Source organism: Adiantum capillus-veneris, chromosome 19 (assembly GCF_014529385.1).
Source record: "Adiantum capillus-veneris isolate H3 chromosome 19, ASM1452938v2, whole genome shotgun sequence".
Classification (NCBI taxonomy): Eukaryota; Viridiplantae; Streptophyta; class Polypodiopsida; order Polypodiales; family Pteridaceae; genus Adiantum; species Adiantum capillus-veneris.
This window is the reverse complement of record NC_140949.1, coordinates 32,293,402-32,365,490: the sequence shown is the minus strand read 5'-3', so window position 1 is coordinate 32,365,490 and position 72,089 is coordinate 32,293,402. Positions and strand designations below refer to the sequence as shown.

Here is a 72,089-nt window from a genome sequence, read left to right as displayed (position 1 = left end):
AATACCACCATCACACTCCTTAATCTATATACCCAAGTAATGATGCAACAACCCCAAATCTTTCATCTTGAAAGTAGTATTCAAATCAGCCTTAGATTCAGCAATATGTCTCTCATTTTGTCCAGTGATCAGTAAATCATCCACATAGAGAGCCACAATGAGAAGTCACCCTCATGCTTTACATACAATGTGATTTCTGTTGGATTGTTACAAAAGCCTCGTTTGACCAAATGAGTGTCAGCCTTCCCATACCAAGCACGAGGAGATTGCTTCAACCCACACAAAGATTTCTTACATTTGCACACTTTATCTTCATGCCCTTTAATGAAAAAACCATGAGGCTACGTTACATAAGCTTCCTCAAATATGTCACCATTCAAGAAAGAAGTAACGATGTTTGACTGATGTACATCCCAAACAAAATGAGATGCCAATGCACATAGAAAACATATGCACAGTAGTCATACGACAAGTGGGAGCAAAATTCTCTTCATAATCTATGCCTTTTTTATGTGCATAACCTTTTACAACAAGTCAAGCCTTATAGCAATCAATCTCACCATCCGGTTTTCATTCAACTTGTAAACCCACTTTGTACCAATGGCCTTTTTGCCAGGAGGCAAATCGCATAAAGTCATGTGTCAATTTCTATAAGTGCATCATATTCTGATTGCATGGCAGCCATCCAATTTTTTGAATTTTGTGCTTCCATCAAAAGACAAAGGTTCCTCAATATCACATAAGCTAGACACAGCCAAAGCATAACAACCTCATGCACAAGATGCATGGCGAGAATTTGAACGAGTATGACTAGACAAAGGTGCATCAAATTTACTTGCACGTAAAGTATGCACAAGTCATTTTGGCATACCTCTATAGCCTGGTCATTCACAGCCCTTTCCTCGTCATGACATCATGTACATCTACATCAGTAATAGGCTGATCTAGAAAACCCCATAGGATGTACATTTGCCTCATTGGACTTTACATTCGAACTTCCACCACTGAAAAGAGGCAACAAAGTGTCATAAATGTCTTGTGAGCTTACATTACTATCTCTAGTACATGACAGCAAGGGTTGAACAGCATATCCCACAAACACAACATCCCGTGAGACCAAGATACACTTTGTTTGCAGATGATACAACCTGTAACCTTTGCTTTCAGCACTATAACCAACAAAAATACATTTGACAGTCTTATCATCTAATTTTTTGCGATGTGTTTGTGGCACCAAAGCATATGCCAAACAGCCAAAAACATGCATGTTCTCAATAGAAGGCTTTCTATCATGCCATGCTTCATAAGGATTCATAGATTGCAAAGCTTTTGTAGGACACCTATTAAGTACATAAGTGGCACACATGATGGCCTCAAGCCAAAACAAATGCGGAAAAACTTGTCTTTTGACCATACATCATGCCATTTCCGTCAATGACCTATGTTTCCTCTCAGCAACACCATTTTGTTGAGGCGTATATGGCACTGTACATTGGTGTTTTATCCCACTACTAGCCAAAAATGCATTAAATTCATGAGACATATACTCCCCCCTGTTACCATATACATGTGGTAGTGATGTGTGTGAACACACTTAGAACTGTCAAGGCATTTTTTCCCTCACTAGGAGGTTTTCCCCCCCGTGCATTGTATATACGCCCATCACTCTAGGGCTAAATTATCTTTCCATTGTACAGTAAGTAATACACTCTTTGTTGTGCTCCTTGAGCTTCCTTTGTCTTCTCTAAGCTATGTGTGTTTTCCAGCAACCCCAATTCCAATAATTGGTATCAGAGCAGGTTGCATCCTCCCAGGCTTAGTCGCCAGCAGCTCCAGCACACACCTGCTCACTCTCTTTGATTTTTGTGAGCTTTGGTGAGTGTTCGCAGTTCAACAAATATTTTGGGATTCGGCCTCATTTCGGCCTCCATTTCCACTGCAAGCAGTACTATGCAAGCTATTTCGTCATTTTGTGAATTTTTTGCCAGTATCATTTTTTGCATAACATGTCCCTTACAGTCTTCTAAGTTTGTGTTATACAACATGTATTGCTCTCGCTTTGTTTCTCCTCTTTTTGGGCAGTTTTCACATCAAGTGCAGGCATTCACCATGGCTGACGACAACACAGATGTGTTTAAGATGTCTGCTGGTGAGAGGATAGATTGGATGGATAAAATTACCCTATGTGGGCTTACATCATGCAACATGTCCTTGTGTCAAAGGGTGATTAGGACATTGTGCAGGGAATTGGCGTACATCTTGCTTATGAGGATGTAGGCAATGTTGAGCATGTTGCGGGTTTTGGTGGTATGGTTGCTACTGCTAGAGTTGTTTTGCCTACAACTGAGCAAGCTCATTGGGATGTAAAGGATGCACAGACTCATGCATTGATTGTGTTGTCTATAAGCACACTATTACTCCTCACAATCAATCAACAAAATCTGCAAAACGGGCTTGGGATATTCTGGTTGGTCTTTATGCAATGAGGCAAAAATTGCATTGTTGTGTAAAAAGTTGGAGTCAAAGATTATGCATGAGGAAGATGATATGGACACTTTCCTTACTGGTGTAAAGGATATCAATGAGCAACTTATTTTTGCAGGTGAAGTCATTTCATACAGTTCCCTTGTGCAAACTGTTCTTGATGCCTTTCCAGATTCTTACCAGACTTTGCTAGTACTTGGAGACTTATGACCCAAGGAAATCATGAAGTTGTCAATTTTGATGCATTATGCACATTACTGTTGCAAGAGTCACTTTTTAGAAGAAACAAGACTAGAAAACGTGCAGTTGAACAGGCCTTTATTGCTGCTCAAATAAAAGGTGGTAACAGCAATGTAGCCACTTCTCATGGTTGTTCTGCGAGTAGAAAATTGCATGTTCCTAATGCTTCTGCTGGGAGCAATTCGTCTAGGAATTCTAGTGATAAGGGTAAAAAGATGATGTGTTTCTATTATTGTAAAGCTAATGATCACTTGATCAAGCAATGTCCTCGGTTGAAGGCCAAAGAGGCTGGTTCCACTACAAATGCAGCTATTGTTGAGTCTTCTGTGAAAGGAGACTTTGATGCTGATGTTGATACACAATGGGCTTTTAGTGCAGTGTGTACTTATGATCCTTCTGTCCATGATGCATGTTTTTTAGTTGCTGTAGATACTCAAGTGTGGTACTTTGACAGTGGTGCTACAAAGCACATTACCTCTCATCATGACTTGTTTACCTCTCTCAAGGATGTCCCTCATGGGAATTCTGTCACTTGTGCCAACAATGCCTCTTATCCGGTCAAGGGAGTTGGAAAGATTGTGCCTACTACTCCAGATGGCAGTTCTTTCACACTTGTTGATGCATTGTATGTACTTGGGATCAAGAAGAATCTTTTGTATGTATCTGCACTTGCTAGACTTGGTCTTGTAGTTGAATTTGTGGATGACAAATATAGTACATAATCTCAGTTTCGGTGATGAAATTGTTGCATTTGGCATTTTAAGACATGGGCTGTATAAGCTCACTATATATAACAAGTGTGGACAGAGTTTTCCAAATACAGTTGTGGATTCTAATGCTATTTCAGATGCAAAACTTTGGCATGCACGTTTTGGGCATTCTAATTTTGCCAGTTTTTGTTGCGTTTACACAAATCTGGTATGGATGCTTCTTTTCCGCTTCTTGAAGCACCTATGTGAAGGTTGTATTTTGGGTAAGATGTAGCGTTCAAAGTTTCCAAAGGATGGTTCAATTAGGTCCACATGCAGGTTGCAGCTTGTGCATAGTGATGTTTGTGGGCCCATGCAAAATCCTTGGGCAATTACCTTTATGTTGTGACTTTCATTGATGATTACTCTAGGCATGCATGGGTATATCCGCTTAAAGAAAAGTCCAAAGTATTTATGTGCTTCAAGCAATTTTTGGCTATGGCTGAACATGTCTCAAAATGTACTATGGGCACCCTCCGTTCCGATCAAGGGGGGGAGTATATGTCTCATGAGTTTAATGTATTTCGGGCTAGTTGTGGGATAAAACACCAATGTAAAGTGCCTTATATTCCTCAGAAAAATGGTGTTGCTAAGAGGAAAAATAATTCATTTACGAAAATGGCACGATGTATGGTCAAGAGTCAAGCTTTTCCACATTCATTTTGGCTTGAGGCCATCATGTGTGCCACTTATGTAGTAAACAGGTGTCCTATGAAAGCTTTGGAGTCTATAACTCCATATTAAGCATGGCATGATAGAAAACCTTCTATTGAGCACATGCATGTTTTTGGTTGTTTGGCATATGCTTTGATGCCACAAAAACAGCGTAGGAAATTGGATGATAAGGCTGTCAAATGTATTTTTGTTGGTTATAGTGCCGAAAGCAAAGGTTACAGGTTGTATCATCCGCAAACAAAGCGTGTCTCATGGGACGTTGTGTTTGTGGACGATTCTGTTCAACCCTTGTTGTCATGTACTAGAGATAGTAATGTAAGCTGACAAGATATTTATGACACTTTGTTGCCTCTTTTCAGTGGTGGAAGTTCAAAAGCACATTAGACATCGTTGTTTCAGAGGTATGAGGCAGCATCAAAGATCTATAAGTGGTACACATGAGGTTTTGGCGCATGCTAGAGCAATGGATTTATATGCCACCGACAATGTTTGCCTTTAGCGTTCCTCTTGCTTACATGTCTTTGAGAGGTGACACTTATCCACGTTGGTTGCTAGATGATGATGCAGTGTTTCACACACCACGTCGTGACTAGATTAGCACCTTCTCTAGTGGAATCTTTGGTTGTGTGCACTTGGTCGATGGTTCGGCATTTGACATTGCAGGCGTAGAAGATGTTTGTATGCCACTTCCTAATGGTGCATTATATACGCTTCAACATGTGTGCTATGTTCCTCAGTTGAGACAGAGTTGGATCTCAATGAGATAGTTAGTAGATTATGGGTGTCAGACAGAGCACTCTATTCAGATGCATTGTGGTTCATTAGTGATTGCCAGAGGAGCCGGCAGTGGCTTGGTATATCCTAGGCATGTGTCTGAGGTTCGAGATGGCATGGTCTCGATTTTGTTGTTGGCATGCTTTGAGTGAGAGACAATACGTGTCTCCTTTGCAAGCGAGCTCCACCATGCTCACGAGATAGAGCATTTAGATGTGCAAGATGTGCCAGTAGACTAGATACAAAGGTAGAGTAGCAGTGCTCTAGTGAGACACAATAGTTGCTGTCAGAGTTTGTGTAGGGAGAGGTAGAGCCCGGGGGATTCACTATTAGTAATGGGGGGATGTCACCTGCGTGCATCAAAATTAGAGAAACCCCCCTATGTACGGTATCTTACATGCTAACCTACCCCCCTACATACGCACAAGACACGGACGTTTTCGCAATGAGCCATCCCCCCTCATACGGATTTCGTACGGGATGTAATGACCCACTATTTTATGTATACTACTAACATAACAATTTTTGGAGCACATGATTTTGCAAAAATACATGTTGAACTGCAAATGAACAGAAGTGTACATTGTAGTGTGTTTTCATTTGCAATAGATGTTAAGAGAAAAACCATAAAAAGCACCAAATATAATGAATACTAAATTAAAATAAACCAATCATTTCAATGTAATTTGTCAAAAAACGAATAACATTTGCCTTGTAAACTGATACAAATCTCAATCTCAAACCATATAATACTAGCCACCTACTTAGTAAGCTTCCCACATGAGATTTAAGACACACATATGAAATGGATTGTTCTCTAAATAACAAATAATGCATACTCTTAAACAACCATGAAAAACTTCACTCATCAAATCAAAACACATTACAAAACAACTCGTTAAAAGATTAATCTTTTTGAACAAAACAATTATATGTGATATGAATGCACGTCTATGCTTAAGCAAAATGCACTTTAAAAAAGCACCATCTATATTTAATTTTGACTTTGTACATAAAGTATAAATCTTAAAAATTTCGTCAGAGCCTCCTTTGTACGGAGACCTCTTTCTCAAAAAAAATCAGTACACCCTTTTCTTGGGCTCCCACATGGGATTTTCATCACATAATTTCTTGTTCGAAAAAAATTGTCCACCTCATCTTGGGCTCCCACGTGCGATTTAAGGATTATCTTACACATTAAAATCAAACACATTTTCAATAGATTCAAAGTAATCTAACTTCAAAGTGGTATTATGACCTGCATATCATAGTACATAGGAAACCTTCAATCACATAGTCTAATCACACGATTACCAAAAGGCCATGTCCACATCGATAGGCGATCATGTACAAACAAACACAAAATGAAAACATAAAAGTAGCCTACCAAATTAACTTAAGAACCCTCAAAACCAAACTACATTCCAAGAGCTAATATGTCATGCTTCTCATACTGCACAATCAACAAAATGGGATGTCCATGTCATATGGCTCCCTCTCTTCCCATAACAAAACCAAGTGTGTTTGTTTGCCCTGTCCCTTTATTGAGGTTAATCACAATCTCCTTGATGGCCATACCCGAGTCTGCTTATCTGTAAAGACAAGCCCCATTTATAAACAATAATACTTGCAAACAACTACATAATTTGTAACTCCCTTCGTAGCTTTTTCGATAACACATATTGTGTATCTATATCTTTGGCACGCTTACTCTTTTCTCTTTTTGCATGCCAAGCCTTGAGCTTTATCAATTGAACACCTTCGGAAAGAGCTTCATATAAATCATGGGGGCACTTTTCCATGTTATCAATGATACTATAAGCAGACTGGCGAGCTTTGTCTTTGCTTATAACAAAGGTTTCATTGGAGACCGCACTTACAATTGCTTTTTCAAGCATTTTGTCCATGAGCGTCTCATTTTGCACAATACTTTTTACCTGCTTCTCCGGCAATTCACTAATCACCTTGCAGAGAGTTGACCTTAGAGACTGAAGAAATGCCTTCTTCTTACCCTCTGCCCTAATGACTATATAGATATCCTATTAAAAAAAAGAAGTATTCAAGTCAAACTACATATATATAGATATTTTCGATTCTATTTCAAACTATCACATCAAAGCTCCTGCATTAACCTAATGTGACACATTGGTATACCATATTTCACTTTGAAAGCTAAAAGAACTGAAGATGAAAATAGATATCTCAAGATGGCACACCCGGTCAAGTCATATGACCACACAATTGAGACTATATTTGTAATTATATACAAAATAAAGACATTGTGTATGTGTGACACATAGACCCAAGGTATGCTAGACGTGTCTTGGCAAGAAACTATAGCTCAAGATAACACACCCAATCAAGCCATATGACTATGTGGGAAATTGAGACTATAGAATTTGTAACTACATGGAAAAAAAACTAAAAGTCTTAAAAACTTTAACGCTTTTTATCGTAAAAAGAGGCACAACTACACATTTGATAAGAATGGATAGCTCAAGAGACCCGATCAAGCCATATGCATAGGTAGAAGAACTGAAGGTAAAAATCGATAGCTCAAGATGGCACACCCGGTCAAGCCATATGACCATGTGACAAATTGAGACTATAGAATTTGTAACTACATGGAAAAAAAAACTAACAATCTTAAAAACTTTAACGCTTTTTATCGTAAAAAGAGGCACAACTACACATTTGGTAAGAATGGATAGCTCAAGAGACCCGGTCAAGCCATGTGTAGAAGAACTGAAGGTAAAAATCGATAGCTCAAGATGGCACACCCGGTCAAGCCATATGACCATGTGACAAATTGAGACTATAGAATTTGTAACTACATGGAAAAAAAATAACAGTCTTAAAACGCTTTTTATCGTAAAAAGAGGCACAACTACACATTTGGTAAGAATGGATAGCTCAAGAGACCCGGTCAAGCCATATGCATAGGTAGAAGAACTGAAGGTAAAAATCTCAAGATGGCACACCCGGTCAAGCCATATGACCATGTGACAAATTGAAACTATAGAATTTGTAACTACATGGAAAAAAAACTAACAGTCTTAAAAACTTTAACACTTTTTATCGTAAAAAGAGGCACAACTACACATTTGGTAAGAATGGATAGCTCAAGAGACCCGGTCAAGCCATATGCATAGGTAGAAGAACTGAAGGTAAAAATCGATAGCTCAAGATGGCACACCCAATCAAGCCATATGGCCATGTGACAAATTGAGACTATAGAATTTGTAACTACATGGAAAAAAAAATAACAGTCTTAAAAACTTTAACGCTTTTTATCGTAAAAAGAGGCACAACTACACATTTGGTAAGAATGGATAGCTCAAGAGACCCAGTCAAGCCATATGCATAGGTAGAAGAACTGAAGGTAAAAATCGATAGCTCAAGATGGCACACCCGGTCAAGCCATATGACCATGTGACAAATTGAGACTATAGAATTTGTAACTATATGGGGAAAAAACTAACAGTCTTAAAACGCTTTTTATCGTAAAAAGAGGCAGAACTCTAAAACCTAAAAAACATCTGCAAACTATCTCATGACTTTGGACTATACCTAATTTTAAAGGACCTAACAACTTATGAAAAATGACATACAAATTTTTTAATAAAAAACTGCATTATAGGACTATTTTTGTATATGTACGATTGTAACGACATGGGCACCATGCTTGTCCACAAATAAAAAATTTATCACTTGCTACAATACTGTATACACCATGCAAGGCAGGGGAAGGCCACATTGACTATAGTCCTACGCCATGCAATGTAGGGGAAGGATTGGCAAGGACCTGTGATCCCATGGCTGCAAGCATTTTCAACCATGTAGATCATAGGTCTTGCCTTTGGCAAGCTCATTTGCATGGGCTACCTTGATCGCGGGGACTTTGTGCATTGGCTACCTTATAGCTTTCCTCACCTAGCCATGAGAAGCCCCGACATCTTAAATTGTCAAGAGTTGCTCCGTCATTTGTTTGGTGTTTTCACTATCGATCTTGATTGTATGCTGGCTTACAATATGGATGCAACAATATTTTAGCAATAACTTCTATTATTTTCTTGTTGTCCTCTTTTACTCATTTTTTGTCTATTTTCACATGAGGTCGAGAGAGAGCTTAGAGGCGCACTCGGACTGCCCTAAGGTTGAGGCCGCCTGCTTCCGCCATTCTTCTATTTTTGCCATGAAATCAGGCCTGCCAGTTTTTTGTCCTCATTTTACTCAAAGCTGAAAAGAAGGCCATAACTATTCTGAAAACGTCCTGCTTTTGATTCCTTTGCTTTACCATATAATTAGCTTATGGCAATACAATTGTCTTACCCATTCCCTACAGTCCATATAAAGCAATACTTCAATCGTAGCAAGAAAAAAAAGTTTCCTACATCTGCACTAATAATCAATACTTCAATCATAATGACTAAGAATGGCCAAGTAGGAGGTGCATCTCACATAAAGGGGTCAAACTATCTCATTAAGCATTCACAAAATTAGAATTCAGGTAGGATCTTTGGACCGTTTATTTAGTGAATGAAAAAGACAGAGAAACAGAGGATCTAACAGTGGGGAGCTAGACTGCAGCATTGCTACTATACACAAAAAAGTAGGAGAGTCTCAACATTGTCTTCTCCTCATAAATGCACACACAACTATGATAATCCAAGTGGCTTGAAAGTTTTGGCAAACTAGTATAAGCTTTGTATAAGCCAAGGTGTTAGCTGTCACAAACAAAACTGTTGATGTCACCCCATTGGGGAGATAGTTTTGAGCACGCATCCTGACTCATAGTAGCCATAAAGTTTCAAAACGTTTCGTGTGAGATGAGTTTCATAAGTTTCGAAACACTTTCGCCTGATCAAGAAACACCACCTCCGAAGTTTCATCACCAATCATGAGTAACAATCCATAAAAATGCATGTGTAAAGTTTATTCATATAACTCCTTGCCGTAGAGGTTACTTACCAAAGACAAGGAGAGAGTCCAGAATCCACCGTGAGTCGAAGACACAAGCAGTGTATAAGTCCATGTGACATAGAGACTAGTACGAAATGTTAACCTTCGAATCGTTTCGAGAGAAGTTTCAAATGCAAGAAACGTTCTGCAAGTTTCTTCATCTAAGAAACAAGCTTCTTGGCAAGTATGATCCTGACTCCTAGGAGCTAATGCAATTGTTGCAAGTAGTCTTGTGAATTATATTGTGGTTGCAACTAAGTAAGGAACTTCTTTAGCTTGCTCGGGGCTCACATTGAGAAGAAAATCCTCAAAAACTCTCCTCAAAGCTTGTAAAGTACCTCAAATGAAAGTGGGATATCTGAAAGTTTATAACATGATTCAACAAGGGGACACATTTAATATTACAATGGTTATTGTCAAGTCTTTGGCAAAGAAGCATCAGCAAAATCTTCTCACGAATACTTTTATTGTTTTGGAGGGAAGATACTTCTTCATTGGCCTTCCTCATCATTGGAATTGCTCATCATTGTTATTTGGAAGGATAAGAGGTAACTGAGCATATTTGTGGGCATCTAGAGATCCAAGGCAACACCCAATTAAACAAAAAAATAGCATCACTCTAATAATAGAGGGATAGAGTAGACGTGGAGAGAGGCCTGAGATAGACATTGCTTAACATGTGAAAGACCCTACAAGCCTTGGCTGAGTTCAAATACAAAATTTCTTCTGTGGATGTCTATAATAGTTCGGCCACTCACTGCCTTAGAACAAGCACTTCAACTCAACAACAAAACTGATCTCAGCATGTGTGATACTTCGCAGCTTGATTTAATGTAGAGCTACATACACCTTGTTAAATGCCTCTTCACACAAAGATGAACCACTCAATGGCAATTGACAAGACAGGGTGCAAAGCTCACAAGCACACACATTGAGTCAAAGGTCCAATGCCGGTCAGAACACATACAGTCGTTCCAGTAATGACTACTCTATTCAAAGCAATCTGGTCCATTTCCGATAGGAACACATAGAGTCGTTCCAGAAATGAACACCCCTTTTGTAAAAACCTCTAGCACCTATCTCCTTACAAGATTCATCAAATATTTTTGTCATGATAATCAAGGCACAACTCAGTTGTTAGAGTAGCAATAGAAGTTAAGCTAGCTACATGCATTGGGCGATAATTGAGTTGTACTACCATACTTCAAATGCACTTTTAACTTCATGACCAAACCACGTTGGAATCCTCAAACCAAAGGTGAACATACATTTGACAGTTATCATCAATAATTTGCAAGTAAGAGTTGAATATTTTCTTACTTGGGAGTTCGGAAAGGGCCTTGTGGCTATAGTCTCGCACCATCCAAGCAAGAAGAAGACTGAGAAGAAAAAGAAAGGCATAAATGTAGCAGACCAGCATCCTGTTCACTCGATCACATGAACGCCCTGTGCATGTTTCTAACATGCAATCAGCACATGCTTCAGATATACGCTCTTGTGAAATCCATATCATTTCACCAAGTCTTGCGGTAGCATTGGCTGTTGGTTGCTCTGTAGTCTGCATTGTGTTGAGGCAAAGCTGCCTAAATGATACAAAGCATCTCAATGTGAACCTGCTGGGGTGGTGAAAGGACATTCATATCAGCAGGAAGACGCTAAGGGTAATGTTTTTTTCTCTGTGTGGCTTGTTGAAAGTTTTGCGCTTGACTCTGTCTACTTTGCTTAGAAAAGATAACTGAGCTTTGAGATTCTCCTGTTGAGGTCCTGATATGGGAGATAGAGACTCCCCCTTATCACCCCTTCATGTGGCTCCAAATTTGGCCCTCCTGCTCTTCTCATCTAGCTGGTGGGCCCTGCATCCTGCGAGCTCGCCCCTTCTTTGTGGCCCATTTCTACATGCTTCAGGGCTTGTGCTTGATTGGACACCATCCTCGCATACTCATAAGCGATTTCCCCTGTCAATGGCGACCAGCTATGGCGACCAGATTTCCCGCTTGATTAAAAGGGATGTGTGCAAGTAGGGGTCCGTCACATGCAGGCTGGGAGTGTTCAGGAAAAGTGTGCGTCAGCTTTAGCCTTGAGCCGGTTGCAAAATCAAAGTAGCCGGTTGAGGGGAGGGCAAGAAGCAAAAAAAATTTCTTAAAATACATGAAAAATAGTGTAATTTTGCAAAAATACTGGCTAGTATCGTAAAATTTTTGGTTTTTATTTGTCTTGGAGGATTTTTGTATGTTTGTGAAAATGATTTTTTTCGAACACTGTATGATGTAGGGCACATGGCTAGAAAAATGCATTTTTCCTAACCAAAGAAAATAAGGACAAACTTGAAATTCTCCCGATTTTTAGGTCAAAATTTGAAGCTTTTGCCGGTAATTACACTAGAAGTTGTGAAATTTCCAAGTTTTCTTCAAGGCAAGCTCAAAATCTAACCAGGATTTCAGGATTTCAACCGGTTAAAATACACTGGACCTCGGTTTTTTTCTAGCACTGGTAGGGCAGGTCGGCTGTCACCCTTTTGGCACATGAAAGGTTGGTTGGTGCCTTTCTTCAATCGATGTAAAGCACACTTTTGAGCAAGGTAGAGGTATCCAAAGATGAAGACAAATTTGTGTGTGTGTGTGTGAGAGAGAGAGAGAGAGGAAGATTTAGCAGAGTAAGAGAGAGAGATTGAGGCAACCTTGATGTGCATAGTTTGCCAAGAGAGGCAAGGTCAAACATGAGCCTATAATATTGTTGTTATTTGCTGGATTGATGAAAACTTTGAAGGATTGGATAATATTTTGCGCTTTTCTAATATGGTAATGGGATCTTATCATCACAAAAGGAACCATTACTAGACTATCTATTGTTTCATGGAATGGTGTCATCAAACTGAAGGTAATAATTTGTTCCAACCGGTAGAGAAGGTAATTTAAGCGTTACCTATAGAAGAGCTAAATAGCTAAAGTTGTATCGGACACCCTTTGAGCACTATAGTAGTCCAAGTATTTGGTGTAGTTCATACATAAGGGTACATTGTTGCCATCATGTTGCCATGAAAGGTGGTGAAACAAATATAGAGTGAAAATCTACGTTCTCACGATGTGTCATTTTTACATTTGAACTAAGCATAATAGATACCAGCTTTAACAATCTCTCTCTCTCTCTCTCTCTCTCTCTCTCTCTCTCTCTCTCTCTCTCTCTCTCTCTCTCTCTCATAGCAGGTCTTGAGTTCAACTCTCCTCGTTGGCTAGGTATCTTGGGATAGTTTCCTACGACGTTAAAACTTCTTCTTCTTCTTCTTCTTCTTCTTCTCTCTCTCTCTCTCTCTCTCTCTCTCTCTCTCTCTCTCTCTCTCTCTCTCTCTCTCTATAGCCAATGTGTGGCAGGACAGAGAGGAATTAGGATGTATTCTTGTTCTTCAATGATTGAAATTTTGTTGATGAGTACACTTATATGTTATCTTTGTGGACATAATCGCCTGTTTTGTGAGATAATATGTGACAAATTACATGCTAACCACTCAAAAATGCATCTCAATTGTCAAAAAGGAATGAAAATTAGAAAAGTTTGATCAATCCGACCAAAATAGATACATGGGTACTTTGGAAATTTTAAAAATTTGAAGGGTATTTTGGGAATTTCGACAAATTAGAGGGGTTTGAGCTTGGCTTTAAGAAAATGAGGAAATTCACATAAGTTTTAATGTAATTACCAACAAAAGCTTCTAATTTTGACCAAAAAAAAACGAGAGAATTTCAAGTTTTCCCTTACTTTCACCATGCCATGAAAGTATTCATCGATGCACGGAGAGAGAGAGAGAGAGAGAGAGAGAGAGAGAGAGAGAGAGAGAGAGAGAGAGGCTTACTAATGTATTTAAGGTGGCTCAAGTAGTTGAATGTAGCCCTAATGTAACCCCCCCCCCCCCCCCCCCCCCCCCCTCCCTTATGTGTATGGTATGAGTATGAAATAATGAGGGGCTACCCCTATTGTATACGCTTATGTACAAAATCTAAAACCCCCCCTATTGTACACTCACGTGGTACCGTACGGAAAAACACAGTGAATCCCCCGGGAGGTAGAGCAACTATCCTCCCTAGAGACACGGACAGAGATGATGGACATGGAGTTCTTTGGTATGCTCATGCTAGAGGCTGATGAGTTGGTACCAAGATGCATAGTTATGTCTATGGGTGAGAGGGACATAGCCATCCCAGTGTCGGCGTTGACACATCCATACGTGATGTTTAGTCTTGATGATGTAGTACATGCAGATAGCACACGAGACGCAAGTACGACCAGGTTTGCAGATATTTTGTTAACGTTCGGGCGTTTCATGAATGACCTAGTAGTGTAGAGGCCCGACCTAGCAGCTGCAGTGGGAGTATTTGTAGCAGGGATCATCAATCATACGGTGATTGACACTAGCATGATGCATAGTGGAGTTTTGCATACCAAACAGAGTTTTCTGCAGGATTTACATGCAGGTTCTAGCATGAGTATGCACGCTCGCCTATCCCTAGAGCCGATACGACTGCATGTAGATCGACTAACCAAGCGAGTGGGCATAGGTTGAGAGATCTCTCACCTGTTTTTCTTGTACATACGAGTAGTTTAGCTAGTAGGACCCACTTATCGGCACATTCGCCTTTAAGTGGGAGATTGTTGGGGTCAAGGCATATGTGCCTTGTTTTGTCGCCTACGCTATGGGCACCCGCCCACTGACCACCTTATTAGTTGTACATATGTACAACAATAAGGAGTAGTTCACTTGAGTCTTGCTCCACCCACACACCTTGCATTCCTTCTCCTTCTTCCCCTTTCCGCATGCGCCACACCATGCACGCATTCTGCACTGCATGACACTCTTCAAACCATACAAGGGACATGGATAGTCTCTATGATCAACCTTTACTTAGATTGACAAAGGATTTCAAAGAGTATAGAGATATATAAGATTTTTTTGGGGTGCCATTATAAAGTGGGACTATGATGGTACTCATAAGGAAAAGATCTCCTTGATCATCATTGATGGTCAAGAGTCTTTTTCGTTAGGATTTTTGGGGCTCGGGGTTAACTTCAGAAAGTTTGATATCATATAAATTATTTATGTAAATGGGAAAATATATATGTTCGCAATGTTCAAAAGATATTTTTAGGGGTATGAAGTGCTGGATTTTGATGAAGTTAACTCAAGAGTTTTTGAGAAAGTCTCCTTTATGGATACAATGGAAGAACTTGAAGTTGTTTCTCAATGTAGTGTTTGTACTAGAATTAATTATATGAAGGTAAGTTCAATGGAGATGTACAAAGTTCTCATGCAATAAAAAAAAGTGTTAGCTTTAAGCGTCATTCTTATTTATTTGTATTGAGTCATGGGTCGGGCTTGTCGGTTCCACATGTGTAGTCATGGGTGATCCCCGGTGATAGGCGCACACCAGACGTAGTAGAGAGAGAGATAACATATTGGAATATGTGCACCCATATGTGGACGGGATGACCCACATAAGTGGTCTGTAACCTAATTTTTCTCATTCTCGAATGTATGGTTTTGCTCTTGCTCTCCTCCTCTCTTGCATTATCTCTAGGATTGTGTGTGAGCGTGAGAGAGAGTGTGTGTGCAAGCGATCATGAGTGGCGATTCGATAGCGGCAAGGCGGTTGAGCAGCGATGGCGAGCTCCCTCTTCACGGTGGCCCAAGTTTCTTGCATCGACAACTATACAGAGGTGAGTGACACACCCATCTGCATCTGCAAGCTTTCCTGCATCTAGGTTGTGTGTTTGCAACCTCAGTGGCTCACACATGAGGCATAGCAAGTCCCTGTGATCCAACATTTTTGGCGTCGTTGTCGAGGAGACAGTGTGCGTTAAGCTCCAGATGCAGCTTTGTTGTTGTCTTTGTAGGTTTTTTTTTAAATTTTTGGAAAGCAAGCTAGGAGGGGTGTGCATTTTTTGCTATTCACTTGCACAGATCTTTGGACGGCAAGCCAGATCTATCAGTTTTTGGCTTTTTTTTTTTTGTAGATCTGTTATTGCAATAGTACATATTTGCTGTTTTGGCTGAGAAAAGTTGTTTTGTTAGTGAATTTTTTGTAATTTTTGTATTGAAAACAAAATTATTATTTTTTTTAAAACAAAAAACAAACGCCACACAACTGTGGTTCAAATTTTTTGAATTGATGAAAAACAAAAAAAAACCATCCACGCACGAGCAAGAAATTTGATTATGAATTTTTTTGCTAGAAGAAACAAATTGAAAAGAAAAAACCCCCAATAGTCCTCGAGCCTGAGCATGAGCACGATCTTGGTCTTGGTCTAATGATAGTAGTAATACATGGTTTCATATATATACCCTTCTCTTTGAAGGGTGGAATGGGGCATGTGGGATAGAGGCTCCTCCTTTTCCCTCCACAAGCCTCTTTTACACTTTCTCCTTTTACCTACATGCCCAAATAGGAACTTACTATTTTGGGGATTATGAGAGCATTCGATAGCCAAATTGTGTGTTGTAAAGCAGGTCGCATTCCTCTAAACGATACGCTTGTCTTGAGGAGCTATCACATGACCTATTCTGTAATGGAAATGGCCTATGAACTTTGAGAATAGCAGACTAAGGAGAATTAAAGAGAGCATTTTTGTGATATTACTTTGTGAGCATAGCGGGTGAACTTAATTGATGGTAGCAACATAAACATGGTACTTAGTTAACTTGGAATGAACAATACTTTTGCAAGAGAGAGAGTTTAGAGAACTTAACAACAATTGCGGACCAGATTTATGTGGAGCCGGTCCCCCCTCCAATAGGCTTTTGTAATGTAGATTCTCCCATCAAGAGAGACTTGGTATAATAAAATATTTGTGTTCCTTGTGACCTTGGTGATGCTATGAATATGGAAAGCTTCATGCATGCATCACGAGCATAACATAGACTTTGTAAAAAGCATTAACCATCCCCGACCTCAGTTCCAAGGCCTCAAACACCTTCGAAGGTGGAGAGAGCTAGCAGGGAATGAGTGTAGGGAAGAGGAAGAAGAAACATTCCATAGGAGAATTAAATAGTTCCTCACTTATTATTACTCTTCTTGCTTAGCATAGCATAATAGCATAGTAATGAAGATGGAGAAGATGGAAAGCTTAAGCATTGAAGGATGGATCTTGGTTGGATTTGTATTTCATAGCCAAGAGTGTTGGTGTAGGCTCTCAACTTCTCAACAAGGTTGGAGAAGGAGGTAGAATTTCCTCTACTTTCACCAAGTGAGAATCCCTGAAAAATGAGTGTGAGAGAGGGTGTATACCCCCAAGCACACCCCTTGCTTGCCTTGGTCGAACCCTCCTTCTAGCTTAAGCTTGAAGCTCATTGGACCCCTCTAAGCCTAGCCAATCACATGCACAATGCATTTTCAAGCAACATGGGTAGCCTTTGGACAAGTGTCCTCCTTACCCCTTTGAGAGAGAGAGCTTGAGAATATCTAGATATTTGTTGAATTGAACTAGAAGCTCATTGGACCCCTCTTTAGCCAAGCCAATAGGATTCAAGCACACCATGTGGCTAAGCACAGGGAGAGCCTGACATGTGTCCATGTACCCCTTGAGAAAGGGGGTGCCCTTTGGGTGAGTGGGAGGTTAAGTCCCCTAGCTTTGGGGCTTTCCCCCTCCTTTGTAGGGTCTCTTTTTTACTCAAGCACCTTACCCCCCATGCATGGGAAGCTTTTCAAGCACCTTCCCCATCAAGCATGACAAGCACCTCAAGCACCTTAGTCAGCAAGCACGACAAGCACCTTAGTCACCAAGCATGACAAGCACCTCAAGCTTGGGCCAGGTTCCCACCTCAAGCACAACCCTAGCTTGCCTAAGGTCTAAGGACTTTTAACACTAACCTCCGGGTTCCCACCTCAAGCACAACCCTAGCTTGCCTAAGGTCTAAGGACTTTTAACACTAACCTTTGTAGGCCTTTGATGAAGCTAACCCTAAGGTAGTCTCTTAAGCTCCATTAGATGCACGTTGCTCTTTGATAGACTACCTCCTTTTGGACCCCTATTGAAATGAAACCATCTCTCCTCTTGGTTCCCAGTTGAGATAAGTCTAGAAGCACTTATTGCGCATTGCTCTTTGGTAGACCGTCTCCTATTGGACCTCTATTGAGATGCAACCATTTCTCCTTTTGGTCCCCTGTTGAGATAGGTCTAGAAGCACTTATTACATATTGGTCTTTGGTAGACCATCTCCTTTTGGGGACCCCTATTGAGATGTAACCATCTCTCCTTTCGGTCCCCTGCTGAGATAGGTCTAGAAGTACATGTCTATATCCTAACTCTTGTTCCCCTTTTATCTTCCCATATTAAATGATCAATTTAATATGAGAAAATCATTCGGTAAAGTTAGATATTATATTTTATGACATGTTCCACGTCTCGCACATTAAAAAATGTAGAAAAATAAGAAAAAGAATGAAAATGACCAAAATAGCTAGGGGCGACGCCTCTAAGGGTACTCGTCAATGCTTTTAGGGTACACACATCACATGTAACTATGCTCAGGTCAAGTCCTAGAGTCTAAAAGCTTGAGAGTGCTTCAAATTAGGGGGGCACTCACTATCCATCTACATTAGTTTATGAACCTTCGACCGAGACGCAAGGTAGTGCGATCCAAGATCCACATATCGCATCTAGTGACTCTTCCTTCAACTATGACATCATGGAGGCCCCATGGCTTGGGTCTATCATGTTTAGCTGCTTAAAAGAGACCTTTAGTAGAGACACTCTCTTCGAATATACGGCTAGCGAAGTAAATGAAGGGGGTGGAGAAGAAAATTCACCTTGCATGTCTAATGTAGACCCCACACTCCTTGAGAGTTCCCATGTAAATATTCCATCCACTGTACTCATGACACTTCAAAGCTATTCCCCTCTGAAGTGATATTACTTGATGGTAGGAGTCTTGTCGAAGTGCAAGAGGTCAAGTGCTATATCCTTGCAGCTAGGGAAAAGGAAATTGAAAGCTTACGCAAGGCAGAACAATGCAGAGAATTAAAGGCAAAGGCCCCTATGATGGCAGGCATGCCAGTCAAGCAATTGAGTGCTCCCGAATCAACAACCATTAAGAGTCACACCATAGGGAGCCACATGCATGTGCTTCGAAAGACACCCCCAATATCACAATCATAGATGGGGCATTTGTAAATTTAAATCGGGGATATGACCTACAAATGGAGACTTTAATCGACCTATACATGGGTCACACATACCATGTGGGTTGGTTAGATGTTTTACAATCCACATCGGGCTGTACTAGCTTAGAGAAGCAACAACAGAGAGTTTGTGATGGCATCCATAGGGTTATCGAGTTGGAGAGGCAAAACAAAGGGATTAACATGCCTTCAATGGGTCTCATGAGATTCTTGGATACGGGATAATTCACCCTATCACAAATGGAGAATCCCTCATCGAGTCTGATGGATCCTTCATATGTTGTTTGATCAGAAGTCTCAGTACAGTGTGATCCTACAAGCAATAGTTTTACCTTTCCAAATTTAGCTCATCTTTCTCTTGATGACATTACGGCTACCATGCCTACCCCAGTGATGAGCATGGCAAAAAATACACCTTGGACCTCATTCAATAGTAAAGCACCGCTACCTAGTAGCATAGTGCCCACAACATTACCCACAAGTATGTATGAATCATATGTACCTATTGCCCCTCATGCTCATGTAGCTCCTACACCACCAATTGTCTCGACAACTTACACTCCACGACCACCCTATCCAAGCCCTTATTCCTACAGATTCAAGGGTTGTTTTAGATGCAAAACTGTGGCATGCACATTTTGGGCATCTGAATTTTGCCAGTTTGCTACGTTTGTTGCAAAAATATGATATGATAGCTTCTTTGCTGCCTCTTGAAGCACCTGTCAAACATGTTTGTGAAGGCTGTATTTTGGGTAAAATGCAGCGTGCTAAGTTTCCAAAGGATGGGTCATTTCGTGCTACATGCAGATTGCAACTTGTGCATAGTGATGTTTGTGGGCCTATGCAAACTCCATCCTTGGGAAATTACTTGTACTTCGTGACTTTCATTGATGACTACTCCAGGCATGCATGTGTATATCCGTTGAAAGCTAAGTTCGAAGTGTTTATGTGCTTCAAGCAATTTCTTGCTATGGCTGAAAATGTCTCAAAATGTACTATGGGCACCCTTCATTATGATCAAGGGGGGGAGTATATGTCTCATGAATTTAATGCATTTCTGGCTCATCATGGGATAAAACACCAATGTACAGTGCGTATACGCCTCAGCAAAATGGTGTTGCTGAGAGGAAAAACATGTCTCTTACGAAAATGGCAAGATATATGGTCAAGAGTCAAGCTTTACCACATCTCGAGGCTGTCATGTGTGCCACTTATGTACTCAACAGGTGTCCTACGAAAGCGTTGCAGTCTATGACTCCATATGAAGCATGGCATGATAGAAAGCCATCTATTGAGCACATGCGTGTTTTTGGCTGTTTGGCTTATGGTTTAGTGCCACAAATGCAGCGCAGAAAATTGGATGATAAGGTTGTCAAATGTATTTTTGTTGGTTATAGTGCTAAAAGCAAAGGTTATAGGTTGTACATCCGCAAACAAAGCGTATTTTGGTCTCACGTGATGTTGTGTTTGTGGAAGATTTTGTTCAGCCTTTGGTGTCATGTACTAGAGACAGTAATGTAAGCTCACATGACATTTATAACACTTTGTTGCCTCTTCTAAGTGGTGGAAGTACGAATGTAAATTTCAATGAGGCAAATGTACAACTTATGGGGGTTTCTAAAAATGTTACAGATCAGCCTATTACTGATGCAAATGTATATGATGTACTTGATGAGGAAAGGGCTAAAAATGAGCAGGCTGGGTATGCCAAAATGGCTGGTGCACACTTTGCGTGACAGTAAATTGGATGCACTTGTTCAAGTTCTCCCCATGCCTCTTGTGCATCGGATTGTTATGCTTTGGCTGTGTCTAGCTTACATGATGCTGAGGAACCTCTGTCTTTTGAGGAAGCACAAAATTCAAAAAATTGGATGGCTGCCATGCAATCAGAAAATGACACATGTGATTTGCCTTCTGACAAAAAGGCCATTGGTACAAAGTGGGTTTACAAGTTGAAACGCAAGCCGGATAGTGAGGTTGATCGCCATAAGGCTCGAATTTTTGCAAAAGGCTATGCACAACAAAAAGGCATAGATTATGAAGAAACTTTTTCTCCCACTTGTCATAGGACTATTGTTCGTTTTCTATGTGCATTGGCATCTCATTTTTCTTGGGTTGTATATCAATCAGACATTGTTACTGTTTTCTTGAATGGTGACATGTTTGAGGAAGTTTATGTAACGCAACCTCGCGGTTTTGTCAAGAAAGGACAAGACGGCAAAGTGTGCAGATGTAAGAAGGCTTTGTATGGGTTGAAGCAATCCTCGTGCTTGGTATGAGAAAGCTGACACTCATTTGGTCAAACGAGGCTTCCGTAGCAGTCCAACAAAAAGCACATTGTATGCCAAGCATGAGGGTGATGTACTTCTGATTGTTGTTCTTTATGTGGATGATTTGTTTCAATGGTCCCAATGAGGCACATGTTGCTAAATTTAAGGCTGGTTTGAATGCTACTTTCAAGATGAAAGATTTGGGGCTGTTGCATCATTACTTGGGCATACAGATTAAGTAGTGTGATGGTGGTATTACCTTGTGTCAGAAAAGTTACATAGAGACATTGTTATGTAAGTTTGGACTTGAGGATTGCAAACCTATTGCCACTCCCATGGAAACAGGTTTGCAGTTGAGTCTACATGATGCTGGTGATCTTGCTGATGTCACTCTTTACCAAACTGTTGTTGGCTGCCTCATTTATGTATGCAACACGAGGCCGGATATTCCGTTTGCAGTCTCACAGGTCAACAAATTTATACATAGCCCAGGGTCTAAGCATTGGCAGACTGTCAAGAGGATTTTCCGCTACTTGAGTGGCACTTTACATCTTGGCTTGTTTTATCCCAAGGGGGGATAATTGTCGCCAGACTTACATGCTTTTTCGGACTCAGATTGGGCTGCTTGTTTTGACACGCAAGTGTCCACAATGGTTTTTGTTTCATGCTTGGCAGTTCATGTATATCATGCTTGAGCAAGAAGCAACCTACTGTGGCCACTTCTAGTTGTGAGGCTGAGTATAAGGTAGTCTTCATAGCTACGGTTGAGTGTGTATGGCTCAGACGCCTTATGGCTGATTTGGGTGTTGGATAGGACACTGCCAACACTATCTACACTGACAGTCAGAGCACATTGGCAGTTGCAAGGAACCTAGTTTTTCATACTCGCATAAAGCACATTAAGGTGCATTACCACTATGTCAAGGAGAGGCTCTCTACAGGAGAGATCAACTTGGCTTACGTGCCAACAAAGGACAACCTTGCAGACCTTTTCACAAAGGCATTGTGCATTACCACTATGTCAAGGAGAGGCTCTCTGCAGGAGAGATCAACTTGGCTTACGTGCCAACATAGGACAACCTTGCAGACCTTTTCACAAAGGCATTGTCTTGTGAGAAGTTCGAAGCTTTCCGCAAAGCTTTGGGCTTACTCCCCTTTGTGGACTGATCATGTCCTCAGGGCATGGCACTTCCCTTTACTCATGTGCCAGCTCTTGTTCACCGCATCACTCCAGGGGGGATTTGTTACCATATACATGTGGTAGTGATGTGTGTGAAAACACTTAGGACCGCCTGGGCATTTTTTCCCTCTCTAGGAGGTTTTTCCCCCCGTGCATTGTATATACGCCCATCACTCTAGGGATATCTATCTTTCCATTGCACACTAAGTAATATACTCTCCATTGTGTGCCTTGAGCTTCCTTCGTCTTCTCCAAGATGGTGCGTTTTCCTACAACCCTAATTTCAACAAATGTTCGGTGACTGATTTCAAAGGCGGACTTGTCTTCTCAAGGGTGGCCACACATGGGCAGATTGGAGAGTCCGATTTGGACTTGTCTACACAAGGGCGGCTACACACGGCTGCCTCTCATGAGAGAGGGCAGTCCTTTTGGCCTATAAAAGGAGACCTCTTCTACACACAAAAACGGATTGTCAAGCATTGAGGTGGAGTGTGAAGTTCATGCAACAAGGTGGGTGTGAGGTTGTGAGAGTGAACCAAGGTGGGATCTCTATTAAGGGTATAATCCATTTATGACCTAATTCTTGTTTGAAGTACTAAAGCCATTGAGTGGCTTTTTTCTCGTGGATGTAGCCCACATTGGGTGAACCACGTATCTCTCTCTCTCTCTCTCTCTCTCTCTCTCTCTCTCTCTCTCTCTCTCTCTCTCTCTCTCTCTCTCTCTCTCTCTCTCTCTCTATAATCTCTCGTGTGTGAAAATTTGTCTCTCTCCATTAAGTAGGCTACTCAAATATCTATTTAGCTACGTCCTATTTCCTAACACTTAACAGGTGTCCTACAAAAGCTTTGGCTATGACTCCATATGAAGCATGGCATGATAGAAAGCCTTCTATTGATGACATGCGTATTTTTGGCTATTTGGCTTATGCTTAGTGCCACAAACGCAGTGTAAAAAATTGGATGAAAAGGCTGTCAAATGCCTTTTTTTGGTTATAGTACTGAAAGCAAAGGTTACAGGTTGTATCATCCACAAAAAAAACATATCTTGGTTTCACAGGATGTTGTGTTTGTGGAATATTCTGTTCAGCCCTTACTGTCATGTATTAGAGACAATCGTATGTAAGCTCATAGGACATTTATGACAATTTGTTGCCTCTTTTTAGTGGTGGAAATTTGAATGTAAATTCAAATGAGGCAAGTGTATAGCCTACAAGGGTTTCTGAAAATGTTACAGATCAGTCTATTACTGATGCATATGTACATGATGTACTTAATGTGGAAAGGGCTGAGAATGAGCAGGCTAGAGGTATGCCTAAATGGCTGGTGCATACTTTGCATGACAATAAATTGGATGCACCTTTGTCTAGTCATACTTGTTCAACTTCTCTCCATGCATCTTATGCATCCCATTGTTATGCTTTGGCTATTTCCAATTTATGTGATGTTGAGGAAACTTCATCTTTTGATGAAGCACGGAATTCAGAAACTTGGATGGCTACCATGCAATCAAAATATGATGCACTTATAGAAAATGACACATGGACTTTATGTGATCTGCCTCCTAGCAAAAAGGCCATTGGTAGGAAGTGGGTTTACAAGTTGAAGAGTGAGCCAAATGATGAGATTTATTGCTATAAGGCTCGACTTGTTGCAAGGGGTTATGCACAACAGAAAGGCATAGGTTATGAAGAGACTTTTGCTCCCACTTGTCGTATGACTATTGTACATTTTCTATGTGCATTGGTAGCTCATTTTAGTTGGGATGTACATCAATCATACATTGTTACTGCTTTCTTGAAAGGTGACATATTTGAGAAAGTTTATGTAATGCAGTCTAGCGGGTTTTTTATTAAAGGGCAGGAAGATAAAATGTACAAATGTAAGAAAGTTTTGTATGGATTGAAGCAATCTCCTTGTGCTTGGTATAAGAAAACTGACACTCATTTATTCAAACGAGGCTTTCGTCAGTCCAACAAAAAGCACATTGTATGTAAAGCGTGAGGGCAATGTACTTGTCATTGTTGTTTTATCTATGGATGATTTGTTGATCACTGGTCCGAATGAGGCACCTATTGTTGAATTTAAGGCTGATTTGAATGCTACTTTCAAGATGAAAGATTTGGGGATGTTGCATCATTAGCAGTGCGATGGTGGTATTGCCTTGTGTCGGAAAAGTTACATAGAGACATTGGTATGTAAGTTTGGACTTGAGGTTAGCAAACATATTGCCACTCCCATGGAAACAGGTTTGAAATCGAGTCTTCATGATGTTGGTGATCCTGTCGATGTCACTCTTTACCAAACAGTTGTTGGATGACTTGTTTATGTATGCAACATGCCAAATATTCAGTTTGCAGTCTCACAAGTCAACAGATTTATGCATAGCCCAAGGTCTAAGCATTGGCAGGCTGTCAAGCAAATCTTTTGCTACTTGAGTGGCACTCTACATCTCGGATTGTTTTATCCCAAGGGGGGATCATTACCGCCAAATTTACATGCTTTTTCATACTCAAATTGGGTTGGTTGTTATGACACATGAGTATCCACGAGTGGTTTTTGTTTCATGCTCGACAGTTCATGCATATCATGGTTGAGCAAGAAGAACTGTGGCCACTTCCAGTTGTGAGGCTGAATATAGGGAAGTCTTCACAGTTACGGTCAAGTGTGTATGGCTCACACGCCTTATGGCTGATTTGGGTGTTGGACAGGACACCTGCCAACACCATCTACACTGACAATCAGAGCGCATTGGCAGTTGCAAGGAACCCAATTTTTCATGCTCGCACACAAAGCACATCGAGATACATCACCACTATGTCAAGGAGAGGCTCTCAATAGGAGAGATCAACTTGGCTTATGTGCCAACACAGGACAACCTTGCAGATCTTTTCACAAAGGCATTGTCTCATGAGAAGTTCAAAGCTTTTCACAAAAGCTTTGGGCTTACACCCCTTTGTGGATTGATCATGTCCTTTGGGCATGGCACCTTCCTATATTTTATGTGCTAGCTATTGTTCACCGCATCACTCCTATGGGGGATTTGTTACCATATACATGTGGTATTGATGTGTGTGAACACACTTAGGACTAGTGGGGCATTTTGTCCCTCACTACGAGGTTTTTCACCTCGTGCATTGTATATATGCCCATCACTCTAGGGATAACTTATCTTTCCATTTCACACTAAGTAATACTACTCTCTATTGTGTGTCTTGATGTTCTTTTGTCTTGTCCAAGCTATGTGCGCTTTCCTGCAACCCTATTTTCCAACAAGGACTATTGAGGACAAGTCAAACATGTTTATCAAGTATCAGCTCTTGCAGCAAGAGGCCAAAATATTAATCTCACTCCCAAGAGACCACCTCTTCAATGCTATGAGTGTGGGGGTCCACATCATGTAGCTGAGTGTCATATTAGACTACAAAACAATGCCCCACTAGTGCATACCAATCAAGGGAGCTCATATACAATGCTAATACTTGCTTGTAATCAATGTGGCATAGATCATTTGATTGTCCAATGTCCTAATAATCCAAATGCACCAAAGATCATGCCCTTGAACTTAATGGAGATTACAGAGGTGGCATCACAAAGTACACATGTGGCACCAGTAAATGTACTCACATGATCGATGCTCCAAAACCAAAATTATATCCTCAAAGAAAGGGATGCGGCATCAATCGCCCAATCCAAGAAGAAGAAGATAACATGAAGGAAGAGATTGCAAAAAACAGCAAAGTCAAATTCCAGTTCAAAGACCAACATAGGGACTAGTGACACCCTGTGTATATGAACGATCTTGAAGATGATTCCATTTCAAAAATGAGACCATGGAGACTAGAACAACGACTATGAGGGAAAAAACTAATGTGGATCATCATGAGCCAGGAGGGCCAAAATTCAAGGAATCCATGAAGAAGATCGCGACTTACCTAAACCCTATAGAAGAGATCGAACGAGTCAAGCAATTAAGGAGTAAGTTAGAAGAGACTCAAAGGGAGCTAGAGCTAGCACCTAAGCAAATCTAGATTACAGACGTAATGTTTCATAAACAGAATCGGCCTCACAAGGACCACAGACCGCTAGCCATACCTAGTGTCATCCAGGAAGAAAGTGACTTTAAGACATCGAAAATTGGGCATACTCCTTTCTTGTTAGAGAGAATGTTCAAGGAGGGATTACTTGACCCTATTGAAAAAATGGAGATTCCATCTTCCCCACGTCAAGGAACTGAAGCCCAAAAAGTGTCATTAAATATTGCTAAATTGATGGATTTCATGGCTTCAAAAGTTACAACCACCATCATGTCTAAACTGGATGGAGATTCCGAGCTATTCCTAACTCTTCGAGCTTTCCTCAATGGAGAACTGAAAATCGGGTTACCACAATTTGCACAAATGGATAGGACTAACAAAGTACCAATTGACGAGGAACACTCAGATCCATGACCCAACCTGGATGAGAACTCTGTTGTTTAATTTTTTGTTAACAAGTTGGGACAATACTTTGAAGGTAATGAATCCAATGTGACTCTACCAATCACTACTAAAGGATTAAATGTGAAGGGAATCCTTGATGGTGGTGTTGGGGTTAGCATTGTAACTAAAAATTGTTGGGAATATATGGGAAGACCTCACCTTGGGACCACCAAAATAGTGGTAAAGATGGCTAATGGAACTATCATTAAACCTATAAGGATGCTAGAAGATCTCAAGATCAAGGTCCTTGGACACAAGGTAAGGCATACCTTCATTGTTATGGATTTTTCTAAGCATTCTATGTCACTTGAAATGATCTTAGGACATCCTTTCATGAGGGAAGAAAAAATGGTGCATGACTGGTCTAAAAACCATGTCTACCTTTAGTTCCAAGACTCTGTCATTCAAGTTGATCTTGTAATTGGGCAAGCACATCCTCACAAATTTATAATTGACCATCGATCTGTTACCACAATTTACTTAGCCCCATTGCAGTGTTGTTACTCATGTAAAAAGGACATTGATGTTGGGAAAAATTCCCCTTATATGGATGTTCTACTTGGAATGACTGAGTCTCACAACGTGGGTGGGTCCACCTAGTGGCAACCATAGACAACCATAGACACATGGAGAAATAGAGGGACAACGTGGGTAACACCTGAGGGAACAAAGTGCCACAACTCGTCTCTTTAAATATGATAGGAGCATTGTTTATAGCTGCCGATGACATACAAGATGTAGACTTCATTGACGTTGTAACTAATAGTGTCTCACAAGACTGTAGTTCTCCCACGATTCGGAGTTTGTATCATCAGTTGAAATTGATTGTGAGCTTGGTGGAGAATATGGATTAAATATTGGCACAAATATGGAAACAAACCAATGAGTCCCTTACCACCCTTGCAACTTGACGAAGCACCTAGCGTGGTGGAAAACTATTGGTCAAATTCCTCCCCCATTACAACTTGGAACAAGTGGTTTCAAAAGGTGATGACATCTTTCCAAAAGGTATGATCTACCCAAGGAAGGGGGGAGTATTTATTGACATCCATCATTCGCTTACTTCCCTCTTAACCTTCCTCCCTGGCCCCTTAACTTCCAAAGCTTAAGGGATGTATATATATATATATATATATATATATATATATATATATATATATAGACTTACTAAAACAAACCAAACCCCCCCAAAAAAAGTGAAAAAAAAGTAAAAGAGCAAGAGCCACCAAACAACAAGATTGAAAACTACAAGATCGGGTCCATAAACCAAAATTCACAATGATACATCATGCAAAGTGACACAACCCTTACGTTTTATGCAAACTAATAAAAATATATTTGTGTGTACAAATATGGCTAGTTCACCAGAGTCATCCACTCCCACCTTGGGTCAGAGGTATCCTCTTTACCTTTGTCAAGTGTTTCACATGATCTACCATGTACTTACCTCAGAATGGGACATGATAGCTAGTCTAGCATGTGAGAAAAATTTGGCCGATGCATCTATTAAACACGAGTGATCCCTATGTGATAGAGGATACTGACCTGTTAGCATGGGCTTACCCTTTGCACAAAATGACTACCCACGGATGGTAGCATTCTTGATTAGCTTACATGCATACGAATAGGAAGAATAACCAATAAATGACATTGAGGAAGCTTATGGTCTTGCCGAGGATGACTATATTTATCTTGACGATGAGGATAGAGGCCTAGCCTCAGGACAAACGACCAATCTATACAGTTTCCTTGACCCTATAGGGCGGTGCAAATAGATAGGTTAGGGTTCCTTATTTTGTTTTGATTATGTTCAACAAGGGTTGGTGCCTCTTTCCACCATTGATGTGCCTCCGAGAGTTATTTTCTATTGTTTGCTAGTGTGTACAGGAACGTATTGCAGTAGTTTCAAATATCATGAAATCTTTGTCAGGTCCACTCATCAAATCAAGCACAATGGCCTCCACAAACAGGTGTTTCTTGACCATTATCAATGCTTGTTGTTTTCTTTAGCATCCATGTTTATCTACCTTAATCGTGATTGGTAGCAAAGTATTTAACACATTTTCTTAGTATTAGAAATTAGATTCAATATAATTTTATGTCATAGTCCCTTGTCTGGGTTTATTAATCAAGAATTCTAGCTAAGCTAGTTTGACCAAGGTAGAGCGTTAGAGATCTTCTCTTAATACCGTAGGAGATGCTTTCCTAATTCTCAGTGGTTACTTTAGGCTCTAAATCCGGTATTATGAAGCATTGTGTGCAGTGTGTCAGTTCTTTCTAGTGGGATTAATCCCTCTTGACCTTTAGCTTAATTATTATAAAGGAAGTTTGACTATTGTGATGAGCCTGCGGAGGGTGACAATGTCAAAATGACCCCCAAAGTTCACAATTGAAAATCAATAAGAGGCAAAGCCACTTTAAAAAATATATTTAAAAAGACCCAAAAAGATCAAGTAAGGCTCCACATGGCAACAAATCTATAAGACAAACACTTTGGGGGTTCAAACAAAGGAAATCAATTCAAGCGATGATTTCAGAGTGATTTCCTTTATCATACCTTGACTTAAAGGTCTTCTAGGTATAGCCTCTAGTCACATCCCTGGGACATGAAACACTCTGCTCTCACGATTAGACAACTTAATTGACTATGGACAATTAGGAAGCTTGTCTGTGGGCTTAACAGTTGACCCTTAGTGCCTATTGACAATTAAATTAAGGAGCTAGAATTTTTTATTCGTTGACTTCAACAAGTACTCATGAGTTTAATTATATTGCATTTAAATGTTTATTCTTTGAAAATTGTTTAATATTTTGTTATCAATTATTCTTTGTGCTTATTCACTACATACGATTTTCAAGTATCCATGTTCTTTTGAGAATGCGATTACTGTGCTATTTCTTGTTGATTTGGAGCATTCGCGAGAAGACAAAGAGTGCACTCTTGCAAAGGACAAGTGCAACTGAGTGCACATCCATGGGCCACTACTCTCATCAAGATGTTTGACTACTACAAGACCCATACAAGTGGATCCCCGGAGTTCCTGCTTTTCAAGCACACATTTCTAAATTTCGAGGACGAAATTTACATCAATAAGGGGTGCATGCGAACTTTAAGTGTCAGTCTTATTTATTTGTATTGAGTCATGGGCCAGGCTTGTCGATCCCACATGTGTAGTCATGGGTGATTCACCGATAATAGGTGCACACCAGATTTAGTAGAGAGAGAGAGAGAGAGAGAGAGAGAGAGAGAGAGAGAGAGAGAGAGAGAGAGAGAGAGAGAGAGAGAGAGAGAGAGATAACATATTGGACTATCGACCGAGTGTGGGCGTCCATATGTGGACGGGACGACCCACATAAGTGGTGTGTAACCTGATTTTTCTCATTCTCAAATGTATGATTTTGCTCTTTCTCTCCTCCTCTCTTGCATTATCTCTGGGATTCTGTGTGTGTGTGTGTGTGTGTGTGTGTGTGTGTGTGTGTGTGTGTGTGAGAGAGAGAGAGAGAGAGAGAGAGAGAGAGAGAGATAACATATTGGACTATCGACCGAGTGTGGGCGTCCATATGTGGACGGGACGACCCACATAAGTGGTGTGTAACCTGATTTTTCTCATTCTCAAATGTATGATTTTGCTCTTTCTCTCCTCCTCTCTTGCATTATCTCTGGGATTCTGTGTGTGTGTGTGTGTGTGTGTGTGTGTGTGTGTGTGTGTGTGTGTGTGTGTGTGTGTGTGTGTGTGTGTGTGAGAGAGAGAGAGAGAGAGAGAGAGAGAGAGAGTGAGCGAGCGCGAGCGATGATACAACAGCGACGAGGCGTTTGAGCAGTGATGACGAGCTCCCTCTTCATGGCGGCTTGGGTTTCCTACATCAACAGCTACACAGAGGTGAGTGACACACCCGTCTCATCTTGGAGCTTTCCTGCATCTAGGTTGTGTGTTTGCAACCTCAATGGCTCACACACGACGCACAACAAGCCTCCTGTGATCATACAAAAAGATTTGGGAGATGCATATGAAGTGCAAGTTAATACACAACACAAAACACTAGCGAAGGTCATATATGTAGCGATACTTCTACGAAAGGAAAGTTGAGATTATGGAGAAGGCTTCTCAACAGCCTACTCTCAGGGATCCAAGGAAGATAGGCTCAAATTTATTAGAGAGATACTTCAGGAATTGAAGATTGGAGATGAGCATTTCTATCAGAAGAGGAGATAAAGTGTTTCCCATATATGTTGTAAAGATATGTGAAGGCTTTTGATTTCCAACTAGGTGAGATTGGCTATGTAGATCCTAATATTGTAGCACCACTGGTAATTCTCATTGTTTCACATATGCCTTGGAATCTACAATCTATACCACTTCCAAAGGCTCATCTTGAAAAGGTGATCGATTTGATTAATGAAAAGATTAGGAGGGGGGATCTTGGAGTCGTCTTATACACACTATTCAAACATGTGGTTTATAGTTCCTGAAAAGAAAGGTGCATTGAGATTTGTTCGGTACATGCAACGAGTAAACAAGGTGACAAACAAGAACATGGGAATTAGTCCAATTGCTGATGATTTTGGAGAGGCTTTTGTAGGGAGATATATCTAGTTTATGGGCGATTTAAATTCAAAATATGATCCATTCTAGTTAGCCATGGAAAGTAGAGACGACTACTATGCCTACACTACTAGGGTTGGTAAGTATTTGTACTTTACCACAAGGGCAACATAGCCACAAGCTCAGTGAGAACTTTTGGGTGTTGCAATCGCCTTAAGGTTTGACAAAGAGTATTTTATGGGTGCTACAATGGTGGTAGAGATAAATTTCTTACCTCTTCTTGAAATGATAATGAGGTGTACAACACCAAATATTTCCGTGTTATATTGGATTGCTTACATTCTCTTAATCATGAACTTCATCACATTATAGGAAAAGATAATCCAATTGCTAATAAAAAAATCGAAATCACCTACTTGCTATAAGTAGAATTGTGAACAATCCATTGTAAATCTTGGTCCCTATATTGATTTTATAATAAATTTATTGCATGCGGCAAGTATTATTTCTTTAATTCTTATGTCCGTGCCAAGGTGACCAGGATCGATCTCCACACCTCTTTACTTCGTTAGCATAGAAGGCATAATCACAACGCTACGCTCTCGTTAACCCACATGTCGTGGCCTTTTCAACCGCGTCCAAGGCAGGAACGTAGGCAATGAAGTAAAAAAGCTATCGTGCCTGGCATTGTCTTGGTTGATATGTCTGTGAAGCTTGCGAGGGATCAATGAGGGCCTCTCTTCAGATGGAATTACCTATGCATGCATCTTGAAGGATGCTAATATGGGCACAAAAAAAGCTATCGTGCTTGGCACTGTCTTGGTCGATATGTATGTGAAGTGAGGGCTCAACAAGGGCTTTTCTTCATATGGAATTATGTATGCATATGCATCTTGAAGGATGCTGATATGGGCACAAAAAAAGCTGTTGCTTGGCACTGTCTTGGTCGATATGTATGTGACGTGAGGGCTCAACAAGGGCTTTTCTTCATATGGAATTACCTATGCATATGCATCTTGAAGGATGTGGCTCTACGCAAGATGTTGAGATGCAATCACCTAGCATGCATCTTGAAGGCATGTGTCTCTACGCAAGATGCTGATATGGGCACAAAAATTCACAATTATATTGTTAGTTAGAGGCTCTTGAAAAGAGATGTCATGCTTGGCACTGTCTTGGTTGATAAGTATGCGAAGTGAGGGCCTCTCTCGAGCTGCAATCACCTACACATGCATCTCGAAGGCATGTGGCTCTATGCAAGATGTGTACTTCAAAATCTACAACAATGATGGTGAAGTTGCACCTGTGACGTTCTCTTCTTTGTCAATTACATTTTCTTCTAAAGATCTTCTAGCTGCAGACCCTTTGGAGCACCTCGATAGATTCTTGACAATGTTTGGAATTTAAGGAATCAAATCACAGTGTTAAGGCTGGAGCTAGAGGTTGAGAAGTTCATGAGGAATCAAAAGCCAGCAACAACTGATTTTGAATTCAATGTCCTCCTTATCGTGTTGCCCAACACTACCACGTCAAAGCCATGGCACTAGACAGCAGTGTTCCACCATCCCCATCGCAAATTCTTTTGGTGAAAACTCTAGAAAGTAGAGTTCTAAGTGTTAAGCTAGCAGATATACCTGTCGATTTCGGATTTGACGCAAACCCTGCATCATTGCCACCTGGGAAGCTTGCGTTTAGGCAAAGAGCAAGGGAGGGTTCCATTGACAACAATGATTTGATTGCTTCAAGAAGGATGAACCCGATCAGACGATCAGATCCATTGAAGACCAAATGGACAAATACAACAAATCCAGGGCACACATCTTTAGCAATATTGGTGATGTTAGAAAAAGAGATGAGTGCCTTACTGATGCAACAAGTAGTGACAAATCTGAAAGAGATGAATGCGAGGAGTGAAAGCAGCAAGCCAGTGGCAGTCTTTATGGATAGAGATAAGGATATGAAGAAACCTGCGGATTCCAATGCAAAAAATAGTTTTTGAACAAGTTGGAAACGCAGGTCTCAGTGTTGCAGGTCTCTGCGTTGGGTTACAGGACGACCCTTTGTGTGCCGGTTCCATCAATGCCCCGTGATGGTTGTTTTACGCTACGAGCTAACCCAATAAGGGGGTCACTAGCTATGCACTATCAACCAAGTTTAGGGAGCAGATCCAGCAAAGCAGGGCATTAGCCTCTCTCTCTCATTTGTTTTGAGCTTCGGTGCCTAGAGTGGGTTGTGGTACCGATCCCTCTCGTTGAGGGTCATGTTGGCATTGTTGATGGGAGAGTTGTCACGCAGCATGATTGATTATTCTAGGATTTAATAAGCAGGTTGTTGAGCAAGCTGTGAAGAAAGGCCTTTCCTTCGCACTTGATGGGCGTCCTTTCTGCAATGTCTCTTCGAGCATGTTGATTATAGGATATGCCCAACATGGTTGTGGCAAGGACCAGATTCAAAGCAAAGACCTCCCTTCCTAAGATGTTGACATGGTGAGAGAATTCATGATGAGAGCGCTAGTCAAGGGCTTTTTAGAAAGATGTTGTTCTTCGTAGCAAGGGCCTCTCTCTAAATGCAATCTCCTTTGCTTGCACCTTTAAGACCTCTCACCTTCTACAAGATCTTCACATGGGGAAGAGAATTCACGATGAGATTCCTACATAGGGGATGTTGGAGAAACATGTGCTTGGCAATGCTTTGGTCAATATATGTATGTCAAATGTGGGGTTATTATGAAAGCGCATAAAGTTCTTGATGAGCTTTCTGTCCAAAATGTCATCTCTTGGAATGTATTCGCTACAAGATATGCCCAACATGGTTGTGGCAAGGAAGCATTAAGATTTTTTCACCAGATGCGAAGGAAAGGTGTTTCTTCACGGCTAACCAGATATGCACAACATGCTGTGCCAAGGAAGCACTGAGATGTTTTTACCAGATGCAAAGGAAAGGCCTTTCTTCAAATGCGGTTACATATCAAGTCAGGCATTGTGAGGGTTGTTGGAGAAACATGTTGTGCGTGGCAATGTGCTGGTTGATATGTATGCCAAATGTGGTGCAATTTTCTCACCTGCATTTGTGATTTGTTGATTTATCGGCTCTAGATCGACATGTATTGTTGTGACTGAAATGATGCATGCTTCCCTTGCAGTTCCTTGCCAGCAAATGGAAGTCGCTGAGTGTCGTTTCCACTCCTTCTTGGCCCTAGTAATAGCTTGGATCAACCAAGGCTCCTTAATGAGCTTCAGAGTCAGTTTCAGAGCTATATAGATGAACATGACCACTCAGCTAGAGAAGCACTTCAGAAGTTCACATTACAAAATGGTATGGCAACAAATATCATACTGGCAAATTTTTTGATTTGCATGCATGCATCCTTTGGGAATCTTGCCCAAGCTGATCAATTTTCTGGAATTTTAACCTATTGCTTCTACCTAGGATGCCATTATTTCGGCCCATGCCAAGCTCGGTGAAAAGGACCAAGCTATGCTCTTTATCATGAGATGCTCAACTCAGGAGTATTGGCCGATGGTCTTTATATGTAGCATTTCTTAGTGCATGCTCTGCTGTTGGAATCCCTTTAGAGACTGACATGCAGGTGCATGCTCATACTCTCACGAATGGTGAGTCAAATATTGTTGGCGGTACGTCGTCAAGATGTATCTGAAGGCCCGGAAGCTTGATATTGCCCAAGTGTTGTTTGAAAGATTGCCACACAAAAGTGTTGTAACATGGACTACACTAATCACAGGACACACATATCATGATCAAGCACTTTATTGTGCAAAGAAAATGGAGTGGGAGGGTCTTCAACCGAACGAAGTCAACTTCTCTGCGCTTCTCAAAGCATGCTCTAGCATTGCAATTGAAGAGCAGGGCAAATGGGTACATGACCAAGTTATTGAAAGGGCCTAGATATCAACCCATTTATTGGAAAGTACGGCAACATGGAGGAGGCTCGTGCAATATTTGATAGACTACCTCACAATGCTTAAGCCACCATCATAGTGTTCATTATGACAATAGATAAATGCATGTTGAAACAAAATGGTACGTAAAATATTATGAATTCTATACTCATTACTAACGACGTAGTGAAATGAATGCACTAAAAATTGCACGCTGCCGTGGGAATGGCATGTTCCCTCGTATTATAAAAATTGGGGAGAACTATGCAAACTCCCCCATGCAAAGAGACTTGCATGTTTTTTTTTTCGAACATAGAAAAGGAACACCACTTAAAAGTCAATATATTTCAAATGATCCATATCTTCACTTTGTATAAATTCTAACCCTTCTTATGGTTCGTTTGCGAGGTATTGGCTCAAAACTGGGGCATCACGATCGTAATATACTAGAGACGGTACCAATTAAAAAACAAGAAAAGTTGCCTAGGTGAAAGGTATCAATCTCTCTCTCTCTCTCTCTCACTCTCCATTTTCTTCTCTATAGATATACGCTCTTGTTGAATCTTCAAATGGCACAACCATACTTACACAAATCACAAGAATGCACATAGTAGAGAGAGATTGAATCAAAGAATTAATATAATCTAAAAGCTAAAGACATATTTAAACATATCAAAATTGGGACATGAAGATCATGATGTAAACACAAAATTATGTCAACCCCTCTCTCTCTCTCTCTCTCTCTCTCTCTCTCTTCAAGCTTTTCTCTTCTAGACTCACTTCAATTCAAATACGAATGCGGCTAACGAAGCACTCTAGTTCCCTTTTTTTTTTCTTTGGTGTGAATGGGTCATTTGTTATTTACCACCTCCTTCAGTGGAGCTACTTACTATGAGTAGGGTTTTTGGATCACTGTGTTTAGTGGGTCCATTTTATTGAGTGGAGGGTTTTAGGGTTCGCTCTGAGATCGCCATCGCTGGATAGCTTCTGCTAAGCATGGCGTCTACAGTCCCTGTGACTGCCCAATTGGTAAGCGTTTTCACATTCCGGTCTCGTCGCGGAATTTTCGTCGCCATCGCTGCTTCTGTTTCACGATTGTGATATCACTATGTGTCCTAAAGTTAGTCCTCGCGCTTTGGATTCAATGTAACTACTTCCTGCGCTGCTGATTAGTAGTTCCGTGTGTGCTCGTCATTGTATCTCTGCAATTGTTTGATGGGCAGTAGATTTCACTGGTTTTCCAATCTCAGCCACAGTCCGAATTTGAAGTGTGCCGTCTCGCGTTTTACCCTCTCGCTTGGAGTCTGTCTGCGGATCCTAACCTGATGATTTGGTGTTGCTCCCTTATGCAGGTCGGACACGCTTTTGTTAGTCAATACTACAATGTTCTTCACCAATTGCCGCACATGGTGTATAGATTCTATACAGATGCAAGCCGTCTCACCCGAGCGGAAGCTGGACCCGATGGAGCGGTCCTCTGTGCGAGAAGTCAAGTGGTTAGCTGAGCTTTCCTTTCCCTTTTCTATGTGGGGTCACATTGGTTGATCTATGGCTCGGTGAGATCTTAGACGACTGCATTTTCCAGAGGCTTGTTATGCGGACTGCCATGCTACTGCTAGCTCGATATGTTTTGCGTTTTGGGTTTTTTTGGAGACACTGGTGTTTGCTCTCAGTTTGTTTGCTTGACTTGATTTTTTGGCTGTGTGGGCTTTTGCCTTCTGTTTTGGTGTTTTGCCTTTCACTCTGTATCGTTGTTTTCGATGTACTGGAGGTGCTTGAATTTTCTAGTGCTTGTATTCTCTTCCTTTCATTCAGTAGTCAGAGCAGGGTTCACTGTGGGGGTGGGGAATTTTATCAATGTTTTACTCACATGGGTTTGGTGTCTGGTTCTTTGCATTAAAGACTCTATTTTATATGACAGGAAATCCATAACACTGTTATGTCCATGGGCTATGAAGAATGCAAGGCTGAGATTGTAACAGTGGACTCTTCAGAATCTATTGGAGGTTCAGTGCTTGTTTTGGTCACGGGAGTGATGCATATGCACAGGAGTAATGGAAGAAGGAATTTCGTGCAGACTTTTCTTTTGGCACCACAGGAGCGGGGCTACTATGTGCTTAACGATATCTTTAGGTACCTTGACGACGAGGCACAACCTGTTGTGCAAGTGCATAAAATGGCGAATGGTTCGCTTGATATGTTTGACAGATTGCAAATATCATCTGCTGAGGCAGGTGAGTGCTTCCTTGCTTATCCCCAGTTTTATGTTCAATGATGTGAGTTTTAACCTATTATCTGAGTTTATAGTATATATATCTTGTGCGGCTCTCAGATAGCAAGGCAAGAGGCTTTACTCCTCACGTGATTGCCAAAGAGGCTGTACCGCAAGAGGCCCCTCTTCAAGAGTATGTAGAACTCCCTCACACAAATGTGCTGAAGGCAGATCAAGCAGGAGTGGATGACAGGGTCTCGCGCCAACCATTGGAGGTTTTGCAATCTGAAAGGGGGCTGCCTAATGAGCAGCTATCGGTACCTGAAGACACTCGTCCGTTTGAAGATGGGTCAGCGGACAAGAAGTCCTATGCATCCATTGTGAGTTGTTTCTGTTTTGGAGAATTCTAGCCTGTAAGTTAGTAAAAGCAAACTGTCTTTTCATGAATGTGCTAGCTACTAATATGGAGTCAGGTGGCAGTATGTTAAGAAATTTACTATGCTTATATTTGTTATGATAGCTGCGGTTTCCAAGGGATAGTTCGGCTGTGAGTGCACAACCTGCCACTTCTACTGTTCTTCATCAGCAACCAAGTGAGCAGAACAATTATTCATACCAACACAGTAGTGCTGGTCTGTTGGCCAATCCTCCACCGTCTGCTTTTGCCACTGATGATTCGACAAATGAATCTGGTACTAGGTCTTTAATCTTATCGATGGTTGTTTCTTTTGTGCTGTTGCTGATGTTTCTGTGCTCCCAATCTCCCTATTTCCAGCTGAGGTGAAATCAGTCTACATCAAGAACCTTCCTTCCAATGTCACGGAGTTGCAGCTTGAGGAGGACCTCATAAAGGCTGGTTGCTCAAGGCCCATCAGTGTCATACTGAAGAGCTACAAGGTAAGGTGCTACCTTTCTTCAGTGTGCTTTGGCTTCCATCTTGGTTATATGTATCGTAACATGATTGGTATTCCTTTGTCAGGATGGTGGGGTGTATGCTTTCGTGGACTTTGACGACAGTGCCTCGGCCATCAATGCCATTGAGGTAGATTTTCCCGTAGCTTGCCTGTTTTGGTGTTACACTCATGCAGTGAGACTTTTGAGTCATGTGGGTTACAATTGGGTACCTTTGTGAAATGGGCGTCTTGTCGTTTGGGGGGATAGTTTTTTAAGGTTTTAGGAAGAAGAGATTGACTTGGGCTTTCGTTTGGAAGGCTTCACCCATTTCTGTCGGTGGCAGAAGAGCACATATCGAGGAAAGAAAGTCGATGTATGCAGGAGGTATTTGTGACTGCAGTGTTAGATTTTGATAGTCAATAACTTTATTAAGAAGGTTCTGATTCGAGGCTTATGGTAGGTCCAACTCGCGGCCGAGGTGGACGAGGACGAGGTACTCTTTCCAGCTCTGGGGCTAGGGGGCGTGGCCCTAGCAGCAATGCAAGCTCCTCAATGAGAGGTGCTTCCGGGTATGGGGAGGGAGATGCGTCCAGCCGCGGACGTGGAGCCAGATCATCCCGTGCCGGATATGGAGGCTCAAGTGCAAGGGTATAATATATTTTTTTCCCTCGCTTCCAACTGCAGCCCTGGTGATCTTTTTGAAGACCAAGCTGCATTTATTGTTTTCTGTGCGTGCTTTGAGGTTGTTTTGAGGCCGTGTAGTTTTGGGAATGGTATGCACCTGTTTGAAAATTGAGAAACAGGCTGCGCCGTACCAGTTTTGAACAAATTTGTAATTGTTACAGTATAGTCATGAAAAGCATTTTGATTGTGCAGTGACTCCATTGATGAGCACTTACTGGTCAGCAAGCCCCAGTCCTGCAGAGACCTTTTTGAACATGCGTAATGTACCCCTATTAGCGTGGGTGTAATTTTTATCGAATATTTGATGAGAGTTTAACATCTTGTGAAGAGTTCCTGTGATATTGTGTATTCTTGTGATTATTGTACTTCCAATGTGTCATCGAGCTCTTATCTCGGCCGTGCTGATTCAGATGCTGTCATCATGCTATGTTGCAAGGAGACTGAATGTATCAACTTCCTTGCAGAAGTATTCTTTAAATTTCTGCCAAATTTCTGTGTGCCTTCTGCTTCCCGACAAAATTTGGGTAATTTTTCCTTTTACCTCCAATGTATATGGTATCTTTTGGTTCCAAAATTCTTTTACAGACTCTCTTTCTGGGTATATGATAAATTTGGAGCTTTAGTATTCAATAGACAGCTCCTTATTAACTTTTTAGTTGGCAAGCCAAGCTACAAGCGATTCTGTAGTGTGCAGATGAATAGTGATTTTTACTTTTTGTACATGCTCATGAAGGCTTAAGTTGTTAGCAAGTTTAAGTCCCTGCTACTTTATTTTATTGTCTATTGTCTGCGCATGGCACCTGGTGAGTTGCAGTTTGCAGTTTTCAGAGAGCCAATCAAGAGGTCAAATTGTGGGCAATCTTTTTTACGAGATTGTAGTACGGTGGTGGAGATGGTCTCCATTGAGATGATGGTTAGCCAAAAATTCTCTTGCAGTGCACTGAAGGGTATTTGTTGACATAAATGAGGGAGTAAAATTGAAGAGTGTACCGGAATGGGGGGGCAAAGAGGAGAGATTTTTGCAATCAAAAGTGAAGGATTTGCTGGGCTACTCTACTAGTTGATATAGACTTTGTGATTTATCAATCTCTGTTAACTTATAAAAAAATGACAGCAAGCTCGCTTGCTGGAGCTAGAAAATTTAATGAGCTTCAGAAACGAGTGATTGCATTGGGAGAGTTTAGCAATTGCTGTTAGCAAGGGAGCTGCTCTGTGTAAGTTTGTGAAGTCATGAACTAGGGTGGTTGATACTATTTTTGCGTTCTCTCAAGTGCTTTGCATCACCTAAAATAGGTTCATTTCAGTGGAATCTGGGAACAAGTCAGGACATCACCGATGAAAAGTAAGGCTTATTATAGATGCAGTTGGCCATTTGAGCAAATGGTTTAATGCCACGGATGGAAGAGATTGTGTCCCAAGTGAATGAATTAGAAATATACTGCAGATGGTTCTCTTTTGTCACTTGAAAGTAACCAAATATACTACGCATAAATGGGGAAATTTCCTGTCGTACATTATAGGTCATCTTTGATAGTTGCAAGGGTTATCCTCTGTTGGGTTTGTTGCTTTGAAGAGCAATTATCATCACATGAAGCTCATGGTGCCAATGCTCTCTTGAAGTGCTACCTTCACTTTTTATGGCTGCTGGTGTTGCAAACGCTCCAAATTCAATGATCTACGAAATGGAGATTTTTTTTTTTTGTACATATGTAATCTTGCGTAGGTGTGCGCTTCCACTGTCCCCTCTTGGTTTCCTGATCCTGAGGAGATCATAAGCATCTCCTACTCGTATTGTAAGAGCGTGCCCTTGAGGGTGGCTGGGGTTGGGGGGGCTAGGGAAAAACAAGTGGGATTAGAGGCTGAATATTCTTACCTAAACTTGACTACCTTGGCCATATCGTATGAGATATGCATGTATTACGGTGTAGGGAAAGGACCTTTAGTGTCCTATTTTTGTAATAACCTTTGATCACATGGCGTTCGTCGGTTGGCTATTTCGCCCAGGATTGCTGCTGTAATGGATGGCTGCGATTACATGCTCCCTGACCCTTAACCTTGACAGTGGTTGATTGAACAAGTTGTCTGAGAACAAAGTCAAGTAGGCTATCATCCTCCCTTGGCTACTACCTATGCATAGCCTATATTCCAAGCCATATGCTCTTTCTAAAGGAAAAGGGTGGACAAGCTCACCATTGTGAATCGACATGATTTATGTGACACCTTGGCTTGGAACACTTTAAAGATCACAATTTCTACTCAGAAAGGTTGAAAATTGCTTCGCAGAAAACTTGGCAACCTAGTGTAGATTATTGTGACACTTTCATATGAGGCTAGTCACCACTCTCTCTCTCAACGCAAAGAGTTCATTTTGTGTGCAATAACAAGCAAATCACATTGTACTCTCAAGTAGCGCGCTATAGGTAGCAGAGACGAGCATGTTCTTAAAAAAGCTTCCACGGTAAATGAAGTCACCTTTGCTGGCTTTTACCCTCTCTCTCTCTCTCACTCACTCACACACACATACACGCACGCACGCACGCACACAACAAAGGACAATTGGTAATCCAATGCAGCCTTTTGTAACGTCCTATGATATCTGCCATATTTTCGTTTGCTTCTTCTAGTGCCAGGCTTCATTATGGCTGAGTCTGCCATTTACCTCTAGAGGTATGGCAGAAACTCATTATGCAGATCTTTGTATTGATGAAAGCTCGACTACAAGTGCCTCGAATTGTTCCCATGCAGAGTTTAAGAAAAACTGGCCTTTAGTGTAGTTTTCATTGGGGTTAAAATTGCAAAATACAGGCTACATTTCCAAGCTTGCCATGAAGAAAACTTACTCCTTTTCTTCGAAGTTTCAACCTTGAGTGTGTCCTTTTTCTCCTGGGCAAACATGTGCACTAGCTGTGTCGATCCTACAGGACGCTTTTGCACACTTTTTAGCATTGAATGTGCGAGGAGGGGCTCAAGTGGGCTTAGGGTAAGCTCGTCAAGCCATGTGCTCGTTGGGGGCACTTTGGGCTTTCAGGGTTGAGTTTCCTTCTTCTCCTGCTCGTCAAGGTCGGGGGTTGGAGGGCAATGAATCTACATCGTCCATCTCTTGTCAATTCTGAGCCGGAATACTAGCCTGCATGGGATGGATGACCACCACGTCAGCACCCGGGATGGAAAGCGCACACATCCAATCATTTGGAGGCAAGTTATCAGGTGGAATTGCCTTTGCTGTTGACACTATGGATGCCCATTCTCTGAGTCAACTCAGTAGTTGGAAAAGCCTCAACCCTTGCACAGTACTCAGCAACCTTCTGAACAATTGGCCCTCCTCCCCCCCACTCTTGAAGGGAGGGAAAGGTCATTGACTGACCTTTTGTTGCAATCCATGCTCATCTGTCGAGAGCCATGGGGAGCGTGGATTGCAGAGAAGGATCCATCACCAACATATTCCTGTTCTTTCACCCATTGCCTGATGGTTCCTTCTAATTGAGCTTAAAAAAGGGAGTCAAAAACCACATACCCATTTATGTGTTTGCAACCTTCTCAGAGCTCTAAAAGGCAGTTCAGGTCTCCCTCTTCCTTGATCTCGACTTTTTCTCAGAGCTCTTCCTCCCGGCCGAGACACACACACACACACACACACACACAATGATACTTCTTTTTTCCCCTTTTCAAGATATAAAATCACCAAATCTACACTAAATTTTAAAGCCAAATTCAACATAAAACATGTATCAAGTGACATAAATAAAAGTACAACCTTGGGAACTTCGTCTTCAATCTCTAGGTGTGTTAAAAAAATCATCATATTATACTTAGGACTATATAATATACATGTATCTGTATTGAATCTTTTCGAGAAAAAATACCCTTCAAAGGCAACATTGTCTTTGGTCTGTCCTTCCACAAGAAGGGCAAATTCTCACAATAGCCCTTCGTAGACAAATCCTCTAAATTTTACCACTTCTTTGGAAGGTCAAAAGTGGTTTTGAAGGGCTCTGCAACCTTCAAAAATGAACCCTAGCACCAAGAGTGTGACAACAAAGGGTGTGAGTTCATTTTGATGGCCACTCCATTCCAAGGGTTTATGCATTTAATATTTGGTGAATGGTCAAAGCTATTAAAGTAAGAGCAAAGACAAAGTCTTTCCATCAGTGCTTGAAAAAAACCGTTTCCAAAAACTTGGCAAATCTACATATGAGAAATAATAAAGGTAATTGACAAAATTTGAATCTTTTTTTACTAAATAAAAAAAATTAATAAAAATTATGGTTTTTTCATCTTCAAATTTAGAATTTAGAGGTAAGTTTCAAAATTGGTAGGTGGCATGACACTAAATCTAGGTTTTTTGAGCACTGCTTTCCGTTTACAATCTCTATAATGAGCTAATTAGGGCAATCCATGAGAACCAAATTTTAGTTGTGATTAAAGATCCTACTTTAGAGAAAATACAGGGTACATGTAAGCAGCAAGCTAACACGGATACCACAGATATCATTTTTCGGAGATCTCATTGTAAAACACTTATTATTTTTGATAAATCGAGAATATTGTAACTCCTATTTTTTCGGATAAACTTTGTAATTGATGAGCCGGGGCTACAAGCTTCTAGATTGTACCAGCCTGTCATTATCCATCTTTGGTAGAACTCCCATATTATTAGTTTTGACCACCAAAAACTTTGGCTAAGGTATAAAAGTCAATTTTTGTAAGTTATTTTTTAAAGTTTTGAATAATGAAATATACAGTGTGAGCTAACGGCGCTCACTCTTCTCCTTCTCGCGCTTCTTACTCCCTCTCCGGTTGTCACATTGCAGTCGCGTTTGTTACATTGCAACCGTAAGTAAAAGCTCTATGCATTGACGTAAACACATCACAGTAATTCGTAGTTTTTGACGTTGCCGAACTGCGGCCTAATTTCATCATAATTAGGAATTTACACTTTCAGATAAAAAACTAAGCATACGCGAGGATTGGGGCATCATTGCTAAGTATTTAGATGCATTCTGGGTTGAAAACGATTAAGTCAAAAATTCACTACTGTTAATAATCGCGATTTTGAAACTTGACCTAAAGTGGGGTTTGAACCATAAGGATGTGTGCTTAGGTCTTATAAACATGTTCTTAAAGTTTCGTTACATTTGGATGCCATTTGATGCTGTAACGGATGTGATTTGTTTGCCGATGAGCGATTGGCTTTTGATGATTTCAGTCACTTGAGTGTACCTTGAGTTCGATGCAAGTTGTTTGTTGTTTTTCGAGAGATTGACACTCTCGTGTAGCCTCTATGCACTAATCGAGTCAGTTTCATCCCATGGATTGACAATTTAATCGTGGTTCTCGCTAATACTGCAATATGATAGGATAGTGAGGTTAGACATGCGTTCCACATTTTGCGCTGTTACCGACGATCGAAGAGACCTAAACTAAGGAAAAACACGAGCGTCTTGTGAAGTTATCTTTTAACTTCCTCTATGATCGCTTAGAGTTAAAAAATTTCTTTTAAAAATCGTATAGCCTAAGATTGTTGTTTTTTGCTGTGTAGATGTAGCTTGGATCGTACTTGTTGAGTGCCTTTAGGAGTGTAGGATTGTAGAATTCGATTAGGATTTTGAGAATGGTTGATAGACGAGACAAGTCTTAAGATCAAAGCTCAGAAAACCATAAAAGACAAGAAAACAAGTGTTTGTAGATACTTTCCACAACCCCATTGCATGAGAATTTAAGAGTAGGGTAAGTAAAATTCGAAGTGGATTTCAGAACATTGCTCTTTCTGAAAGAATCAAGTGTAAGTTGTTCTTTGAAGTTGCAGAATTTCAGGTCTACGGCTAGAAATATCACGAAAAGACTCGAAACCACTCAATCCGACTGCAGAGTAAGCATAAAAGTTGTCTGAACCAGTAGGTAAGCTCAAAGACACTTCGAGGTAAAAATTTCAAGAGTTGGTCAAAACTCATGTTATTTACTTTTTTTTGATATTTTAGGCCAAAGTAAGTTTTGACTTGATTCATAGGTTTAAAATAACTCATGAAAAGACTAGCCATTGAAAAATTGCAAAAAAGTGTTCATTTCAAAACTAAAGTTAATAATCGCGATTATTAACTTTCTGCTCCAAATTGACCAAGGTTTATACCATCAACTCATTGCATGTGTACAAACAATATTTGTAAAGGCTCAAAAGATTTGGATCACCAAACTAACAAAAAACTGGGTAAAAACTAAAGTTTGTACTGACTTTTTGAAACTTGAGTGTAAATTTGAAAAAAAATTGTGCAAACTTGATGAAATTTGATTCATAGGTTTGTATTGATGTGATAAACATGTGTACAAGATTACTTGACCAAAAAGATGTAAAAAATTACCAGTAGTAAATAATCGTGATTATTTACTTCTGTCTCATTTTTCAACTTTTTTGACCAAGTCAACATACTACTAGTTTTACCATATTGTAATAAGTCCACAAACCAAATTTGGTAAGATTTGGATCACTGGATTGGAAATTGTGACCAACATTTGTAAAGATAGTCTGCGGGACAGAAAATTGATGACCATTTGATCAAAATTTGTCCAAACTTGTTGAAACTTGGCTAGGGACCTTAACTTGAGGTGCTTAACAAATCTGTGTCAAAGTTGGGACAAAAATTTATAAAAATATAGCTGGAATAAATAATCCTGATTATTTACATCTGCTTCAAAAATTAAAAATTTTACAATTTGAGTATATCACAGGGTCAAGCATATCAAGTAGACCCCACAAACCAATTTTGGTGAAATTTGGACCACAAAAGTGAGACCTAAGCTACATTTTTGAAATCAAAGTCTGCGGACGCGAAACAGTTGGTAATCTTAAACAGATTTTGTCCAAACTTGTTGAAACTTGTCCAGGGACTTCAATAGAGTGTATAATTGCCAAACCAAGCCAAAAAGTGTAAAAAACTGACGAAAAGAAATAATCGCAATTATTTACTACTCCTACATAGAGACACCAATTTTGACTTTTGAACTTGTACAGTGATAGACCAGCACAATACAAAGCCACCGGGCAACTTTGGGTTCAATCGGATCCAAATTGGTACATGTTCACTCAGTTTCTAAGTTGCAGATTAATCCTTTGATTTTTGTCAAAGTTGAATCTGAAAGTCATTTACTGACTCCCATAGCTCGATTTGAAGTGATACACATAGACCAATCACAATAGTTAGCAAAAATTATATAGTATTTGTGAAAGAATAGCTAACTTTATCAAATTTATACAGGAATCAGGTTGTAGACGAGGAATCGGTAGTTCAACAGAAGTTGCAATTAAGTCAAGTGGAAATTGACGACGAGTCAATCCAAAGGTAAGTACTCTATCCAAGGCTTCACCAGTATTTATAAACCTTAGATCCGGTCGTGTACTAGATAATCAAGCCATATTTGGAGAAATCTACAGTAGGGTATCCACCGAAGAAAGCGTGAATCAAGGCAATTCGTTGCACACTATCCTTGAAGAAGTCTCATACACTTTCTCAGACTCAACGTTTGAAATGTCTTCTTACTCGACTCACTCAGAGATCGGGATGACAGTGCGCTATAAGCATATACTTTCATTTTATAAGACTAATCGCCATGGAGCTCAGGTTTACCTGGATCCTAACGAGGAGTATGCTATTTGCATCGATGACCATGGTATTGAGTTCAAAGAAGAGATAAGGGCAAACAAACAAGGAAAAATGTACATGGACAGAAACGGAACTTAATATTTACAAGTTGAAAACCCTGACGTGATAGACAAATGGGGGTTAGAAGTAAACACCATAATCCCAGATATGTCAGCGAAAGAAAGACCACCAACCTTAGAATTCGAGGGATACGATCAAGTAGACTTGAAGCATTTGAAACGGCTAAAAACTGATAATCCTAGGATCGGAGTCTATTGTTGGGAGGATCGAAAAGTAAAAGATCTTTTGTAGACTTCGCATGCCAAATCATGACAACTAACGGCTATGAAGATCATCTATATCTTAAAGATCAAAGATAAAGAATCAGCAGATCTACCAACCTACCTATTTAGGGATTGTTATAACAACAATTTTGTTATGATGACTCTTGAGGAGGTAGAACAAACCAAATATCAAGGATATTCCATAAGGGATTGGATATTGGGCCAAGGACCAGAAACCATTCCAAGAGATGAACACCGTGAGAGATCTTCTCAAAGTAATGTTAAGAAACCAGAAACCACCTCATCACGCAGAAAACCGGGTGACACTAAGACCAGTCCAGGGCTACATGAGTTATTATTTTCAACAAATTGGTTTGAAGGACTCAGAACAGGACCAACTGCCAGGAGACCAGGAGTTGAAGCAAATAGACGTGTCAGACCAGTTGATTTTCAGAAATGGGTTAGAAAATACAGTGGATCAGGGAATCCATATGAACACTTAGAGAGCTTTATGCAAGTGCTAAGAGCAGAGCATATATTTGACTTTCATACTCAATTCGAGGGGTTTGGAATGACATTAGATGTAATGGAATTTGCCTATTCAATTTGAGCGGAATTTAATGATAGTACTTTCAAGAAATGATTTTATGAGCATAGCGGGTAGACATAATTGAAGATAGCAACATAATTATAGCAATTAGTTAACTTGGCATGGACAATACTTTTGCAAGAGAGAGAATTTAGAGAACATGACAACAGTTGAGGACCGGATTTATGTGGAGCCGGTCCCCCCTCCAATAGGCATTTGTATTATGATTTCTCCCATAAAGAGAGACTTGTTACAATACATTCTTTGTGTTCCTTGTGACCTAGGTGAAGCAATGAAGATGGAAAGCTTCATGCATCACCATCATAGCATAACCTAAACTTGAAGAAAGCTTTAACTATACCAAGCCTCAGTCCCAAGACCTCAAACACCTTCGAAGGTGGAGAGAGCTAGCAGGGAATGAGGGTAGGGAAGAGGAAGAAGAAACATTTCATACGAGAAAGAGCTAGTTCCTCACTTATCATAACTCTTGTGCTAGCATACATAATAGCATAGTAATGAAGAAGAAATAGATGGCAAGCTCAAGCATTGAAGCATGGCTCTTGGATGGATTTGCACTCCATAGCCAAGAGTGTTGGTGTAGGCTCTCAACCTCTACTTGCTTGGAGAAGGAGAGGGAGCTCTTGCACTTTGCATAGTACACAATGAGAGTGTTTGTGAGTGTGTGTGGGTGAGTATACCCCCTAAGCACCCCCCTAGTTTTCTTGGGTCAACCCCCCCTTGTAGCTCATGCTTGAAGCTCATTGGACCCCTCCAGGCCTAGCCAATCACAAGCAGGAGCCATTACAAGCAACATGGGTAGCCTTGGAACAAGTGTCCCCCTTTCCCCTTTGAGAGAGAGGACTTGATAAATGCAAAATCAATTAATTAAATATCCTAAATTATCATTGGATCCCTTGGGTGGCCAACCAATAGGCTTCAGGCACACCATGAGGGCAACATGGGGAGGAACTTGACAAGTGTCCTTGCTGCCTCTTCAAGCTGGGGCTTCCCTTGTGTGTGTGTGTGTGTGTTCTCTCTCATCCCCCCCCCCCCCCCCCCCCCCCCCCCCCCCCCCCCCCCTTGTAGGCTCGCCCCCCTCCTTGTAGGGATATTTTTGACTTTGGATGAGCAAGCCCCTTAGTCATCAAGCATGACTAAGCACTTGAAGTAGGGGGTGTTCCCACAAGCATCTCAGGCAAGCTTCTCAAGGCACCTCAAGCATCTTAATCATGCACCAAGTCAAGCACCTCAAGCATGGAGCCAGTCAAGCACCTCAAGCATCTTAATCAAGCACCTCAAGCATGACAAGCACCTCAACCAGGACAAGCACCTGAAGCACGACAAGCACCTCAAGTTTGGGCCGGGTTCCCACCTCAAGCTCAGCCCTAGCTTACCTAAGGTCAAAGGACTTTTACACACATTATTGGAGGTCTTCAATGAAGCTAACCCTAAGGTCTTATGCTCCATTGGTTAGCCTTGCTCTTGATAGACCATCTCCCATTTGGGCCCCTTTACTATTGGCCCCGTGTTGAGATAGATCTATAAGCACATATCTATATCTTAACACTTGTTCCCGTTTATTCTCCCACATTAAGTGATCAATTTAATATGAGAAAATCATTTGGGTTGGTTAGATATTAGATTTTATGACATTAGAAGGAAAGCATTGACATGGTTCCAAAACATTCCACCTAGGTCAATCCTAAACTTGAACACATTAGCTCAAGGATTTGTAGCTGCTTATTCCAAAACGGGGATCAAACACAATACGGTAGCTCAAATCTATAGCTTTAAACAGAAACAAAGTGAGTCTGTTAGGGATTGTGCAACTCGAATGAAAGGGCATCTAGAGATACGTGCAGAAGAACGACTAGTATCTTTATTTCTAGAAGGACTGCTAAACAAGGAACTTCATTCTATACTTTATAGCAAGAAGCATACAACCTTAGAAGAGTGTGTGTCATATGCTATCAATTTAGGAGACAACTGTGATATTTTCAATGCAGAAGATGTCCCTAAGGATAACCAAAGCGAGAAAACAACATCCACCAAACCTGCACAAGTAGGAACGGGTGCTGCAGCACCGCTTTCAGCCATAGAAGACATGCTCAAAAGGATGAATGATATGATGAACAACATGCAAAAAGCACCTATGAGGGGACCCGGACAAGGGATGCCTCAACAAGGACAACCTATTAGGCCACAAAAATGGTGTGCAATCGAGGGTAAATGGACCAAACATGAGACCAACGAGTGCTACTTTCGACTCGAAACCACTCAATCTGACTGCAGAGTAAGCATAAAAGTTGTCTGAACTAGTGGGTTAGCTCAAAGACACTTCGAGGTAAGAATTTCAAGAGTTGGTCAAAACTTAGATTATTTACTTTTTTTTGACATTTTAGGCCAAAGTAAGTTTTGACTTGATTCATAGGCTTAAAATAGCTCATGAAAAGACTAGCCATTGAAAAATTGCAAAAAATTGTTCATTTCACGACTAAGTTAATAATCGCGATTATTAACTTTCTGCTCCAAATTGACCAAGGTTCATACCATTGACTCATTGTATGTGTATAAACAACATTTATAAAGGCCCAAAAGATTTGGATCACCAAACTGGCAAAAATCTGGTTAAAAAATAAAGTTTGTACTGACTTTTTGAAACTTGAGTGTAAATTTGGAAAAAATTTGTCCAAACTTGATGAAATTTGATTCATAGGTTTGTATTGATGTGATAAATATGTGTACATGATTACTTGACAAAAAAGATATAAAAAATTACCAGTAGTAGTAAATAATCGTGATTATTTACTTCTGTCCTATTTTTCAACTTTTTTGACCAAGTCAACATACCACTAGTTTTACCATATTGTAATAAGCCCATAAACCAAATTTGGTAAGATTTGGATCACTGGATTGGAAATTGTGACCAACATTTGCAAAGACAGTCTGCGGACGGAAAATTGATGACCATTTGACAAAAACTTGTCCAAACTTGTTGAAAGTTGGCTAGGGACCTTAACTTGAGGTGCTTAACAGATCTGTATCAAAGTTGGGACAAAAATTTATAAAAATATAGCTGGAGTAAATAATCGCGATTATTAACATTTGCTTCAAAAATTAGAAATTTTGCAAATTTGAGTATACCACAGGGTCAAGCATATCAGGTAGACCTCACAAATCAATTTTGGTGAAATTTGGACCACAAAAGTGAAACCTAAGCCACATTCTTGAAATCAGAGTCTGCATACGCGAAACAGTTGGTAATCTTGAACAGATTTTGTCTCAAACTTGTTGAAACTTGTCCAGAGACTTCAACAGAGTGTATACTTGCCAAACCAAGCCAGAAATTGTAAAAAATTGACAAAAGTAAATAATCGCGATTATTTACTACTCCTACATAGAGACACCAATTTTGACTTTTGAACTTGTACAGTGATAGACCAGCACAATACAAAGCCACTGGGCAATTTTGGGTTCAATCAGATCCAAATTGGTACATGTTCACTCAGTTTCCAAGTAGCAGATTAATCCTTTGATTTTTGTCAAAGTTAAATCTGAAAGTCATTTGCTGACTCCCATAGCTCGATTTGAAGTGATACACATAGACCAATCACAATAGTTAGCAAAAATTATATAGTCTTTATGAAAGAATAGCTAACTTTATCAAATTTATACAGGAATCAGGCTGCATATGAAGAATCAGTAGTTCGACAGAAGTTGCAATTAAGTCAAGTGAAATTGACGACGAGTCAATCCAAAGGTAAGTACTCTATCCAAGGCTTCACCAATATTTATAAACCTTAGATCCGGTCGTGTACTAGGTAATCAAGGCATATTTGGAGAAATCTCCAGTAGGATATCCACCGAAGAAAGTGTGAATCAAGGCAATTCTTTGCACACTATGCTTGAAGAAGTCTCAGACACTTTCTCAGACTCAACGTCTGAAATGTCTTCTTACTCGACTCACTCAGAGACCGGGAGGACAGTGCGCTATAAGCATATACTTTTATTTTATAAGACTAATCGCCATGGAGCTCAGGTTTACCTGGATCCTAACGAGGAGTATGCTATTCGCATCGATGACCATGGTATTGAGTTCAAAGAAGAGATAAGGGCAAACAAACAAGGAAAAATGTACATGGACAGAAACGGAACTCAATATTTACAAGTTGAAAACCCTGACGTGATAGACAAATGGGGGTTAGAAGTAAACACCATAATCCCAGATATGTCAGCGAAAGAAAGACCACCAACCTTAGAATTCGAGGGATACGATCAAGTAGACTTGAAGCCTTTGAAACGGCTAAGTACTGATAATCCTAGGATCGGAGTCTATTGTTGGGAGGATCGAAATGTAAAGGATCTTTTGTAGACTTTCCATGTTAAATCAGGACAACTAACGGCTATGAATATAATCTATATCTTCAAGATCAAAGATAAAGGATCAGCAGATCTACCAACCTACGTGACTAGGGTTTGTTATAACAACAACTTTGTTATGATGACTCCTGAGGAGGTAGAACAAACCAAATACCAAGGGTATTCGATAAGGGATTGGATATTGGGCCAAGGACCAAAAACCATTCCAAGAGACAAACACCGTGAGAGATCTTTTGAAAGTAATGTTAAGAAACCAGAAACCACCTCATCACGCAGAAAAGTGGGTGACACTAAGGCCAGTCCAGGGCTACATAAGTCATTATTTTCAACAAATTGGTTTGAAGGACTCAGAACAGGATCAACTACCAGGAGACCAGGAGTTGAATCAAATAGACATGTTAGACCAGCTGATTTTCAGAAATGGGTTAGAAAATACAATGGATCAGGGATCCATACGACCACTTAGCCAGTTTTAAGCAAGTGCTAAGAGCAGAGCGTATATTTGACTTTCATACTCAATTCGAGGGGTTTGGAATGACATTAGAAGGAAAAGCATTGACATGGTTTCAAAACATTCCACCCAGGTCAATCCTGAACTTGAACACATTAGCTCAAGGATTTGTAGCTGCTTGTTCCAAAACGGGGATCAAACACAATATGGTAGCTCAAATCTACAGCTTTAAACAGAAACAAGGTGAGTCTGTTAGAGATTATGCGACTCGAATGAAGCAATACATTGCTAGATGCCCAGAGCTAGAGATACGTGCAGAAGAACGACTAGTATCTTTATTTCTAGAAGGACTGTTAAACAAGGAACTTCATGCTATACTTTATAGCAAGAAGCATACAACCTTAGAAGAGTGTGTGTCAGATGCTATCGATTTAGGAGACAACTGTGATATTTTCAATGCAGAAGATGTCCCTAAGGATAACCAAAGCGAGAAAACAACATCCACAAAACCTGCACAAGTAGGAACGGGGTGCTGCAGCACCGCTTTCAACCATAGAAGACATGCTCAAAAGGATGAATGATATGATGAACAACATGCAAAAAGCACCTATGAGGGGACCAGGACAAGGGATACCTCAACAGGGACAACCTATTAGGACACAAAAATGGTGTGCAATCGAGGGTAAATGGAACAACCATGAGACCAACGAGTGCTACTTCCGACCAAAGTATGATGGGAATGTTCAGTACATGCCTATGAGGCCACAAGGACAACCCATGTACAGATATCAACCTAATAGGGCCCAAGCTCAAAGACTACCTATGGGTATGGAAAGACCTCAACCTGTGTTGGGTCAAAAACCTCCATATCTAGGACATAATGCAGTGCCTGTTAAGTATATGCACCCAGAGGGAGTTATAGATGAACAAGCACTTGTGCCTGTTACACCCTATGCTGAGCCTAGTCCATCTACAGTAATGGTAGAGGGAGATTGGTATAATTCACGTCCACCACCAATTGAGGAACCTATGACTTATGCTCCACCAGAGCTCGCACCAATGTATTACGTAGCTAATCAAGGTGTCAGACCTCCTATGGTGAGACCCATAATTAAGCCAAGAACAAGAAATTGTCATAACTGTGGTGCAGATGATCACTGGAAGAATGAATGCCCAGAGCCTGACAAAAACCTCAAACCAATTGAAGCTTATTGCATACAATGTTGCAAAAAGGGAAGACACTTCCCGAAAGATTATCCTAAGAATCCTTTAAACAAGGAAAAAACGGTAGTCAACGTAGTCCAAGTGATACCTAGTAGCTCATCTGAGAGCAAACCGATTGTTCCAATGAAGGTGATCACTAGAGCTCATGCTAAGAAAAAGAAACATAACTCCTCAGATGATTTGGAGAATAGAAAAGCTACATCTCAAAAGACCAAAAGAAGCAGAAGCAAAAGGTATGAGATGAGAAAACAAAAACAACGAGCAGAAATCGAGGAGAAATCAAAAAAGCTATTCCAGGAAAAGGTGAAAGAAACTGGAAGTGAAATCAAGGAAACAACCGTGAAATCTGGAGGATCCATTTTGGTTGATAAAATTTTTGAGCCTATTAACACTAGGTTGGTAATGGGACACTTTTATGTCCTGGGACACTTTTATGTCCTGTTAAGTGACCATTTTCCTTGAATTACGTCAAGAGTTTCAAAATGGATTTTGAGGTGCTATCTGTCTAGAAAGTTGTCTCATGAGCTGAAAAAAACTTGACATTTTTTTGGAATATCAATTCCATCTTTAACCTTGTCCTTGCACAACATTTCACAACCTAAACTGTGTGAAAAAACGGGTCCTGTTTTTGGCCTTTTTCAAATTTTTGCAACTATACCACTCTAGAATTCATGTTTGTGAGGTCTATAATGCTAGATAACTATCTTTAGTAGTCCTCAACATATCCTAATGCTTCTAGGGAGAAATAAATGTTGAAGTTGTAAGTTATAACCAAATTACAAAAATTGTCAAATCCTGATTTTTAGCCAATTTTAGCTCTTCTATGATTTTTTTGGTGGCTTTCATGATATCCAAATGCAGTTTTGATTTTCTATGTCGCATATTGTAACATAAAGCTAATATTCCTTGAGTTTTGGGGCACCTAATACCCTATTTTGCATAGTAGACAATGATGGTTGATTTTTTCAATTATAGAAGAAAACAAAACATTCTAGTATATCAAGTATAACTTTTTCAATATTGTTATTTTCTTGTGACAACTATATGCATTTTGTAGGTAGTAACCATATCTAGTCATAAGGATCAAATTTGGCTAGATATTGAATAGTTTCTATGGGATTCTACAACTCATAATGTTGAGCCCAGTTTTTTCATGTTTGTTGTATTTAGTACTTCATCTTTGTCCCCAAGATTCCCCTCGGTAAGAGATGTATTATTCTTTTGACATGCTCCATGGCTCCTTATGAACCTAAAGGACAATAGGGAATAAGAAAACATGCATATATTATTTGTATTGAGCGTGGCTATAGAAACTTTGATGATAGGTCTGCAGAATGGTAAAAATTCAACTTTTTTGTACCTATTTCTTTTGGAAAAACAAAAAATAGTGAGTGAGAAGCAATCATATGTTCTGATCACCAACCCATTGAAGTTAACTAGGGAATTTATCTCAAGTCCTACAAAAATCCCTAATCTTATTTTTATGCAACAAAACGTAAGAAATTGTTACCATATATATGTGGTAGTGATGTGTGTGAACACACTAGGACCGCCGGGGCATTTTTTCCCTCTTTAGGAGGTTTTTTCCCCCGTGCATTGTATATACGCCCATCACTCTAGGGCTAACTATCTTTCCATTGCACACTAGGTAACATACTCTCTATTGTGTGCCTTGAGCTTCCTTCGTCTTCTCCAAGCTGTGTGTGTTTCTCTGCAACCCTAATTCCAACAATTGGTATCAGAGCAGGTCACGTCCTCCCGGGCTTAGTCGCCAGCTGCTCCAGCACACGCCTGCTCACTTTCTCCGATTTCAGTGAGCTTTGGTGAGCGTTCGCAGGTCTCATTTTGATTTGGGCTCATTTCGGCCTCCGTTTCCACTACAGGCAGTACTGCAGAGGCTATTTCGTCATTTTGTGCAGATTTTCTGTCAGTGCCGTTTTCTGCATAACAGGTGCCTTATAGTCTTCTACGGTTTGTGCTATATAGCACAAGTTGTTCCCGCTCCATTTCACCTATTTTCGGGCAGTTTTCACATTAGGTGCAGCATTTACCATGGCTGACAACAACAACACAGATGTGTTCAAGATGTTTGCTGCTGAGGACAGGTTGGATGGGGACAACTACCCTATGTGGGCTTATATGATGCAACATGTTCTTGTGTCAAAAGGTGTCTGGAACATTGTGCAGGGCATTGATGTACGTCCTGGTTCTGAAGATGTAGGCGATGTTGAGGATGTTGCAGGTCTTGCTGCAAGGATTGCAGCTGTTAGAGTTGTTTTGCCTACGACAGAACAAGCTCGTTGGGATGTTAAGGATGCGCAGGATCATGCATTGATTGCGTTGTCTGTGAAGCGCACCATTATTCCTCACATCCGTTCAGCAAAATCTGCAAAACAGGCTTGGGATATTCTAGCAGGTCTTTATGCAAGCCGCAATGAGGCTAAAATTGCTTTGCTGCGTAAAGAGCTAGAGTCGAAGATTATGCATGAGGAAGATGATATGGACACTTTCATTGCTAGTGTCAAGGATATCAATGAGCAACTCATTTCTGCAGGTGAAGTCATTTCGGACAGTTCCCTTGTGCAGACTGTTCTTGATGCCTTACCAGATTCCTACCAGACTTTTGCTAGTACTTGGAGACTGATGACCCAAGGAAATCCTGAAGTTGTCAAGTTTGATGCATTATGCACATTGCTGTTGCAAGAGTCACTTTCTAGAAAAAACAGGACTAGGCAGCGTGCAGTTGAACAGGCTTTTATTGCTTCTCAAAGAAAGGGTGGTAACAGTAATGCAGCCACTTCTTATGGTTCTGCTATGAGTGGCAAAAATTCTGTTCCTAATGCTTCTGGTGGCAGCACTTCGTCTGGCAATTCTGGTGATAAGGGCAAAAAGAAGATGCGTTGCCATTATTGTAAAGCCAATGATCACTTGATCAAGTCGTGTCCTAAGTTGAAGGCCAAAGAGGCTAAGAAGAAAGAGGGTGGTTCCACTGCAAATGCTGGTTCCACTACAAATGCAGCCATTGTTGAGTCTTCTGTGAAAGGAGATTGTGATGCTGATGTTGATACAGAATGGGCTTTTAGCGCAGAGTGCACTTACAATCCTGCTGTCCATGATGCATGCTTGTCAGTTGCTGCAGATTCACATGTGTGGTATTTCGACAGTGGTGCTACAAAGCACATTACCTCACATCGTGAATTGTTTACCTCTCTCGAGTCTGTCCCTCATGGGAATTCAGTCACTTGTGCCAACAACGCCTCTTATCCAGTTCAGGGAGTTGGAAAGATTGTGCTCACTGCTGCTAATGGCAGTTCCTTCACACTTGTTGATGCACTTTATGTACCTGGGATCAAGAAGAATCTCTTGTCTGTATCCGCACTTGCTAGACTTGGACTTGTAGTCAAATTTGTGGATGACAGATGTACAGTTCATGATCTCAATTTTGGTGATGAATTTGTTGCATCTGGGCTTTTGTGCCGTGGGCTGTATAAGCTCACTTTGTATGACAAGTGTGGACAAAATTTTGCAAATGCTGTTGTAGATTCAAGGGCTATTTCAGATGCAAAACTTTGGCATGCACGTTTTGGTCATCTGAATTTTGCCAGTTTGCTGCGTTTGCAGAAATCTGATATGGTTGCTTCTTTGCCACCTCTTGAAGCACCTGTCAAACATGTTTGTGAAGGCTGTATTCTGGGTAAAATGCAGCGTTCTAAGTTTCCAAAGGATGGTTCAGTTAGGGCCACATGCAGGTTGCAGCTTGTGCATAGTGATGTTTGTGGGCCCATGCAAACTCCGTCCTTGGGCAATTACCTGTACTTCGTGACTTTCATTGATGATTACTCCAGGCATCCATGGGTATTTCCGCTTAAAGCGAAGTCTGAAGTTTTTATGTGCTTCAAACAATTTTTGGCTATGGCTGAAAATGTCTCAAAATGTACTATGGGCACCCTCCGTTCCGATCGAGGGGGGGAGTATATGTCTCATGAACTTAATGCATTTCTGGCTAGTCGTGGGATAAAACACCAATGTACAGTGCCTTATACACCTCAGCAAAATGGTGTTGCTGAGAGGAAAAACAGGTCACTGACGGAAATGGCACGATGTATGGTCAAAAGTCAAGCTTTGCCGCATTCTTTTTGGCTTCAGGCCATTATGTGTGCCACTTATGTACTTAACAGGTGTCCTACGAAAGCTTTGCAGTCTATTACTCCATATGAAGCATGGCATGATAGAAAACCTTCTATTGAGCACATGCGTGTTTTTGGCTGTTTGGCATATGCTTTGGTGCCACAAGTGCAGCGCAGAAAATTGGATGATAAGGCTCTCAAATGTATTTTTGTTGGTTATAGTGCTGAAAGCAAAGGTTACAGGTTGTATGATCCGCAAACAAAACGTATTCTGGTTTCACGGGATGTAGTGTTTGTGGAAGACTCTGTGCAGCCCTTGCTGTCATGTACTAGAGACAGTAATGTAAGCTCACAGGACATTTATGACACTTTGTTGCCTCTTTTCAGTGGTGGAAATACGAATGTAAGTTCCAATGAGGCAAATGTACAGCCTATGGGGGTTTCTGAAAATGTTTTAGAACAGCCTATTACTGATGCAGATGTACATGATGTACTTGATGAGGAAAGGACTGAAAATGAGCAGGCTAGAGGTATGCCAAAATGGCTGGTGCACACTTTGCGTGACAGTAAATTGGATGCACCTTTATCTAGTCGTACTCGCTCAGGCTCTCGCCATGCATCTTATGCATCAGATTGTTATGCTTTGGCTGTGTCTAGTTTACATGATGTTGATGAGCCTCTGTCTTTTGATGAAGCACAGAATTTAGAAAATTGGATTGCTGCCATGAAATCAGAATATGATATACTTATAGAGAATGACACATGGAATTTATGTGATTTGCCTCCTGGCAAAAAGGCCATTGGTACGAAGTGGGTTTACAAGTTGAAACGCAAGCCGGATAGTGAGATCGATCTCCATAAGGCTCGACTTGTTGCAAAGGGTTATGCACAACAAAAAGGCATAGATTATGAAGAGACTTTTGCTCCCACTTGTCGTATGACTACTATGCGTTTTCTATGTGCATTGGCAGCTCATTTTGGTTGGGATGTACATCAATCAGACATTGTTACTGCTTTCTTGAATGGTGACATATTTGAGGAAGTTTATGTAACGCAGCCTCGCGGTTTTGTCATAAAAGGACAAGAGGACAAAGTGTGCAAATGTAAGAAGGCTTTGTATGGGTTGAAGCAATATCCTCGTGCTTGGTATGAGAAAGCTGACACTCATTTGGTTAAACGAGGCTTTCGTAACAGTCCAACAGAAAGCACATTGTATGTAAAGTGTGAGGATGATGTATTTCTCATTGTGGTTCTTTATGTTGATGATTTGCTGATCACTGGACCAAATGAGAGACATATTGCTGAATTTAAGGCTGATTTGAATGCTACTTTCAAGATGAAAGATTTGGGGCTGTTGCATCATTACTTGGGTATACAGTTTAAGCAGTGTGATGGTGGTATTGCCTTGTGTCAGAAAAGTTACATAGGGACATTGCTATGTAAGTTTGGACTTGAGGATTGCAAACCTATTGCCACTCCCATGGAAATAGGTTTGAAGTTGAGTCTACATGATGCTGGCGATCCTGCTGATGTCACTCTTTACCAAACTGCTGTTGGCTGCCTCATTTATGTATGCAACACGAGGCCAGATATTCAGTTTGCAGTCTCGCAGGTCAGCAGATTTATGCATAGCCCAGGGTCTAAGCATTAGCAGGCTGTCAAGAGGATTTTCCGCTACCTTAGTGGCACTTTACATCTTGGCTTGTTTTATCCCAAGGGGGGATCATTGCCGCCAGACTTACATGCTTTTTTGGACTCAGATTGGGCTGGTTGTTTTGACACGCGAGTGTCCACAAGTGGTTTTTGTTTCATGCTTGGCAGTTCATGTATATCATGGGTGAGCAAGAAGCAACCTACTGTGGCCACTTCGAGTTGTGAGGCTGAGTACAGGGCAGTCTTCACAGCTACGGTTGAGTGTGTATGGCTCAGACGCCTTATGGCTTACTTGGGTGTTGGACAGGACACTGCCAACACTATCTACACTGACAGTCAGAGCGCATTGGCAGTTGCGAGGAACCCAGTTTTTCATGCTCGCACAAAGCACATTGAGGTGCATTACCACTATGTCAGGGAGAGGCTCTCAGCAGGAGAGATCAGCTTGGCTTATGTGCCAACACAGGACAACCTTGCAGATCTTTTCACAAAGGCATTGTCTCGTGAGAAGCTTGAAGCTTTCCGCAAAGCTTTGGGCTTACTCCCCTTTGTGGACTGATCCTGTCCTCAGGGCATGGCACTTCCCTTTACTCATGTGCCAGCTCTCATTCACCGCATCACTCCAGGGGGGATTTGTTACCATATACATGTGGTAGTGATGTGTGTGAACACACTAGGACCGCCGGGGCATTTTTTCCCTCTTTAGGAGGTTTTTTCCCCCGTGCATTGTATATACGCCCATCACTCTAGGGCTAACTATCTTTCCATTGCACACTAAGTAACATACTCTCTATTGTGTGCCTTGAGCTTCCTTTGTCTTCTCCAAGCTGTGTGTGTTTCTCTGCAACCCTAATTCCAACAGAAATGACTGTTTTGATGAAAATGTACTACTCCATCAACTTTGGACGCTTGGTGTGACCAAAAGATGAGAAATTTTACAAGTTTCTTATTTTTTCCATGTGTAGTAGGCCTTAAACTATAACCTCGTGAAAGGATTTTACAAAATGAGTGGATCTACTATGGTTTTGGAGGTTTTTTTCAAAACCTTGAAAGGACACTTTTATGTCCTGGTAGGTTACCAACCTAGTGTTAATGCAACCTTGGAAGCCTACCAAGCAGGACTTAAAGCAGGCCAAAACATGAAAACAAATGGAAAAACTATCCTTCTCCAGACATGGAAGCAGCTAAGCTGGAAGCTTATCAAAATTTGGTAAGAATCACGCAAGAAATGCTGGAAAAACAAAAACCCAAGCTTGAAAGTATCGCAAAACCTGAAGAGCTTGTGGTAAGAGACATTAAAGAAAAACCTGATGTGGTGGCAGAACCCCACTTTGAAAGAAAAGAACCAGAACTTATAGTGCTGGCAGCGAAGATGCCTTAGACGGAATTCCATTCGTAGAGGAAGACTGGCCAAGACACTTATGGAAAAAAGTTAGAGAGATCAATGATGGGAGCCTAACTCTAAAGTCAACTCCTATAGAGGAAGTTTGGTTAGATAACCTACCTTCTGATATGAATATGGATGTACAATCCTTGAATGGGATTGCGGATCTGAAGCTTCAAGAATGTCGAAACCATTGATCTTAAAAACATTACCCTCTTACTTGGGAGATAATGAAGATGAATCCATAGTGCGTAAGACCACTTAGGTAAAAAAAGCTGAATAGACCTTAGAAACAGACAACATTCATTCAATCATGTATACACCCATCTAATGCGCTCTTACCTTGGGAGAACTGTTAAAACTCAGACCATATTTATGGAATGATCTATAGAGAACACTAGAGAAGGTGGGGATAACGGGGCTAATCTCAAAAAATTTGGAAAAATTGAAACGTGAAATGGACAACAAAGAGATTCATTCTGTTCCAATGAACAAAGTCTGAGAATACTACGAGGGGGAAGAAGGAAACACCACCCTTTCAGTGAAATATAATGACATAGAAACCATGGCAATACTGGATAGTGGAGCAGGCATAGCCATAGCCACGCAAGCAGTATGGGAATCCTGGGGACAACCAGCCATTAGTAGACAAACTCAAATGAAATTGCAATTGACTGATGGACACATTGAAAGACCCTTATGACTGCTTGAAAAAGTGATAGTTAATTCCTGTGGGATTGAATATCAACAAACTTTTGCCATAGTAGACTTTGGGAAGAAACTCAATTACGAAATCATACTGGGAAGACCTTTCATGCGACAGGTACAACTCATCCAAGATTAGGGAAACAACTATCTGTACTTGAAGCAAGTGGGATCTATAACAAGGGTAAATCTAAAAGATCACACATATAGAGATGTCATGAAAACGCCCATACAAGAGTTCAATTCAGTCTCTTCGGCTGAAACTAAGCTTGCATCTTGGTTAAACAAGGACACTCCTATTTGGATGTGTGGAGCTTCAGAAAACGGAAGCCTAAAACGAGAAGAATGTATCTTAGAAAGTGATTGCACAAACGAAGTCTATGTACCTGAACCCTTTCCACAACATTTGTTTGAGCCATTTAAGTGGACTCAAATTTTAGCGACAATGGATGTATGTGTGAATACGTCTATGCCTACTCAATTTTGCAATGAGGATGGCTATGACACAATTCTCATCCAAATGATCTCAACCCTCCACATTGGAGATGAAATTGAGGAATCCAAAGACTTAATGAAAGCTCAACAAGTCTTCTCAGACCTCTACTACAATGCAACAGATGAGTTAGACGAACAATCAGCTACCTCAGAAGATTCGGGGTCGGGAAAAGAACATGTGAGAGCTAAGCTACTCATAAAAGGAGGGGAGGAATTTTTTTTTGACTTTCCCAACCAGAAACCTAGAAGATAGAAATGGTATAGATGCAAAAGAGACACCAAAAACGTGAAAGCTAGACCTATGTCATCAGTCTCCAGTAGAACACAATTCTTGATGCAGATAGAGGCACATGATTGTGTCAAGGACAAAATCACTGTTAGATATCCTTCAAACAAAAATCCAGAAATGTCGAAAACATCGAGAAAAACGAGGAAGGATACTCAAGCAAAACCAAAGAAATGGAGCCAACCATGACACGAGTTGAGCGGAAAAAGAAATATCAAGAGTTGAAAAAAGCTCTAAAGAAGATATATACGACTGAAATGGAGACCACAGAAGAGGATAGTAAAGATGTAATGAGTGTTCCATCCCATTACAAGAAGTATACTCTCCAAGATCAAAAAATCATAGTCGAATAACCTGCTAGGGAATTACGAAAACATGGCGAGTCCTACAAGGGGCTTGAAAACGCTAAAAAGATAGATCTGTCTGAACCAAGGGAAGAGCCTAGACCTGCTTACATTGCAAATGACCTAACAAAAGAAGAAGAAGAGATTTTGCTAAGCTTACTCAAAGAATAGCGTGATATCTTTGCTTGGTCATATAAGGATCTCAACGGTATTGATCCAGAAATCTGTCAACATACCATACCCATGAGAGATGATGCGAAACCAAGTAGACAAAGGCCATACACATATAATGAAACATTTGCCAAGAAGATCAAAGAAGAAATTAAAAAACTAAAGAAAGCCGAATTCATTTACGAAATTGAACACACAGATTGGGTATCTCCAATTGTGGTAGTACCCAAGAAGAATGAAAAATTACGAGTGTGTGTTAATCTCAAAAAAGTGAATGCAGCTACCATTAGAGACAAATTTCCTCTTCTAATCACTGAGCATGTTTTAGAACGAGTTGCAGGAAAAGAAGCTTACAGCTTCTTAGATGGCTTTTCGGGATACAATCAACTTTTGGTTGACCCAAAAGATTAGCATAAAACTGCTTTTGCAACAGAATGGGGTATTTTTGCCTATTGGACACATGCCGTTTGGGTTAACTAATGCTCCAGCCACATTTCAAAGTTGATGAGCCATGCTTTTAAAGAATATGTGAGGAAATTCTTGGAAGTATATATGGATGATCTATGCGGACATTCATCAATCCGAGCTGATCATTTTGAACACCTCAAAAACTTGGTATTCAAAAAATGTAGACTTTATAGGATTTGCTTAAATCCTGAAAAGTGCACATTCATGGGTAGATAAGGAAAAATTCTTGGACATATAGTGTCTAAAAATGGCATAGCTACTGATATTGAAAAAATTCATGTCATTGCTGATTTGTTTAGACCAACAACAGTCAAGGGGGTACAAGCCTTCATGGGACATTGTGGATATTAAAGATGGTTCATCTATATGTATGCTAAAATTGCAAAACCCATGTATAGCTTGATTACACACTTTGAGTGGACCGAGGCATGTGAAGAATCCTTCATGAAGCTTAAGCAAGCTCTCACCTCAGCTACAATATTGAAAGCACCAGATTGAAATAAGATATTCCACATACATGTAGATGCTTTCAATTTTTCCATCGGTTGTATATTATCTCAACCAGGAGATGGAAAATTAACTTTCCTATTTCTTATGCTAGCCGATAGTTGAACATGGCGGAAAAGAATTACACTACCATTGAAAGGAAAGGATTAGGAATGATCTATGCCGTTAAAAAGTATAGACATTACTTATTAACCAACAAGTTTGTGTTCTTTGTGGACCACCAAGCTTTATTATACTTGGTCAACAAGCCATGCAACACAGGAAGAATAGTGAGATGGTTCATCATTCTTCTGGAATTTGATTTCACTGTGGTTGTAATCATGTCATTGCTGATTTTCCTAGACCAACAACAATCAAGGGGGTACAAGCCTTCATGGGACATTGTGGATATTACAGACGGTTCATCTATATGTACGCTATAATTACAAAACCCATGTATAGCTTGATTACACACTTTGAGTGGACCGAGGCATGTGAAGAATCCTTCATGAAGCTTAAGCAACCTCTCACCTCAGCTCCAATATTGAAAGCACCAAATTGAAATAAGATATTCCACATACATGTAGATGCTTCCAATTTTGCCATTGGTTGTGTATTAGCTCAACCAGGAGATGGAAAAATTGACTTTCCTATTTCTTATGCTAGCCGACAGTTGAACATGGCGGAAAAGAATTACACTACCACTGAAAGGAAAGGATTAGTAATGATCTATGTCGTTAAAAGTATAGACATTACCTATTAGCCAACAAGTTTGTGTTCTTTGTGGACCACCAAGCTTTATTATACTTGGTCAACAAGCCATGTGACACAGGAAGAATAGTGAGATGGTTCATCATTCTTCTGGAATTTGATTTCATTGTGGTTGTAAAAAAGGGCACTACACATCAACGAGCAGAATCAGGAGAATCACCTAAAGGAGTAGACGATGATCTACCAGATGCCTATTTGTTCTCCATGGAAATGATACCTCGATGATCGAAAAACATGGTGTCATTGATGACAATAGCTCAAGTGGATTCACAAATACCACTTCCTATTACAATCGAATTAATCAAGCAATCGGCTATGTATCAACTACAAGGTGGTAGGCTATACAAAAGAAATCAAGATGGAATATTGCTCTTATGCATTAATCCTGAAGAAAAAAACCAGTATCTAAGTCAAACACATGTTACCATAGTAGGACTTCACTTTGCGGATGACCAAACTATGCAACAAATCTTGAGACTTGGAGTATTTTGGCCGACTATGAGGAGTGATGTTCGTTCTTTTGTAAAGGATTGTCCTCAATGTCAAAAACAACCACCCATACCTCATGTAACATTGTTCCAAATGTTGCCTGTTCCTAAGTGAAGTAACTATCTGGTTACTTACTTATCAAGCCGAACATTTCCTGAGGATATGAGTAAACGCCGTCAAAGAGCAATTGAAACAGAAGCAAGAGACTATGCTCTTATTGGAAACCAATTGTATCAGAGAGGTAAAGATCAACATTTGCGTCTTTGTGAAAATGAAAATGAGTATATTTCGAACAAGCACATGATGGATTAGTTGGAGGTCACTTTTCAAGTGAGACCACCGCAAGACCAATCTTAATGGCAGGCATATGGTGGCCAACACTTTTTGCAGATGCCAAAGAATATGTTCAAAGGTGTGATGCTTATCAAAGAGCAAAAATGCCAACACGAGTAGATAGCATGCCCTTAAGACCAATGATGGGGGCAAGAGCTTTCACAAAATGGGGTATAAATTTTGTTGGGCCAATACAACCACTTGCTTATAGAACCCAAGCTCAATACATTATTGTAGCTATGGACTATTTGACCAAGTGAGCCGAGGCTAAAGCAACTCAAAAGAATGATGCTAGAACCACTGCCGCATTCTTATATGAGTATGTATTCACGAGATATGGATTGCCAATAGAAATTGTCAGTGATCGGGGAACTCATTTCCTCAATGAGATAATCGAGTATTTGCTTAATGAGTTTATGGTCATCCATAACAAATCAGCTCTCTATCACCCGTAAGCAAACGGACAAGCTGAGCATACAAAAAAAATTTCTTAGCTCGGTATTGACTAAAGTGGTTAGTTCAGGAAGGATAGTCTGGGAAATGAATCTCCATGCTGCTCTATGGGCTTATTGAGTTTCATTCAAAACATCTTTAAATGCTACACCCTTTAACCTTGTTTATGGTCTTGATGCCATACTGCCAATAGAATTTATATTGCCGACATTAAGGGTAGCTAAAAATCTTGAGTGGTCTGGACATGAATTGTTAGAAAGAATTAAAGATTTGGAAGAGCTAGATGAGCAAAGGCTAACTGTTGTAGCTCACATCTATGCACAAAAGCGAAAACAAAAACAATTTTTTGTTTCCCATCTAATAACAAAAATCTTCAAGAAAGGGGACTTAGTTTTAGTCTATTCCCTTAAGCAACACATTCCCAAGTTTAAGAAAAAGGGAAACGGACCGTTTATCATTGAAGATGTATCTCCAAGTGGAGCAGTAAAGTTATCCACCCTAGATGGTGAACCCATGGCCAATTGGATTAGTGGATGCCGTTTAAAGAAATACAATCTGCCACTAACCAATGAATTGCTAGAAAAAATGCATACAACCAAGCAAAGAAAAATTAAATGACAGCAGGTTATTGATGAAGCCCAAGAGGAATCTCGGCTTTGGGTACTCAAACGAAAGATTGCTCTCAAGAATCAATAGATACCGATTCCCATCAACACTCTGGAAATAGATGACCGACAATGGGAATTGCCAAAAGATGCCATATCAACAGATGATGAATGGTTAGACGGAATGGAACTTCGCCTCAAAGTACAGCTCAACAATCATAGCACAAATGCTATCAAAGGATGCAACAAGAACCCAACACCAACTTTGGGAGTAGTCAACTTGAACATGATAGTACATGGATGTTCATATCCTCATCAGTTTGTATGCTTACGAGATGAACACATGAATGAGATGATGATTCTTGGAATTCCCTGGATGCGGACATACAAGGCAGTACCAGATTGGGATACGAATCAACTCAAGCTATCACCAAAAGGCCGAAAACTCATTGTTCCAATTGCACCAAGCAAAGAGGAATGGAAAGGGAGTAATAAGCAGAGCAAACCTTGAAGTAATCAATCTTATCCATCCTCCCGACAAGCACATGCTACAAGTAGCATTCAAGGAGTCAGGAAAATTTGGGTACCAAAAGCACAACTTAAGGACAAGGAGAATCAAATCTGGGTGCCCAAAACATCACCAACAAAACCAAAGGGGGTTTCAAAGAAAAAAACACAGAGACGCGCATCTCTAGACAAGGAACCTAACATAAAATGGGTTTGGAAGAAAAAGGAGCACTTATCTTCTCCACAAACCGTAAAACGAATCAAGCAATGGAGAGTTAAGTCTCATAAGACTCCACCACACTATACAACACCAAGCGAACCAAGCTACCAATGGCAAGAAAAAGCTCGACAACAGACAAAAGTTCTACCAACAATTCAAGCAATCAGAGTGCTAAAGCATCCTGATGGCACAATCAAGCAGAGAGCACACAAGCTACAAGATTTGCTCTTTGGAAGACATCAACAACAAACCTCGACATCAGAAACCCTTGAGTTAATTACTCAAGACCCACCTCTTGCATAGCATATTGGTTTGAACTGCATTGATCTTCAAAGCATGGTAGAGCCAACCACGGCTATGCATAAGACACAATTGTTCAACCCATGCACACAGTCGTTCCGGAGTATGCCATCTAGGAGGGGTGGAAGGGCACTAAGCAATTAAGGGCAATGTTTGAAGAGGGAGAAAAAAGGTTTGATGTTAACGTGTGATTTTTGTAAAATTACCTAATAATGCCCTTATCATTCATCATCAAGGGAAAATTCAATAATAATAACTTCCCGATGAGTGTAAATAGTGTATATACTATTAGAAAATCATCAAAAATAGTATATTTTGATTATTTTTCATCATTTTTTTCGATATTGAGACTTAAGAATAGAGAAATCCAACAAAAAAACAATAAAGGTGTGTTTTTCAATGGATTTTCTTAATTATTGGATTTTTACTTTACTTTTTTAGAGCATTTTGTTATTTTCTTTGATTTTTTCCAATAAACAAGTCAAAAATTAATAATAAATAGCAAAGAAGCTCAGATGGAATAACGGAAGACATGATAGTGATAAGAAAGACAAGATGAACAAGCACAAAAATTTTCAATGAAATCAAAAGATGAAAGCAGGAAGCCTAAATTAGGCGGCCAGACCTACTTTTGCAAAATTCTTGCAAAATGGGCTACAGGAATCCGATCGGGGAAATTTTGAGCCTAACATAGATTTCACGGCCTAGTAGGACTAACAGGGGGAATCTGGGGAAATATGGCTCGGGAAGTCCGGGTATGGATATCCCAGGTAGGCTAAAACCACCTTATTTCCACTTGCAGCCTTTGCAGAGAGAGCTTTTCGACCTCTTTCGTGTATCTTTTCCGGAGTCTACAGTTGGCCATTTTCAGCGTCGTCTCACAGGAGACATGAGGGATAAGTTATTTACTCGTCAATGATCCAATTTGTATGGCCGGTAGCTACTCTAAACCCCTAGAAAAAACCCTAGAAATCGAGCAGTACACGAAGACCTACGACAAAAAATTGACCATAGCAGCCTGTCAGCTCGACCAAATCGGATGAGATTTGAATTGTAGCATGCCCTAACATAATAGAACCTTTCTATATCATCAGTGGACCATTCGGTGGGGGTCGAGGGGGTCCCCAGTAGAGAAGCTAGGTTTTTGGAAGATGCCAGATTTCGGATCTGACTCCTCAGACAACTTGCCTACGAGGTTCATATACAATGTATATGATTGGTTTCGTGAAATCAATCAAGCAAAGCCCTTGAAAAACAAAAAATGGATCGAAGGCTACAAAGCGTCAAATTCGATATACGGGGTCAAACTGACTCCAAATGAGCCAGAATTCGATCAACCTTCACGACTATGTTGCGGACAAGTTTAAAGCCTCAAAATTGACTGACCAACTCAACAGGCAGTGTAGTCATAGAAATCGGTGATTTCAGAGTCGACAAAGCACAAAGTGATGCCGGCAAGACAAAACTTAACCAAATTCAATTTAGAACTTGTTTTAGGTGTATAGATTGTGTTTAGGTCAAAATTTGTAAGTTTTGCAATAAAGTTATGACTGCTGTAAATAATCGCGATTATTTACTTTTGCACTATTTTTGGTTGGAAATTGTATCATCACCTTACCTATCATGTGTACATACCTATTACATGCCAAAAATCAAGTATGAGCCAAAATGAGCACCTATAACTTGGAAAATTGCCAGAAAATGCAAAGAAGTCTTTGCAAGCCAATTTTTGGGTCATGGGTCACATTTCTTGATCCAAATCACCTCATATCTCATACACAGGGTCTATACAATGCCTAGAACCAAATTGTACCAAAAAATGTTGATTTTGGTAGAAAAGTTAATAATCGTGACTATTTACTTTCTAGCCAAAATGGGAGAATTTTGCTATTTTGCCATCATACATCCAAAGTACTTGATGTGCTAAGCCCACTAGCCAAGTTTCACCAATTTGAAGCTCAAAATCTCAAATTTTCATTATATCTACTGTTTTAGAGACCTAAAACCAAAATCTGGTACCATTTTCACCCTATGCATCCAAATGAGCCCATATTTCACTCAGAGTATGTATTTGGTAGTTTGCAAAATGTTGAAAAAAATACTCAGCTGTAAATAATCGCGATTATTTACTTTGGTTGCAAAATCTTGTTTGGACTTTACAATTTTGTTCCTTGCATGTTTTTATGCATCTATGCTCGTTCAAAAATTGATTTGAAGCAAATTGGACCAAAATTGTCAGCATTTCAGACTAAAGGACATTTCAGAGAAAAATCTGTCAAATCTGCTAACTTTGACACTCTATTCACTGAACAGGAGCCATGCAAGCAGCAGAGAAGGTCAAGAAGAATCTCAACCAGAAAGAAAAGTTGTAGGAGTTACCCGCATACCAACTGGACCCCGAGTCAGTTAAAATAGCCAAGGCAGCCTATCTTTCAAAAGAACACCTGGAAGAGCATCACACCACAGTGTTCACTAGTAGATTCAAGAGTGAAGAGGGACATCAGGTAGAGTTACAACTCCTACCTAAAGAAGTGCATGATGTCGCTGCAAAACCTGAGACCAAGGAAGCCAACCGCAGGCTAGGACTTAGAGACTTTTATGAACAGGAGCCGTGTGGAGTGGATTTTCAAAACGCTTACGAGCTTTTGTCCACTATCAAAGAAGATGGAACTACACAAATTTCTGATCCTCAAGGTAACAAAGTTGAAGTGGTGATCACCAGAGAAATAGTGGCAGAAGCAGTCAGACTGTCCCCCCACCGAAGGAATGAGAATGAGGGCAAGAGATAGGAAGACGACAAGTACTTTCACCAAAGAAACTGCTGCAGCCACCTTTGCTGACCTTATTCACAAACAGGTTGAAGAGCCAGCAAGGTTATACCACCAACACTTTCATTTCCTTGCCAGGAGGCCACCAAGGTATACCGCGTCAAATTATGCGGTTGCCACCACTTTCATGCAAGTCCTCAAGTCAACAACCAGGCAACCGATGGACCATGCACAATACGTTTTGACCACTCTGAAAGGAACAAAGAAAGAAGGAAATATTACTTACCTGGGTGAACCAGAGGTACTGACCAGAATTGCATACCATGCCATCGGCATGGCTGACAACTTACCACTTGTCCCAGATCAAAAAACATGGATAGTGTCAGCTCAACCATCTCCTCGAGCTACAAGGTCAACCAAAAGATCATATAAGTCAGACGAAGAATCAACTGAGAGCTAGCCGGAACGGCACAGCAATGAGAGCTCGGATAATGAAGAAAGGAGAGCGTGTATTGAGGAAATGAAGTGAAAAGCCGTGGCAGCACACCAAGAGGAGCCCGTGCAAAAGCAAGCCCGGTTTGAAGGGAGAAACACTTCTACGAGCGCAGTGGACAAGCACAAGGAAAGGACTCGGAAAAGTGGGTGCCCGCTGAACGTAAAGGCCCAAGAACCAAGCAGCACACCAGGAAGCAGGTTGAAGAACCCGCAAATGTGCTAGAATAGATGTACCAAGAAGCCGAAGCTCTAAAGCTGAAAGAAGCACAAGAGGTGGCAGAATTGCAAAAGAGAGCAGAGGAAGCCACCGCACAAGGAGAAGCACAACAAGCCCAAGGTGATGTGTCTCCCCACATCCCTTCTCCTGTCTCTACACACTTTGATCAGCCAATGCCGAGATCACCACCATCACCGACAGTTAAAGACACAACAAATGAGCGAACGAAAGAAGTAGAAGCTGAACAAGAGAAAGTAGCAGAAGGAGAAGCACAACAAGCCCAAGGTGATGTGTCTCCCCACATCCCTTCTCCTGTCTCTACACACTTTGATCAGCCAATGCCGAGATCACCACCATCACCGACAGTTAAAGACACAACAAATGAGCGAACGAAAGAAGTAGAAGCTGAACAAGAGAAAGTAGCAGAAGCTGCTCAAGAATCTGAACAGCAAGAAGCAGTGGAAACAACACAACAAGCTGATGTCTCTACTCAAGAGAAGCAAATAGAGAGAGAGCCAGAGACAAAAAAGGCAGCCAATCCTACACAAGAAGAGGACTCCGTAAAAGTTGAGCACACAAAAGAACAAGTGGCCAAAGAACCACCTTCTACCTCAGCACAACCAGAGAAGGCCGAGGACCCACCCTCTACCTCCATGAAAAAAGAACAGCCACGGCTACAAGAACAACAACAACCAACCGTCATGACGCAGCCAGAGGTAAAAGAATCTGCAAAAACATCCAGACAATTAACACAAAGTGAAGACTGGCAATCGAATGATGAAGTCATCCTGCAACAAGTGAACAAATATGCTAAGCAAATGCAGGAGATGATAGAAAGGCTTCGCTCAACAGCACTTGGCCATAGCACAAGGGCCAAAGAGTTAGAGATGGTGATCAACGCACTCCAAGGGGAGTTAGACGACAAACTTAATGTCATCACTGATCTCCAGAGGCAAGTGCAGGAGTTGAGAGCATAAACTGAACAACATCAGCTCGCTAGGGATAAATAACAAAAGAAACGGAAGAGCTTGGTGAGCTG

The 72,089-nt window shown here is 40.6% G+C and overlaps 1 protein-coding gene and 1 pseudogene across 2 annotated transcripts; both read left to right on the top strand.

Moving 5' to 3' along the window:
* Nucleotides 1-15,533: 15,533 nt before the first annotated feature.
* Nucleotides 15,534-33,521, top strand: LOC147433791 (uncharacterized; annotated as a pseudogene).
* A 2,759-nt stretch (nt 33,522-36,280) lies between these two features.
* LOC147433790 (nuclear transport factor 2-like) lies at nt 36,281-39,550 on the top strand. Of its 2 annotated transcripts, XM_086490394.1 has the most exons (10): nt 36,283-36,450; nt 36,774-36,917; nt 37,343-37,655; nt 37,754-38,013; nt 38,154-38,325; nt 38,409-38,530; nt 38,613-38,675; nt 38,845-38,911; nt 38,988-39,175; nt 39,404-39,550. In XM_086490394.1, the coding sequence occupies exons 1-10, from the start codon at nt 36,418-36,420 to the stop codon at nt 39,404-39,406; spliced, it is 1,365 nt and encodes a 454-aa protein (XP_086346520.1). In that variant the 5' UTR covers nt 36,283-36,417; the 3' UTR covers nt 39,407-39,550. The 2 variants fall into 2 exon arrangements, with proteins under 2 accessions (XP_086346519.1, XP_086346520.1); XM_086490393.1 differs by having other exon boundaries at nt 36,281-36,450; nt 38,988-39,550.
* Nucleotides 39,551-72,089: the final 32,539 nt, after the last annotated feature.

Coding starts and splice junctions, on each gene's coding strand:
- LOC147433790 (XM_086490393.1), top strand. CDS start 36,418: ATGGCGTCTACAGTCCCTGTGACTGCCCAATTG. Junction 38,326..38,408: donor TGATTCGACAAATGAATCTG/GTACTAGGTCTT, acceptor CCCTATTTCCAG/CTGAGGTGAAATCAGTCTAC. Junction 38,531..38,612: donor TCATACTGAAGAGCTACAAG/GTAAGGTGCTAC, acceptor TTCCTTTGTCAG/GATGGTGGGGTGTATGCTTT.